Source organism: Podarcis melisellensis, assembly GCF_964234715.1.
Source record: "Podarcis melisellensis genome assembly, chromosome: 9".
Taxonomy (NCBI): Eukaryota; Metazoa; Chordata; class Lepidosauria; order Squamata; family Lacertidae; genus Podarcis; species Podarcis melisellensis.
In genome coordinates, this window is record NC_138541.1 from 442824 (window position 1) to 503771 (window position 60948).

The window sequence follows — 60948 nt, forward strand, 5'->3', positions numbered from 1 at the left end:
ACAACTACCTGACATTTAGAAGACATCTGAAGGCAGCCCTGTTCAGGGAAGTTTTTAATGTGTGACATTTTAATGTATTTTTCATCTTTGTTGGAAGCCGCACAGAGCGGCTGGGGAAACCCAGCCAGATAGGCGGGGTTGAAATAATAAATTATTATTATTATTATTATTATTATTATTATTATTATTATTATTATTATTACAAAACATAGAGCATGCAGGATCAGGCATCTTCTCCATCATCATCATTATTATGGCTGAAGGGTTTCTTGTGGGACACCAACAAGCAGGACCCAAGCACAAGAGCATTTCTCCCCTCCTGTGGTTTCTGGCAGCCAGGATTCAGAAGTCTTCCTGCCTCCCACCATGGAAGTAGAGCATCGCCGTTGTGAGAACAGGATGCTGGACTAGACGGGCTCTGGCCTGACCCTGCAGGCTTTTCTTAGGTGCTTATAGGACTGCCTCTGCCGTTCTGCCTCACGGAGGACCTTAAGGTCCATAAATAGCAACACCCTAGAGGTCCCGGGCCCTAAGGGGGTCAGATTAGCCTCAACCAGAGCCAGGGCCTTTTCAGTGGTGGAACACTCTGCCTCATGAGACCAGGGCCCTGCAGGATCTGATTTCTTTCCGCAGGGCCTGTAAGACAGAGTTGTTCCGCCTGGCCTTTGGCTTGGAATCAACTTGATCCCCTTCCCCTCTTTCCTTTTTCCTTTCTCCTTCTGTGACGGATCTCCTATTTTGGGACTTCCCTGGTTTTTTTCTGGCCCATGTAGGACCAGTCTGGATAGTTGTCCTTGGTGAAGACTTGACGTTTTCATCCCCAAAAAGTTTTTGATTTTAGTTTCTACTGAAATGAGGCTGCATTTTAATGTTGTACTTAATCTTGTTTTTAAGTGGCATTTTAATCAATTGTTTTTACCTGGTGTTATCTGCCCTGAGCCCGGTCTTGGCTGGGGAGGGCGGGGTATAAATAAAATTTATTTTTTTATTATTATTAGACACTAGTGCTGGGATGGGGCTGCCTGTAAGGAGGGAGAGCAAGAACAAATTCCTGCTCCCACCCCAAGCAGAAGCATCAGTCCCTGACAGACTGAAATTAGAAGCCGCATCTCCTAGGCAGGCAGGGAGCCACAGTGGAAGCAAACCTGATTTGGAGGCTGAACACTCTCACTCCTAAAGGAAATACCGTAAGAACTCTCACATTCAAGACAGATCAAGGTTATGGATACTGCTATTTGATCTGGCCCCGTTTTCCTTCTGGATCAAGTATTCCACCAGTTTAAGCTGCCCCAGAGTCCTTCGGGGCCTCCCAGGCACCACGTAGCACATTCACTCTGGGAACAGAGCACCAAAGGCTTCCTTCGCTTCCCCAACGCGGAGCCCCGTCCGTGCTCCCCAGCGAGGGCTGCCGTAACAGCTTCCTCCTCCTTACCTGCCGGGCTGTGAGCAGGGATTCGTCCACCTCCTTCTTGAGCTCCCCGTTGTCATCCAGCTCCCCGCGCTCCAGGGCATCCAGCCAGCGCTGCTCCTCAGTATCGAGTTCCGGCAGGGGAGACGGCTCCAGATTACTGTCCTCATCTGCGTTTGTGCGCAAGAAAAGGTTGCCTTAACTTTGAGTTGCAACATTGGAGAACTGGGGGGGGGGGGGAGGCATCTTATATCACTGCTCCACCTGCACCTCCCGTATCTACCGCCAGGGATGGAAGGGACAGCAGTAGCAGCCTGGCCTTTGTGGGACTGACAGCCAGCTGCTTCAACAGCCAGGGGATTCAGCTGCAGAATGGCATTTGCTGCAACACCAGAGAACGTTGAGAGGGGGGATTTTTATGCACCTTTGCCCCGTTTTAGTGACTATTGTATCACTGCCTGTTTTCTTTTGTTATAAAAGTTTAAGTCACCCTGGGAAATTTGGTTGGTAAGCAGGGTATAAATACTCCTAAAGAATGAAGCTACTGTTAATGAGAGTAGAACACTTTCTGCAGTCTTATAGGCCATCACAAGATGATGTTTCAGTTCATTTTGGAAGCAAGTGACAAACACACTGGGGCCATAAAGCAACAGAAGGAAACTTGGGAGCCACCCAGAGTGGCTGGGGAAACTCAGCCAGATGGGCGGGGTATAAATAATAATAATAATAATAATAATAATAATAATAATAATAATAATAATATATTATTATTATTATTATTATTATTATTATTATTATTATTATTATTATTATTATTATTATTTTACTATGGGTGAGTGGACAATTGCCTTGCTGTTTTGCAAATTTAAAGTGGTTTCATACTCTAACTGTGTTTATGGCCGTGACCAATCCGTCGTGATCAGGCAGCTAATCTTCCTGTCCTCTTTTGGGGACCATATTGCAGCACAGCCTTGTCACCTTGCTAAGTGAGTGGCCCTACAGCTGAACTAGCTAATGTAGAGAAAGAAACCACACTGCTATACACCAGCAAATCTAGAAGAACTCCAGGAGCTCCCTCCAGCTGTGGCCTCTGGGTTTCCACCAGAAAAGCATCACTCACTTACCCAGCCATGCGCGATATTGTTCAATGGGCACCCCTTCCATCGGCTCATCCTCATCATCCACAACCATCAGTGGGGAGGGAGAGCGCGGCCTCTCGGGAATGACGGTGAAGGTTGGCACACTGGGAAGACAAAGAGGAAGCCAGTGAATTCATCCCTGTAAACTGGGGGGTCCAGAGATTAGCCAAACCCAGCTCTGATGGGTGAATGGGCGGTAGGGAGGGGGTCTCCAAGCAAAGCAGTTACGGATCAGAAAAACCTGGAGGGCACAACTGAGCTAAGTCCCTCCTCCCTCTGAGAGGTTTGAGCATTTTCTAGAAACAGGGCAAAATTCTCTCTTCTAGGCTGTGTGGCAAAGGTGGTTTCAACATTGCTTGGAGTTATACGTCTTATCCGAATGTTAGATATGACATGCACCATATGCCAGTGGTTTGCCTACAACTCCAAGAAATAAATCCAAAGGTTTCAGCGGAAATTAGAATTGAGAAGGGAACCAGGCAAGGGTGCCCACTTTCCCCTCTGCTATTTATTTCAGTCCTGGAGGTCTTGCTAAGTATGATTAGAAAGGGTGAACAAGTCAAAGGTATTACAGTAGGTTCGAAACAATATAAATTAAAAGCCTTTGCTGATGATCTAGTTCAGACATTACAAGATCCAGACTCCAGTGCAGTCAAAGCACTGGAGCTGATACAAGAGTTTGGTCAGGTAAAAAGGTAAAGGGAGCCCTGACCATTAGGTCCAGTCGTGGCCGGCTCTGGGGTTGCGGCACTCCTCTCGCTTTATTGGCCGAGGGAGCCGGCGTACAGCTTCTGGGTCATGTGGCCAGTCATGTGGTCATGTGGCCACGCGAACCAGAGCAGCGCACGGAAACGCCGTTTACCTTCCTGTCGGAGCGGTACCTATTTATCTACTTGCACTCTGACATGCTTTCCAACTGCTAGGTTGGCAGGAGCAGGGACTGAGCAGCGGGAGTTCACCCCGTCGTGGGGATTCGAACCGCCGACCTTCTGATCAGCAAGTCCTAGGCTCTGTGGTTTAACCCACAGCGCCACCCGCGCTGGTCAGGTAGCAGGATTCAAATTAAACAAGAGCAAAACCAAAGTAATTGAGAAAAATCTGGATAATGAAGAAAGAAAACTATTACAAGAAAAAACAGGCCTAGATTTTGTGAAAAAAGTTAAATTCTGGAGATCCTGCTACATGCCTCTTGGTGCCCAGGATCTGTCCTCCAAGCTTGATCTTGAGCTTCAGCTGAGGCTTCGGCAGGGCGGCCAGAGGCTCCACTGGCGGCATCCCCGCCTCCTCCTCCTCCTGGCGGTGATGCCTCTTCTTGTGCTTCTTCTTGTGCTTCTTGTGCTTCTTCTTGTGGGATCCGTGGTTGCTGGACTCATCCTCATCTCCTGCGAGAAAGCAAGCAGAACACCATAGCAGTCAGCCCAGCAGCTTCACGGTGCAACAACCTCCCTGTTTAACCAAGCCTTTGGCTTTTAATTCTCCACAGCCTTTCAGAGCGGGTGGGCTGTTGAAATGTGTTCCCCGCTCTTTCTTGGTTTTTATGCCTGCATGGATTATGATTTATGTGGAAACTGTTTTCCATTTGGCTGTGTAGTTTTTGATGTCTTTTATTTATTGTTTATGATTTTTGTTACGTTTGTTACGTTGGTAATTATTTAAATCTTGTCATGTTGTAAGCTGCCTCGAGCACTGTTTTAACTATGGAAAGGCTGCATACAAATAAAATGATGATGACGACAGGGGAAAGAACGGCTTCTATCCGGGGCTGTGAGGCTGCTGAATGAAAAGATAACAACAGGGCAACTGACTTTCGGGTTTGGTGGGTGTGCGTCAGTAAACAAGGGGAATTAAGACTAAGAGAACTGAGTGGGGGGTGCTGTGTAATCTCACTGTACAGTGGTACCTCGGGTTAAGTACTTAATTCGTTAACCACTTTAGCTAATGGGGCCTCCTGCGGCCGCCGGGAACCCAATTTCTGTTCTCATCCTGAAGCCAAGTTCTTAACCTGAAGCACTATTTCTGGGTTAGCGGAGTCTGTAACCTGAAGCGTCTGTAACCCGAGGTACCACTGTATACAAGTTGTGCAAGTGACAATAAAGTATTTCAATTCGATTCATGACGACGATGCACTCTTGTTTGTTTGTCAAATCATTTTGCAAGTTGCTTTGAGTTCCCGTCGCGAAAAAGTGACTTATAAATTTAATAAAGGGCAACAACGGCCTAGAACAGGCAGAGGCAAACTCCGGCCCTCCAAATGTTCGGGACTACAAATCCCATCATCCCTGACCACTGGTCCTGTGAGCTAGGGATGATGGGAACTGTAGTCCCGACATCTGGAGGGCCGGAGTTTGCCTCGGCCTGGCCTAGGAGCTGGGAGAGGCCGGGGTTCAAGTGTCGCGGGCCCGCCCTACCTCGCCGGGCTGCTGTGAGGACGGAGCCAGGCCCGCCGCTCGGGTCTCCCGGGAGGAAAGGGGACCAGGCCCAGGCCGACCCGGAGGCCTCGGGGAGAAGCGCCTCCCGCCCCGGCCTCGCTCGGCTACTCACCCCGCGCGGCGCCTTCCATCCGGGCTCCGGCCTCCGCCCTCCGCCACGACTGGCTCATCGAGCCGGCCCGCCAAAGACGCGGCGGCTTCCCGAGGGGACGCAATAGCAGCGGACAAGGCCCCGCGCGCGCAGCTGACGCACTTCCGCCCCGCAGCTGGCGCGGCCGGAATGACGTCACACCATAGACAGACTGTCACAGACTTAGTAATATAGACTCGCGCAGGATCGCTAGCTTCCGGGTTCGTTTGATGCTTAAAATCATGTAGACTCAAAACAAGCAGAGTGGGAAAGGGACCCAAGGGTCATCTAGTCCAACCCCGTGCCATTATTAATTTGCTATTAATTTATTAAATTTATATACCGCACACCCTATGCCATTTTAAAAGATGGCTCTTTTTTCATTAGCGGGACTGAAATAAATCCTGTAACAATATTTTTTTAAAACAAATTCTGGACCAAAGAGGCAGAATAGACTGGAAGGACATAAAAGTCAGAAGTTGAAGATTTAAAGTGCAATATAAAGACTTGAAAACAAAAAACTTGTTGCAGGGATGGAGGGAAGTCACAAGTTCGGCAGAGCAAAGAGTATATTTGTTTGTTATTGTACTTATGGAAATACTGTCTTATAAAAAAGAAATTAATAAAAATTATTTTAAAAAATAAAATATGGCTCTTTTGGGGGGGTGTTATTGGGTTGTTGTTTTTATTTTGATGATATAGTGGTTTTTATGTTGGTCTATAAATTCAATAAATAGTAATAATAATGAATCAAAGATCTCAGAGGGGTTCACAGAATAAAATACAAGATACAAGCCCAAGTAAATAATTCAGACAAAACAGCAAAACCATCTCATCCTCACTGGAATGCGTTCGTTACTTTCGACACAGCTGCTTCTTCCTCCTTCTTTCCGCCCTTCTAAACCGGCCTGCTTCCATGCAAGGGGGCAGCGCCCCAGAAGCTCCAGCCGGCAGCCAAGCAAGTCCCTGGCGCAGGATCTGCACTCAGCGCCTTGCCAGCTGACCATCACCAGGCGCCACCCCCAGAGCTGAGGTGGCGGCGGCCGCGTTGCTCTGCTCCCCTGCCAGATGCCTCCATCTCCTCCCTTCAGCTGGTCTCTCCAGCCCCAACTGGCAGCAGCCACGGGGGAGAAGTGTATGGGATCCCCAGAGGCCATTTAGTCCAATGCAGGAAGCGCAACTGAAGAAGCCCTGACAGGCGGCCCAGAAACCTCTGCTGAAAAAACCCCAATGAATGGGAGAGTTGGAAGGGATCCCCAGGATCATCTAGTCTGACCCCCTGCAATGCAGGAATCTCGGCTAGATCATACATGGCAGGCGGCCATCCAGCCTGTGCTGAGAAACCGCCAAGGAAGGAGAGCCTCCCATCTCCTGAGAAGTTCTGGTTTTTATTTCTATATTGATTTTCTATAGTGCCCTTCGTGCAAGAATTACAGGGCAGTTTACAGTAGAAAAACATAGACAGATACAAAATAAACTGTAATAAACAAAATCTGTCCTCATTCCCTTATGGGGGATGCAAGAGCCCTTAGAGAGTCCCTTGTGGGTTCTCCATCGGTCGAAGAAAAGAACAGAAGCCAAGCATAGAATATTGAGAAGCAAAGCAGCTAGTAAGCCTGATCTTTATTGATCTGTTGCAACAGGGTGCCCCCTTCACACAGGAAAGGAGGAGGACCCAGAACAAAGGTGTGCCTGCCCTTATATAGACATTTAAATTCCCTGCCCTGGAGCTCAAGACAACCCCTCCATACATCATACCTACATCACAGAAAAGGTGGTCTACAACAGAAATGTGAATGTTGATGTTTTTCCTGTCTACCAAGTTATCTGATGATGCCTTATCTGATGGCCTTTCCTGGTAGTCTGGCCATTCCTTTGAGATGGTGATTTCCCAATTCCTGAAATAATGGGAAGGTTCCCTCACCCCCTCCCTCCTTGCAGAGAAAACATTTGGTCAGTTGGGGAGTCAAAATGGTTTCAGGACAATCTTCCTGTGCTGCTCCAGACATGTGGTCCACATATCTATGTATGTGCTTGGTTAGTACATTTATGAACATTTATTATATTGTTGTTGTTTTGTCATTTAGTCGTGTCCGACTCTTCGTGACCCCATGGACCAGAGAACGCCAGGCACCTCTGTCCTCTACTGCCTCCCGCAGTTTGGACAAACTCATGCTGGTAACCTCGAAAACACTATCCAACCATCTCGTCCTCTTTCTTCCCCTTCTCCTTGCGCCCTCCATCTTTCCCAGCATCAGAGTCTTTTCCAGGGAGTCTTCTCTTCTCATGAGGTGGCCAAAGTACTGGAGCCTCAGCTTCAGGATCTGTCCTTCCAGTGAGCACTCAGGGCTGATTTCCTTCTGAATGGAGAGGTTTGATCTTCTTGCAGTCCATGGGACTCTCAAGAGTCTCCTCCAGCACCATAATTCAAAAGCATAATTCATAATTCATAATTCAAAAGCAATTCAAAATATATTATATATATATATATATATATATATATATATATATATATATATATATGCAGGTTTTGGTGTCCTCGGGTGTCTTCCCGTGTAAAAGTTGGGGTGTCTAGGCGACGTTTCGACGAGGTCTCACTCGTCATCTTCAGGCTGGTGCTTTCGGCTTCTTGTTACTGGAACAGAGCAGGATCTCAGTGTTTGAGTTCCTATAAATACTGTTGAGGGGGTGTGGTGTATAGCCTCCAATGTTCTGGGCAGAGAGGAAGTTCCCAGGCTAGTGTGCCGCTTGCCAGACATCTGGAAATTAGCCCTCCCCACAAAAACTGACACCAGATCCAGAGGCACACAGAACGCCATCACCAATCAACCACACCAGACCCAAACCCAGACCCTCTCCACAGATAAATTACAGACACCATCCAGTAGCCAAACCATGGTGGCACCTCCGGATGCTGCACCCCCCTGCAATCCCTACACAGATCTGGCTGACACAGGCCACAAAACCACAGCTCGCCCCTATACACGAAGCCAAGCCAGAGCACAACTAAGTGCAGTACAGCCATCTTCTCAGAAAAACTCTTCACAAAGTTCAAGAGGTCAAGACACAAAGACTTTAGCAACTAATCCACACCTAATGACCCACCTAAGTGGTACTCAGGATATCACTCAAGAAATCACTCAAGATATCCCTCAAGTAATTAAGGAACAAAAGAAGAAAAGGCACACTAGCCTGGGAACTTCCTCTCTGCCCAGAACATTGGAGGCTATACACCACACCCCCTCAACAGTATTTATAGGAACTCAAACACTGAGATCCTGCTCTGTTCCAGTAACAAGAAGCCGAAAGCACCAGCCTGAAGATGACGAGTGAGACCTCGTCGAAACGTCGCCTAGACACCCCAACTTTTACACGGGAAGACACCCGAGGACACCAAAACCTGCATTCCTGTACCCGTGAAAATCTACGAAAGCAAATATATATATATATATATATATGCAGGTTTTGGTGTCCTCGGGTGTCTTCCCGTGTAAAAGTTGGGGTGTCTATGCGACGTTTCGACGAGGTCTCACTCGTCATCTTCAGGCTGGTGCTTTCGGCTTCTTGTTACTGGAACAGAGCAGGATCTCAGTGTTTTAGTTCCTATAAATACTGTTGAGGGGGTGTGGTGTATAGCCTCCAATGTTCTGGGCAGAGAGGAAGTTCCCAGGCTAGTGTGCCTTTTCTTCTTTTGTTCCTTAATTACTTGAGGGATATCTTGAGTGATTTCTTGAGTGATATCCTGAGTACCACTTAGGTGGGTCATTAGGTGTGGATTAGTTGCTAAAGTCTTTGTGTCTTGACCTCTTGAACTTTGTGAAGAGTTTTTCTGAGAAGATGGCTGTACTGCACTTAGTTGTGCTCTGGCTTGGCTTCGTGTATAGGGGCGAGCTGTGGTTTTGTGGCCTGTGTCAGCCAGATCTGTGTAGGGATTGCAGGGGGGTGCAGCATCCGGAGGTGCCACCATGGTTTGGCTACTGGATGGTGTCTGTAATTTATCTGTGGAGAGGGTCTGGGTTTGGGTCTGGTGTGGTTGATTGGTGATGGCGTTCTGTGTGCCTCTGGATCTGGTGTCAGTTTTTGTGGGGAGGGCTAATTTCCAGATGTCTGGCAAGCGGGATGTGTCGTCACGCTTGTTCATGTGAACAAGAACACGCTTGTCCAGTAACAAGAAGCCGAAAGCACCAGCCTGAAGATGACGAGTGAGACCTCGTCGAAACGTCGCATAGACACCCCAACTTTTACACGGGAAGACACCCGAGGACACCAAAACCTGCATTCCTGTACCCGTGAAAATCTACGAAAGCAAATATATATATATATATATATATACCTTACATTTTTTATTTCAAGGGAAAGTGGCCTTCAGGCGGACAGAGGTTTCCCACTCCTGCTTTCAGGGGGCGATGCAAGGAAAAGGCAGACTGGCCGCTGCTTCAGAAGATCCTGTTAGCAATCAGAAACACCAGCACAGACTCTTTTCCGTTGCTGCTTTGCCATCGCCCACCTGCCTGAGACTCAGGGAGGGCTTGGTCCCTTCTTCACAGCATCCTTGAGGGGTGTGGCGTCTGACGGAGTTTCATCAAAGCAAACCTAAACCATTCCCTGTCCCCCATGAGGCAGGGAGTCCCACAGGCAGAAGATCCCCCTGTGCAGGCATCAGCTTCAAAAGAGGACAAATTCATGGAGGGCTGTCAGTGGCTCCTCGCCAGGACGCCTCGGCCTCCGCAGTCAGAATCTGACATGTTCCTGAATCCCAGTGGCTGGAAAAGTCGGGGGGACGCTCTTGAGCTCCAATCCTGCTCTGGGGCTTCCCTCTGGCCCCTGGGGGAACAGGAGTCTGGCCTGATCCAGCCCAGGGGCTCTTCTGCTGGGCCCAGGCAGGAAGTCCCACTTCTCTGCCAAAGGAATATTCTGCTGCACCAAACCGGATGAGCAAATGGAGACAAACCCCAAAGGCCACCAGACCCCCCCAAAAAAACCCCGCCTGTGGAGCGAGGCTGGACTCTGGCACAAGCCCAACAACATCCTGGCCAGGTGGACTCCCAGCAGAAGCCCCGAAAAGAGAGGTGAACGGAAACCCCACAATGCACACCTGTCTCCCAGGACGTTTCCGAGCACATTTCAAAGTGTTGGTGCTGACCATGAAAGCCCTAAACGGCCTCAGTCCTGTATATTAGAAGGAGTGTCTCCACCCCCATCGTTCTGCCCGGACACTGAGGTCCAGCGCCGAGGGTCTTCTGGCGGTTCCCTCCCTGCAAGAAGTGAGGTTACAAGGAACCAGGCAGAGGGCCTTTTTGGTAGTGGCGCTCGCCCTGTGGAATGCCCTCCCACCAGGTGTCAAAGAGAAAAACAACTACCAGACGTTTAGAAGACATCTGAAGGCAGCCCTGTTTAGGGAAGGTTTTAATGACTGATGTTTTAATGTATTTTTAATCTTTTGTTGGAAGCTTCCCAGGGTGGTTGGGGAAACCCAGCCAGATGGGCGGGGTAGAAATAATAAATTACTGCTACTACTACTACTACTGTCTGGAAGCCAAGCAGAGGGAGACTGGGTGCCCCCCCACAGGTGCTGGGAGGCTCCTGCCCCCCAGGACTGACGCAACCACACAGGAAAGGGGCCCAGGAATCAGCAGGTGGTCTCAGAGCGGCAACCTCAAAACTTGGCAGCGTCTCAGTCTTGCCACCCAAATGCGACACGGCAACCATCAGAATGTTCCCAGGATCCCTTCCAATGATGCAAGAGGATGCTGTGGATGCTCCCCGCTCAGACCACCCACGTCTTGGTCTGATCCTGCATCCTCTACAAAGAAGGAAACATCCCTGGGGCTCCTTTCTCACCTTCGTGGTGGAGCTGCTTGTGGAACGGGAAAATGTTTCAGACTGGCTCTGAAACTGCAGATGTTGCTTTGCAGATGTTGTCCCCGAGGGACAGGCGTTCTTCCAGAATCTGCTTCTTGTGATCCAGAGCCCCTGGAAGGAACCCAAAGGGCAACAAAGGCCACCCCACACGAGCCCCCCTCTGCCCCAGAACATAAGAATCACAGAATTGTATTGTTTTCATATTTATTTATTTCCCACCTTTCCCTCAGTCTGGGACGCAAGCCAGCTTACACAGATAAAATAAAACAAGCCAAAAATATTTAAGATATAATCATTAACGTGTGAAGAAAGACTAATAGAATTAAAACAATATAATAAGATTCATTTAAAACACAGGCAGGAATGATAAAAACATCACAGCACCAGCCCTTTTCTCAAAAAGAGTTGGAAAGGAAAGGTCTTAACCAGCCGGCAGAAGGAGGGAGCCAATCTAACATCTCCCGGCAGGGAGTTCCAAAGTTGCCTGTGAGAAGCCACCACCAAGAAGGCCCTGAGGCTGAGCAGGTTCCTATAAGGACAGGTGGTCTTTCAGATAGCCTGGACCTCAGCTTAAGGATTGTCGATTTGGGTGGGACCTAAAGGTTCATCTAGTCCAGCCTCCTAGAGCTCTTCTGTGGAATTGAGCGCTAGACCAGAAAGAAGGCTGATCACCGAAGAATGGATGCTTTTGAATTCTGGTGCTGGAGGAGACTCTTGAAAGTCCCATGGACTGCAAGAAGATCCAACCTCTCCATTCTGAAGGAAATCAGCCCTGAGTGCTCACTGGAAGGACATATCCTGAAGCTGAGGCTCCAAGACTTTGGCCACCTCATGAGAAGAGAAGACTCCCTGGAGAAGACCCTGATGCTGGGAAAGATGGAGGGCACAAGGAGAAGGGACGACAGAAGACAAGATGGTGGGACAGTGTTCTCAAAGCTACCAGCATGAGTTTGACCAAACTGCGGGAGGCAGTGGAAGACAGGAATGCCTGGCGTGTTCTGGTCCAGGGGGTCATGAGGAGGCGGACACCACTAAACGACTCAACAACAACAACAAGAGCTCTTTTGTGCTGGATACATCTGATGCCTGGCTCAATGATTCCAGCATGTTTTCTACCTGGAAGCACAGCTCTGGGAATTCCCATCCCAGGTCTATTTCCTCTGCATTTGGAGAACGCATTCAGCCGACAGCCCCCTCTGACTCTTCCAGGAAGGGATCGCTTTCATCCCTTCTGGGCCATCCTGAGAACCTTCCTCTCTCAATCTGCCTGCCTCATAGGCTGGTCTGATGCCAAGTTCGGCACACCTTCTTAACCCTTTCATTTAAATGGGCTCAGGTGCGGCAGACGAGGGTTTGGCTGGTGAGGAGGCAAAGAGGTGCCTCTAGAAGAATGAGACATTTACAAGACTCAGGTAGGTAACCATGCTGGTCTGACGTAGTCAAAATATATTTTAAAAATTTTAAACAATTGTCCAGTCCCTTCCAAGTCCCTTAAAAGGTTGCTCCTTGCATGGTTACAAAAATGACTGGAAAATATTTGACCGTAAAGTACTGTAGAGTTCTTTTCGCAAGAGATATTCAAACCCCAGCTCTGATCCCTGCCTGGTGGCGCAGTGGACTACATAACCTGTAAGATTCCCTTCCAACTCTTAACATGTTATGATTTTATAAGGTTGAGGCGACCTCTGCTTCAGAGTATCAGACGAAGTGTGTATTATACACAAAAGCTCATACCTTGAAAGCTTATATTTAGTTGATCTCAAAGGTGCCACTGAAATAATTAAAAAAGATTTTTCATCTTTCATCTTGTTATTTGTTATTTGGTGATTCTGTGACTGGAGGGAGAGGAAAGAAGACTTTGGCCCATTTTTGGTAGGACTGAGAAGCAGAGATATAAATGCCTCAGCCAGTTCACTGGCTGGACACCAGACAGACAGACAGTCAGTCAGTCAGTCAGAAGCAGACCCAGTGTCTCCAAAGCAACCAGACAGTTGACACCAGGTGACTAAGCCCAGCCACACTGCAAAGGGAGGTCAGTGCCTCCATCAGCTAATCTGATTTCGAAGGGGAAATTCTCTCAAAGGTCAGCTAAATGCTGATGCAAAGCCCATCCCTCAAACCTCCACAAAATTAATCTTCATGGGACCTTCATGCCAGTCATTTCGGATCACGACTAAGAGACAAAGAGCTTTCATTTCTGAGGGGAAATTCTGGATCGTAATGTTAACCCACAAAGAAGGTTTGCATCACCCAGGGAGTGGTGAGACTGGGTTGTCACTTGGTTCAGAAATCAAAACCCAGAGCGGAGAGATGCAGTCCAGGGGCCCCTTTTTCTTTCTGTCATCACAGCTAATTTAAAGCCGTAGTAAGACCAGTAAGGGACGCGGGTGGCGCTGTGATCTAAACCACAGAGCCTAGGACTTGCCGATCAGAAGGTCGGCGGTTCGAATCCCCACGACGGGGTGAGCTACCCTTGGTCAGTCCCTGCTCCTGCTAACCTAGCAGTTCAAAAGCACGTCAAAGTGCAAGTAGATAAATAGGTACCACTCTGACGGGAAGGTAACGGTGTTTCCATGCGCTGCTCTGGTTTCGCCAGAAGCGGCTTAGTCATGCCGGCCACATGACCCAGAAAAACTGTCTGCGGACAAACGCCAGCTCCCTCGGCCAGTGAAGTGAGATGAGCGCCACAACCCCAGAGTGGTCCATGATTGGACCTAACGGTCAGGAGTCCCTTTACCTTTAAGACCAGTAAAAAAGGGACATGTATTCTAAACATTGTAGGCATTTGATTCTCCATGGTGTTACCAAGTTTACCTCTGAAAGCAGCCCCGGTGTTGAAAACCACTTCCCAGAGATTGGGAATCTTGTGGAGAAGGGAGACACAGAGTTCCTTTTGCTTTATCTTTATTAAGATCAAAAGGAGAACAGCAGGTTTTTCTGCCATCAGTTACACTTCATGCACCTTCACACAAGCATGCAGCCGGGGGTGGGGCGGGGTGGCAACCAGGGTTCAGAGATCTGGAGCAAAATTCTGCTACCTGGAAAAAGCAGGCCCATTTCTCTCTGTCCTGAAAGCAGGAACTCGATCAGTTTGACTCCACAATCATCCCCACTGAGGTGTAGACATGCCATCAGGGCCAGGCATCCTTCTAAACTGCACCGGGCATGCAGGTTTCACGATAAATTTCAGAATTAACTAGTTTGGTGTGGCAAAGGGCTGTGAAAGGGAGGGCCAGTTTTGCAATCCGCTCTTATTCCCCCCAGATTTGTTTATTTGCAACACAGTCATGACGGAAAAGGGAAAAGCTCCGGCAGGAATTTCAGGGCTCAAGAGCACGCAAGCGGGAAAACATGCTCAGACACGACGCTGGTAGGTTGAACGTTAACTCACGCCAAGAGCTCCCGAGGCACTTTGGAAAAGTTCCCATTTCCCAGGTGGGCAAAGCTGCAGGAGAGGCCAGCAGAGGAGCTCAGCCGGGAGCTGGTTCTCAGCACTGTGGGAAACATGAAGCACTAAGGCGCTGGTGAATAAAAAGGCGTGGAAATAAAAGATGGAGCCTGCAGGCCTGGAACTGAAAGGAAGCTGAGCTGGCTGGGTTCCTGGGTTCTTTCCTTCCTTCCTTCCTCCCTTCCTTCCTTCTTTCTTTCTTTCTTTCCTTCCTTTTTTGTTTTAAATATTTTTTATTGAATGATTTTATGTTACAAAAAAAAATTTAACCATACCACCACAAAATATAATTGAAAAATAAAAATTACATACATCAATATTTAGTTTATTTGTTATTTGCCATCTTATTTCCTCCCAAACATTTCATACAAAACACACACAAAAAGAAAAAAAAATGATAATGAAAGTAAATATTTTTCCCTCTATCTTACAAAATCTTTTCTTCAACTTTGACTTCCTGTCAAGTCCCTTCGCATACATTTTATCTTACAACTGAATGTACACAAAACAATAGTTTTCTTCATAAATTTTCCAATACATTCAGAAAACAGAATACCGGCAGATCCTTAATTGTTGTCCACCTCCTTTTAGTTCCTTTGTCACTCGAATGCTAGCACGGAATCAAAACTATTCTTGTATTTTTGAACATAGCTTCTATAACCATCCCATTTTTCCGCAAATTTTTGCTTGGAGATTCCTCTGAGTTTGCTAGACAATTGAGCCATCTCCACCAATTCCTGTAATTTGATCGGCTGGGTTTTTTCTTATAAGAGAAGCAGGGGAGGCAACTGGCATAATCTGGAGGCTTTCCCCTCTGTTGGCACCTCTCTTGACACAAGGATCTGGGTGTCTTAGTGGACCACAAGCTGAACACGAGCCCCCAGTGTGATGCAGCAGCAAAAATAGCAAATGCAACTCTAGGCTGCACCAAGCAAAGTCTAGTGTTCAGATCAAGGGAACTCAGAGTCCCTCTCTCTTCTGCCTTGGTCAGGCCTCGCCTGGAATCCTGTGTCCGGTTCTGGGCACCACAATTTAAGAAGGACGTTGACAAGCTGAGACGTGTCCAGAGGAGGGAGACCAAGATGATCAAAGGTCTGGAAAACAAGCCTTAGGATGAAGGGGTGAAGAAACTGGGTGTGTTTGGCCTAGAGAGAAGGAGACTGAGAAGAGGAGATATATCTGGAGGGCAGTCTAGTGGAAGAGGAAACAAGCTGGTTTTCTCCTGCTCCAGGGCGCAGGATCCGAACCAATGGCTTCAAGTTACAAGAAAGGAGATTCAGACAGCAGGAAGAGCTTTCTGACACTAAGAGCTGAATGGTTTCCCTCCGGAGGTTGTGGCCTCTCCTTCCCCGGAGGATTTTAAGCAGCGCATGGAAGGCCATCTGTCAGGGATGCTTGAGCTGAGATTCCTGCATTGCAGGGGCTTGGATCAGTTTCCCAAGCCTGGGTCTCCAGCTGTTTTTCGACTACAACTCCCATCACCCCTAGCTAGCAGGACCAGTGGTCAGGGATGATGGGCACTGTAGTCCAAAAACAGCTGGAGACCCAAGTTTGGGAAACACTGGACTAGATGATCCTTGGAGTCACATCCGACTCTACAATTTTGACCCTTTGTTGTTGCATGTCATGAGTCTATCTCATATATTTGTTGTTGTTGTTTAGTCGCTTAGTGGTGTCCGCCTCTTCGTGACCCCTGGACCAGAGCACGCCAGGCCCTCCTGTCTTCCACTGCCTCCCGCAGTTTGGTCAAACTCATGCTGGTAGATTTGAGAACACTGTCCCACCATCTCGTCCTCTGTCGTCCCCTTCTCCTTGTGCCCTCCATCTTTCCCAACATCAGGGTCTTTTCCAGGGAGTCTTCTCTTCTCATGAGGTGGCCAAAGTATTGGAGCCTCAGCTTCAGGATCTGTCCTTCCAGTGAGCACTCAGGGCTGATTTCCTTCAGAATGGAGAGGTTGGATCTTCTTGCAGTCCGTGGGACTCTCCAGAGTCTCCTCCAGCACCAGAATTCAAAAGCATCAATTCTTCGGTGATCAGCCTTCTTGATGGTCCAGCTCTCACTTCCATACATCCAGCGGGGCTTACTCGTGAGTAAGTGGCCGTGCTGAGGCTAGTGTAGCTGCGCGTCTCCTTCCACCCGGCGGGGCGGAGGACGAGGCTCGCTCCTTCGGATCCGGGCCCGACGGCTTTCTCTACAGCAGCAGCCTCCGACGGGGCGCCCGCGAGCGGAGAGCGGCGCAAGGTTGCGCAAGCCGCGGGAGCTCTTGCGCAGCCTGGGAGCGGCTGGGTCCTCATCCCTGCCGCCCCGACGGGGTTTTCCCGGCCCGCCTTCGGCGTGTCTGGCTTTTCTGGGCGGGCCGGACGGGAGGGGCTCCCCGTGGGCTCAGGAGGGAGGGCCGCGCAGGCGGAGGCGCGCAAGGCTCCCTGCTGGAACTCGGCCTTAAGGCGTTACGGATTTATCTTCGCCAGCCGGGTGTACATGACATCCCGATAAATAAGGGTGCCCCGGAGCATAAGCAGAGTGCATTGCAGCGGGTTGGTCTAGATGACCCTCGGGATCCCTTCCAATGCTACGGTACAATCCCCGATGAAGCCTATGTGGCTGGACTGTGGCACTTTGGGGCTGGCTAAGATGGAGCAAAAATAAGATTTTAGATGCAGAGATACCAAAGGAGCAGAAAAGGCTATTCATGTATGCAATGACAGCAGCGAGGATACTACTGGCCCAGAGATGGAAAAAAGATGAAGTCCCGAACAGAGACGAATGGTTGATAAAGATGATGGACTACGCCGAAATGGCGGAAATGACTGGGAAAATCAGAAACCAGGACTATAGAAACTTTAATAAGGAATGGGGAAATGTATAAGTTACTTAAGAGAACACTGTAAACAACTAAAAACTTTGGCAGGATTATAACAACACTTGTAACAAAAACCAAGATAAAAATGGATTTTTAAAGAAAGGTGGAGAAACTATATGACGGAGTAGAAGAAGGCTGACAATGAAACCCATGGAAGGGGGGAGGGGAGTCTGAAGTTTCAGGGAATCCTATATGATTATTGATTGAATTCAAATGTATATTGTAAAATTGAAAATGAATTTAAAAAAGGATGGAACAAGAAGTCTTGCCATTTGTGGACCCCCCCTCCTCTCAGGCCCAAGAAAGCCGTCAGCCCCCCTAGGGCTCCCCCTAAGAAGCCAAGATGAGGAAGGGCAAGAAGGCAGGTGGTCCCCATCCGCACTCCAAACTGATCTGGAAGGAACAGACTGTGTGCGCGCTCTCTCTCTTTATTTCATTAAAATTATACAATGATGATGATGATTATTTTTAAAAAACCACAACCGTCAAAGTGGTCTACGAAAAGATCAAACAATCAATAAAATATTACAACAGTTTAAAGCAGGCATAGGCAACTTTCAGCCCTCCAGATGTTTTGGACTACAATTCCCATCATCCTTGACAACTGGTGCTGTTAGCTAGGGATCATGGGAGTTGTAGGCCAAAACATCTGGAGGGCCGAAGGTTGCCTATGCCTGCTTTAAAGCATACAAAAAGTTAAAATACTAAAACAGGCTAAAATTTGCACCAACCTTCTAAATGTCTTAGTAGGCTTGTCTAAACAAGAAATGTATTTAGCAGGTGCCCAAAAGAATACAGCGAAGGCGCTTGCTGGATATCAAGAGGCAGGGAGTTCCAGAGGGTAGGTGATGCCGCACTAAATGATCTGCCTTCCATCACCTTCAGCCCTTATCCGGACAGGGACGGCCGAACTACTGTTGTCTATGCTCTGGTAACCTCAGGGTCAGATTACTGCAGGGGTCAGAAAACTTTTTCAGCAGGGGGCCGGTCCACTGTCCCTCAGACCTTGTGGGGACCGGACTCTATTTTGAAGGGAAAAAATGAACGAATTCCTATGCCCCACAAATAACCCAGAGATGCATTTTAAATAAAAGGACACATTCTACTCATGTGAAAACACGCTGATTCCCAGACCGTCTGTGGGCCGGACTGAGAAGGCGATTGGGCCGGATCCGGCCCCTGGCCTTAGTTTGCCTACCTGTGGATTACTGCCTCTGAAGATGGTTTGGAAACTTCAGCTGGTGCAGAATTCAGCGGCCAGGTTTGACCATCTTACACCGATCCTGATCCAACTGCACTGGCCACCAATTAGTTTCCAGGCCCAATTGAAAGTGCTGGTTTTGATCTCCAAAGCCTTAAACGTCTCAGGACTGCAATACGTCAAGGGCCGTCTCTCTCCATATGAACCTACCCAGACCCTGAGATCATCTTCTGAGGCCCTTCTTCATGTGCCTCCTTATCGAGAGGCCCGGAGGGTGGCAACATGAGAACGGGGCCTTTTCTGCAGTGGCTCCCCGTCTATGGAATTCTCCCCCCAGGGACATTTGGCAAACTTTGGCTGGTGCCTTCCTTATATGTCTTTAAGAGCCAGACAAAAATGTTCATCTTCTCCCAGCCTTTTGCTAATTAAATTAACTTTAATTTAATTTAAATAAGGCGAATCAAACGATCTGTGCCCTTTTAGACTGTGTGTGTGTGTGCCTGTGTGTCGTGGGTTCTTGTTTTCGTTTGCTGTTATGTTATGTGTTTTTGTGTTTCTATCTTGTGATTCTTGAATGAAATCTAATAAATAAATATCTGGTTTTGGGAAGCGATTCCCAATGGTTATGCAGTCCAAACCCCCCCCCACTGTACTGAGATGTCCTGCATGTCGGGGGGGGGGGTGGACTAGATGAGCTGCAGGGTCCCTTCCAATTCAACTCTTCTATGATTCTGCTAAAGCATCCCTGACAGACGGCCACCCAACCTCCACGGGAGGCGAGTTGAAGGACCCCCACCTTTCTACAACCCTCACCCCAAGTCCAAAGGAAGAGGCCCAAACCATGCCTTGTCTTGCTTTTGGCCCTGATCCCAAAGACAGAAGCTCTGGCACATGCCTGAAGGCCACCCCCCCATGTGCGTTGCCTCGGTGCCAGTTTCTGCTCAGAGGCTCCTGGCATCTGTCTGCCCCCCCTTCCCGCCAGCTGCAGCCTTGAGCCACAGAGACTCCTCCTCAGCCCTTTTGGCAGGCAGCCCTGGCAGGACCTCCACCCCACAGCTTCCAAGGACCTTGAATGCTTCTGTGTAAGTAAGGCACTGGAGACCCCCAGCATCCTGCCTCCCTGGGGAGGAATTAAAGGAAACTGGCCCCCTAAAAATAAAGGGGGAGCAGGAACCCCGAGGGAATCTCAGGCACACTAGGCTTTGCATGAATGTGGCCCCTCAGATGCTTTGATCTGCAGAACCGGCCCTGTGACTGGGGCCACACAATATCCTTTTCCGTGTTTGTAAGAAATATTTTCATTTATTACAACACTTTGGAACTCCCTGCCTGTTGACATCAGGCAAGAGCCTGCACTGCACTCTTTTCGATGCCTGCTTAAGATGTCTCTAGTTTCAGGTAGACCGTGTTGGTCTGCCACAGTCGAAACAAAATAAAAATATTCCTTCCAGTAGCACCTTAGAGACCAACTAAGTTTGTTATTGGTATGAGCTTTCGTGTGCATGCACACTTCTTCAGATACACTTTGCATGCACACGAAAGCTCATACCAATTACTTAAAAGGGACCACTGACCATTAGGTCCAGTCGCGGATGACTCTGGGGTTGTGGCACTCATCTCGCTTTACTGGCCGAGGGAGCCGGCGTCCAGCTTCCGGGTCATGTGGCCAGCATGACTAAGCCGCTTCTGGCGAACCAGAGCAGCGCACGTAAACGCCGTTTACCTTCCCGCCAGAGTGGTACCTATTTATCTACTTGCACTTTGACGTGCTATGAACTGCTAGGTTGGCAGGAGCAGGGACCGAGCAACGGGAGCTCACTCTGTCGCGGGGATTCAAACCGCCAACCTTCTGAAGTGTGCATGCACACAAAGCTCATACCAAGAACAAACTTAGGTGGTCTCTACGGTGCTACTGGAAGGAATTTTTATTATTATTTTAAATGTCTCTGTTTGGGCAAGCCTATCCAGGCACACAATTGCTGGGCTCCATAGACCTGAAGAGTTGGAAGGGACTCTGTGGGGTCATCTAGCCCAACCCCCTGAGTTCAGGAACTGCGGCTAAAGAATTCCTGGCGGGCGGCCCCCAACTTCTGCTGAAACACCTCCACCTTCCGAGGGAGACGGCTGCCCTGTCGAACAACTCCGAAGAGCTCATTTTCCTCTCAACTTTAATTATTGCTAATTTTTTGATGGATAAGTTCAGCATTTCTTGAGAGCCACGCTTGGGCCGGGGGCGCCGAGGAGGGTCGGGCGGAAGGTGCCGTCGAGGGTCGCGCGTCCCGGCCGGAGCTGCAGGACCCCCGCGCCCTCCTCGCCCCGTCCCGCCCCTGCGCCTCCTCTCCGCGCCCAGCCGCCGCATCTCTGCGCCCGCCGGGCGGCCTTCGCCTCCCACGACGGGGCGGGGCGAGGCGGAAGCAGCTGCGGCGCCGCCCCCGCCGCTAAAGGCCGCCCAGGTGGGACTCGCGCCCGGGGCCGCCCGCCGTCGGAGCCGAAGTCCCTTTCGCGGCGCTTGCGGAGGCTGCGCACCCGACTTGCCCCGACGGTGCCCGGTGCGCTGCCCAGACCAGACCAGGCACGAATCCCCCCCGCTCCGTCTCCACCATGTTCCAGCGCCACCACCGCAGCAGAGTGACGGTGGCGCGGGGCTCAGCCCTGGAGATGGAGATCCGACGGGGCCGGTTCCGCCTTAGCCTCGTCGGGGACACGGACCAGGTAGGCGCGGGGGGGCGGGGAGCGGACGGCCACGCGGGTGGCGTGGGAAAGTCCCGGGCGGAGGCGAGGCTGCGCGTGGCCGTGGCTGGTGGGCGGGGGCGAGGTTTGCGGGACGCGCTCCCGTCGAGGCTCTCCGGGCTGGGTTCCTCGAGCACCTGGCGCGGAAGGGGCGCCACGCCGGATCAGCTGAGAAATGGATTCGTATCCAGACTGGGGAGGGAAACCGCCTTCCTGCATCGCAGGGGGCTGGACTAAATGGCCCTGGGGGTCCCTTTTCGACGGGGAGGGGCAGGAGGCGAGAGTGGGACCACCGTGGGAGATTTTTCCCCACACTGCGTTTATCTCCCCCTTTTTTTCCTCCAAGGAGCGCAAAGTGACTCACATGGTTCGCCCCCCCCACCTGCCCTCGATTAATTCTGACTCCAACCCGTCGAGGGAGGCTCTAGGCTGGGCTGAGAGGGGCTGGCCCCCCAGGGCATTCGTGAGCTTCGTGGCTGAGCGGACGGATTTGAAACCTGGTCTCCCAGTCCCTAGTCGCCATTTTAAATAAATCAATACATTGATTAGTCACATGTAATAACAATAATAATAATTAATAAATAATTTTATTTATACCCCAGCCAAGACCGGGCTCAGGGCGGCTAACACCAAATATTTAAAAAATTGATTGAAATACAACTTAGAAAACTTAGAAAACAAGATTGAAATACAACATTAAAATGCAACCTCATTTCAGTGGAAACTGAACAGTAATAAGTGTAATTTAAGATTCAGTAAACACCAACAATATCATCTAGTCTGTCATGTGTTGGAAAGCCACCCTGTGATCTTCAAATGAAGGGCGGAATGCAAGTATTAATATTAATAATAATGGTGTAACAGCAGCTTTAAAGTTAGTACCACTGCTGAGAACCAGTTTATAAAGCGGATTCAAATCCACTAGTGGTCTCCAGGCGCCTGGTCCTCATTTAATGCCCACAGGGACCCTGTGAGGCCAAGAGGCAGCGTCTGGCACAAGGTCACCCAGGGAGTTTCATGGCGGAGTTGGGGGTAGGATTTGAACCCGGGTCTCTCAGGTCCTTGTCCAACACTCTAACCCCTAGGCCACACTGGCTTTCTTGGTGATGGTGGAGGATGGTTATGATGGGGGGGGGGGTCCAGGGGGAGGGCTGAATCTGAAGTGGGGGAGAGATTTGCTCATGTTCAGAAGGTGGCAGGGATTTGGGGAACATTTTGGGCGAGAGCCAGTGGGTAGCTGGGAGGAACGGGTACAAAATAAAGCTATACTTATTTGCACAGCGGTTTGTATGGCCGAGTGAGCTGCACTTTTAAGCAAAGCCAAGTTCCTCCTTTCAATGGTTCTGTGAGGCCGCGTCTTCCCATTTTGCAGAGAGGGCAACTGAGGTCTGAGGTGCCAGAAGCCCTTGCCCCACAGAGCCTCAGGCTGGGCAGGAAAGGTCGCCTCGCTTGCCATATTCCTCGTCTCCCATACTAGGGACACCCCACTTGCAATTCTCACAGCAAGGGGCCTCCCTCAACTCCAGCCCCTCCTGGGATGGGAGCAACCAGAGCACCCCCCCTCCAATTTATTTTCACAATAATTCCTTTTTGGTACAGTTGCTTTTTTTAGAGATCTTCTCAGGAGGTACCCGTATAAATATAGGTATTATTATTATTATCTTTATTATTTTGTGCCCCCTTGGCTCCACACCCTGTGCAAGGAACCCCCACCCCGCCCTAAATCTGGGACTGAACCAGAGTTTTCAGTCCAAGGCCTTGGAGTCCCTGAAGGCTTGAGGACCTCAGGGTGGCCCAGGGCCTCTTTCCCCACAGACCAGGCCCTGTGGCTCCGCGGCAGCAACGAGACTGGGGACAGGGAGTGACCACCAAGTGGAACCTCGGGTTGCGAACGTGATCTGTGCGGGAGGCACATTCACAGCCCGCAGTGTTCGCAACCCACAGCGCCACGTCTGCGCACACTTGGGTTGTGATTCGGCGCTTCTGCGCATGGGCAAGCGCCAAAACCCAAAAGTAACCCGTTCTGGTACTTCTGGATTCAGCGCGGTGCGCAACCTGAAATCGTGTAACCCGAAGTGCCTGTAACCCGAGGTGGCACTGTAACACTGTTCCTGAGAGACCTGCGTTGGCTCCCAGTATGTTTCCGGGCACAAATCAAAGTGTTGGTGCTGAACTTTAAAGCCCTAAATGGTCTCAGTCCAGTAGACCTGAAGGAGCATCTCCACCCCCATCGTTCAGCCCAGACACTGAGGTCCAGCGCCGAGGGCCTTCTGGCGGTTCCCTCACTGCGAGAAGCAAAGCTACAGGGAACCAGGCAGAGGGCCTTTTCGGTAGTGGTGCCCGCCCTGTGGAACACCCTCCCAGGAAATACTGTAAACAACTATCTGATTTTGAGAAGACATCTGAAGGCAGCTCTATTTAGGGAAGCTTTTAATGTTTGATGTTTTATTCTGTTTTCAATCTGTTGGGAGCCGCTCAGAGTGGCTGGGGAGGCCTCGACCAGATGGGCAGGGTATTATTATAGAACAATAATAATATTTATTATTATTTATTATTAACAACTTCTGGAGGATTTTTGTCCCTCCCTGGACCACCAAAGACCCTCCCCAGCCAAGCCTGACCCAGACGACTGGGTTACTTTTGGGGTCTCCAGGACCCACTGTTGCCCGCCTGCCCTGCCTTGCCCAGGGTGTCAGGTGTGGGGAAGTGCCCCCTGCCACTCACAGGGACTAGAAACTTGTCCCTTGAGAGCATTTGGCCGAGGGGGCTGCCCCCTCCTCCAGCCCCTCCGCTGCCTGCTTCTGTGGGGGTGTGGCAAGTGTGGGGCTGGGGTTTGGGGCCTGCCCTGTGGCCGGGGAAAGGGTTACGGCCAGCTTCTCCACCCCCCAGCGAAGGGGAACAAAGGCTCTATTATCTCCCCTGCCAGGGACTTCCCTCTGCGCCTGAGGAAAGAGATTCCGCAGCACCTGCCCTCCTCTCCCCAGGACCAGACTTCCTGGATCTGAGCCCAGCCTTGCCCCACATGGGACTCCCCGCCCAGGTCCTGACCTATGGATCTGGGGCTGTCTGTGGTGGCCACCGACCCCCGCTGGCGGCTGCCCTCCTTTCTTCTGCCAGGGCTTACTACAGAATTGTGGAGTAGGAGAAGGGACCCCAACGGTCATCTATCCCAACCCCGTGCAACGCAGGAACCCGCCTCCGTCTGAGACCCCAAAGAGCCACTGCCAGTCCGTGCCCGCAGTACAGAGCTGGGTGGGCTTATTATGACTCTGTACAATAAGGTGCAAAGTTAAACTACGGAACTCCCTCCCACTTGTGTTTGGATACTGCTTGCGGGTTTCCCTTTGGGGAACTTGGTTGCCATAGGTGCCAACTCTAGGGGGCTCTGGGTGCCAGGGCACCCACCATTTTTTTGCGATGGGTGCTCAGCACCCACACTGCAGCCCTCTGACACAACTTTCAGTTTTGACTTGCGTCAGAGCCCCGACTTGACCTCCCTGGCGACGTTTGAGGCCGCACCAGGCCTCCCAACATGACTTCTGGCCTAAACTGGGAGTTGCGACGGGGACTTGGACCTTGTGAGGCCTTGGAAGGGCAGCTGCGCCGCAGCTGACATAATGTGACATTGCGCCGTCATGTTACGTTGCCAGCGCCATTGGGCACCCATAACCTGGTGCCCAAGTCAGTGCCCCTGCTGGTTGGTCACTGAGAGCAGGTGGCTGAATTAGATGGGCTCCCTTTGGCCGGATCCAGCAGCCTCTCCTTATGTTCTTAAGATGCTTCCCAGGCCCAGCCCCCCCCCCCCCAGGGCCTTTGGGTGCCAATGCTTTTATTTTTAAAAAAATTAAATTAATTTTCCAGAACATTTTTTGAACAAACAAACAAACATAAATCTCAACCGTATTTAAACCAAACTTAATAACATTGTTAAGTGACTTCCCCGTATCCCCCTGGTTGAATTTCATTGTATATCATTGTAACGGTTTTCCAAAACCAATATTCTTATAAAATTAACTTCATCAGTTAACATCTTTCTTTCTTTCCAATTCAGCATTAAACATATCAATTCATCACATTACATATTTAAATCCTAAGCCTATCTGGTATTTGCAAGCTTTTCAAATTAATTTAACTTAACATATTTAACTAAGTAGTCTTTAAATTTCCGCCATTCCTCCTGATACTCCTCCTCCTTCTGGTCGCGGACTCTTCCAGTCAGGTCGGCTAGCTCCGGAAAATCCATCATCTTCATCTGCCATTCTTCCACTGCTGGAACTTCATGTGATTTCCAATTCTTAGCTAACAAAATTCTCGCTGCAGTTGTGGCATACAAAAACAATTTGACATTTTTCCTGGGGCAATTCCAAACCTGTTATTCCAAGAAGAAAGGCCTCTGGTTTCTTAATAAATGTATATTTCAACATTTTTTTCAATTCATTATAAATCTTCTCCCAGAAGTCTTTCACCTTGGGGCAGGTCCACCACCTTTGGGTTCTAGTGCTTGGTGGGGTGGAAGCCTGGACTTTGCATCCTCTGTTTTCCGTCGCAATTATTTTTTGCACGCAGCTGCCGGGCAGCGTTTTCAGTCCCGTCCAAAATCAACGCCGACAATGTTTGGGCAACACGATGCCCATATACTTACGTAATAGACAATCCTTATAGAATTCTTTCAAACAATAACAAGTTCAAAATGAAATCTCAGACTCAAAGTCTCTGAAAGTCTTTAAATGAAGCGAGGTGCCAAACTTTGTACAATGAAAGATAAGCTTTGGAGCTTTGTGTATTCAGCAAATATAATGGCCAACCCTGAACAGAGATTCCGGATATTGACAACTGATTTGTAGAATTCTTTGTCAGCGTGGTGGGAGAATATGGAATTGTTTCATAAACTCATCTTATTTTACATGAATATATGTGAATGAAAATGTCAAATGCTGCAGTCAATGTCCAGAATCTTTCAGAGACTTTGAGTCCAAGATTTCATTTTGAACTTGTTATTGTTTGAAGGAATTCTGTAAAGATTGTCTATTACGTAGGTATATGGGCATCGTGTTGCCCAAACATTGTGGACGTTAATTCTGGACAGAACTGAAAACACTGATGTTCTCTTTTGCAACACAGGGGTTTCTTTGGATACTCATTGTTGTACCGTGGTACCTCGGGTTAAGTACTTAATTTGTTCCGGAGGTCCGTTCTTAACCTGAAACTGTTCTTAACCTGAAGCACCACTTTAGCTAATGGGGCCTCCTGCTGTCGCTGTGCCGCCAGAGCACGATTTCTGTTCTCATCCTGAAGCAAAGTTCTTCACCTGAAGCACTATTTCTGGGTCAGCAGAGTCTGTAACATGTACCGTCCAGAATTAAGGCGCGCTGCGTTCAGACATGGTCCTTCCTTTTATTTTTAACCCGCCTGAAATAACCGTTCCTTCTATTTCCAGTTCCCAGCCTGTGTGTGTTGTTGTTTGTGCAGCCAAAAGAGGGTCACATACTGTGCGCCAAAGGGCAGGAGAGGTGTCGGCAGGCTGGATGGGGCCCTGCCACTTTGGGGAAGTGGCGGAAATCTGAGGGGAGAAGCTCACAGGCCCTGTTTGGGGTGGAGTAGCACTTGACGCTGCAACATTTTGTTGCAGCTCTCACTGATCCTTTCTGCTCAGACACTGCAGGTGTTCTGGGAAGTCCCCACACAAGTCCTGAGGGAGCATTTGCATTTAGCCTGGAACAAGGAACCTGGCTGTGCTCCTCTTTCCAGCAAGTGGAATGCTTTCCTCCAGGTGATTAGCCATTTCCTCGGTAGATTATGCCCGGTTCAGCTAACAACTCCCTGGGATGACAGCACTGCAGGGCTGGCGTTTCCCCGCAGGTCTGTTTAAGACTTACTTATTTAATTTTTGCACTCTTTAAAACCAAACAAACCTCAAAGTGGTTTACAAAAAGGTAAAACAATATCAACAAAATTTGAATTACAGGGATAATTCAAAACATACAAACTTAAAATGTTTTCAAACAAGTTAAAACTTGTGTCAAGTTTCTCAGCATCTGCAGAGGCTTGTCTAAAAAGGGATGTTTTTAGCAGGTGCAAAAAAGAATGTAGTGAAGGCGCCTGCTGGGTATCAATTGGCAGGGAGTTCCAAAGGGTAGGCACTGCCACCTTAAATGGTCGAGTCCTTACAGATACCCAGTTGGGTGTATTATGTGGCACCTGTCCCTGGGCCAATCAAAGTGGCTGAGTGGGCACCTTGGAGTCAGGCGCTCTTGCAGGTCGACTCATGGTAACTCCTCGACTCATGGTAACTCCTCGAACTCGGGACCGGTAGCAAATTGTCAATTGTCCGTGCTGACAAGGCCTCGCTCCCGTCAGCAATTGTGTGCCAGCGTTCTGTCTTGTGTCGTTGTTCCCTTGAGAGCTGCGACCGGCTTGGCGAACTCTGGAGGCTGGCAGCCAGGAATATGCCAGGCCCTTCTCGTCATTGATTTACGAGGCCTTGGCTTCACCTGAAGCCACACAGGGCAGACAAAAGGAAATCCGCCGCGCAGCTCACCTTAATTCCCTCTATTTCTGACGTTCAGGAGCGAGTGGCGATGCTTCTGCAGCCAAAGGGCACCGTTGCCACCCACGCACAAGAGGGAAGTATTAGCAGGCTTGGCAGAGCCCCAAAGTTGGCAGACGGGCAAAGAATCTGGGGGGGGGGAGCACCTCAGGGCGCTGGGGGTCCGAAGGCAGCACAAGAGCCCTGCTGGGAAACAGAAAGCGACTGTGCTGCATCTTGTGAAGGCGGATGCTGCCACCCTCCTGGTGGGGGGGGGGTGAGTGCCCATAGTAGGGCAGCTGCCTTGGTGCCCATAGAAATGCTCTTCCTCTTAGTCTTAGTCACAGAGCGCAGCCTCAGGTTGCACTCTGCCCATGCCCAGAGGCTCTGTGCGCTCTCTTACTTGAAAGGTTCCAGGGCTGCCTCTTGGTGGTGCTGCAGGGTGGGGGCAGCAGGCAGGACTCCTGGGTTCTGCCCAGCTCTCTTTGATTGGCAGATACTCTGGGGGTGGGAAGGAAGGTGCCCTCTGTGCTTTCTAATACAAGGCCCTCGCAGGCAGACACATTGGAGCAATTGGCATCGTCCGGTATCGTTTTTCAGGAGCCTGGGCATGTTCTAGGTAGTTGCACCCTGAAGCAGCGCCACGCGGGGCCTTTTTTGCATTGGCCCCGGCAGAATGAGGCAGCAGGAGAGCGGACTGTACCATTTCGGGCTGCAGGGGAGGAAGTCCCATTTTAAACACTCCCCAGTTTGAAAGCAAAACAAGCACAACTCTTTCAAGCTATGACCTCGCGACCAAAAGCAAACCTTGCGCCTCGGGGTGAATGGTTCAACTTTGGCTTGTCCCCTCTTGTGCCTCACCTTCTCATAGAATTGAACATCCAGTCCCACCCCCTCCAGTGCTTGAATTCCAAGGGGCCACCCAACCTCTCCTTCAAAACCTCCAGTGAAGGAAAATCCACCCACCTTCTGTGCTGGCCCCGGGGGGGACCCAAGAAACAGTCCAGGTCCAGTCCAGAACCCAAAGGTTCTGCTGGGAGCCAGTCCCAGTCCAACGGGGCCACGGCCGGACACCAGGCAGGAAACCAGGCAAGGACAGGCACAGGATCTGGCATAAAGCAATGTTGCTCCCGCAACCTGGGTCGGGGTCCGACAGCCTTTTATCTCTGACGGTGGTAGCGGCCGGTCCTGATCCCCCGGCGACTCACCTCCCTGTCTCGCCCAAAGGCAAGCACTCCTCCTGCGAGTACTCAGCTCTCTCCTTCTCTCAGACCTCAGTCTCTGCAGCTCAGGAGACGTCGGTGGGTTACTAGACCCAGAGGCCGCCTCAGCCTCCCCTGACCCAACCGGTAGTGGAGCAGCTGTAAGTGATGGCCCAGCTGGAGGCAACGAGGTCATCCCCGCATCTGGAGCCAGGGCAGGCTCAGGCCCCTGACTCGGCCCAGCTGGTGTTTGCTGCAGGGGGACCTGTGCAGACTGGGGCTCTTCAGGATCAGGCCCCAGACTTGGTTCAGATGATGCCTGAGGCAAAGGATCCGGTGCAGACTGAGACTCCTCCGGTTCCGAGTTCAAGTCCCAGGCCATCACATCTTCCAAGGGAATCCGTTCCTCTGCCAAACAGCTCTTACCCCAAGGAAATTCTTCCTGATGTTGAGTTGGAATCCACTGGGTCCTGCACTCTGGAGAAGCACCAGAAAGCAAGCTTGCTCCAGCTTCCCTTTGGCGCCATTTAGATATTTCAGACTCGTAGAATTGCAGGGGTGGACTAGATGCCTCCTGGGGTCCCTAACTCTCCACTTCTGGGATTCTGTGAGTTGCCCCTCTTGGCATTGCTGGGCTTCCGAGTTGGAGAGAGGGGCCAAGGCAGGTGTGAGACCCCCTCTCCTTTTTACACCGTGCCCCCGAGTTCTGGGCCAACAGAGAGGTGGAGCTGCATCGGCCAGGTGGCAGGCTTGGCTGTGCCATGGGGATGCCCAGATGGCTCAGTTGGTCGAGTGTGAGACTCCGGATGTCAGGGATGTGGGTTCAAGCCCCACATTGGGCAAAAGGTTCCTGCATGGCAGGGGGTTGGACTGGATGACCCTCAGGTGTCCCTTCCAGCTCTGACCCCTGGAAGCTTCCCAAAATAGGCGGGCAACCCTGGTGCTGTGTGCGTAACCGGTTGGCACGAGAGCCCTGGAGACTTTGGAGAGAGTGGGCATTCTCCTGCTTGGCACCAAGCAGACCCCGCAGTCTCTGAGCCCATCCTGCGAGGAGGAGACTTTGCTGTGGCATTTTGCTTGGGGCGGGGGCATCTGTGCCACTCTTGGACTGCTGTGGTCGAGGGTCCAGGCCGAGCGGCCTCTAGAGCACTTTCTGGGCTGGCTGGCGAGGCTGGCTGCGATGCCTGCCTTGGTGCCAAGCTTCTCCGGGTGTGTCTGGCTGGGCATGTGGCCCTGGGCTGCCTGGAGCGCAGGGGACGCTGGCCAGCTCCCTGCCACGTGGGCGCAGGAGTGTGCCTGTCTTTTGTGTGAGTTTGAAATGTGCTGGCCCCGCTTTCCCCTGAGTGAGGGGCTGGCAGCCGGGCTCCCTCCCTCTCCGCCGCTCTCGGGTGGCCGGTGGGAGGGCCGGGGCCTGGAAGAGGCGGCCCCTGGCGCAAGGGAGCAGGCGGAGGAGCTTGCAGGGGCGGCTCTTGTAAGAGGAGCCCAACCAGGAATGCTGGGCTGGAGGGGCGGGCGTGGGGCCAGGCGGTTTCCTGTCTATGGGGGGAAGAGGCTTGCAGCTGGAGCAAAGGGCTCCCTGAGGCGCATGGGGGGCCTGAGAGGGAGAAGGAGCCCCGCGGAGGGGCAGGAGGTGAGAGCGGGGCCCAGGGGCAGCAGAGGGGCAACGTGGGCACGCTCCCGAGGCTTGGGAAAGAAGGCGGGCAGCAGGGGGCAGCAGCAGGCAGGCCAGGGCACGGGTGGCACCCAGGGTGACACCCAGGCAGGTGGTGCTGCTGCTGCTGCAGAGATGGGGCACAGGACCCCCAAGGCCAAGGGGCTCCTTGCCTGCAGGCTCGCCTCCTTGTGGGGGTGCCAGCTGGCTGGCTGGCAGGCTCCCCTCCTTTGTGAAACGGGGGGCACAGCCAGCGCTGTTGCCCTTTCAGGCACAGAGGCTGCTTGTTCTGCGGGTGGGAGTCTGGAGCCGCCAGCCTGGCATGAAAGGACGGCCCTGTTCTCTCCGCAGCTTGGCCGGGGGCGCAGAATCTGCTGACGGAGGCCTGGGCAGCGCCAGCAGCAGCAGCAGCAAGAGGCCAGGAGCTGGGGGCCTCGCTGCCCCACCCCGCCCCACCCCACAGGCAGGCTGGAGACCTCCGCACCAGCTCTCCGGGTGCAGACAGCACAGTGTTTCCTGGCGTCCGAAGCGGCCCCAGCCGTGCCCAGATGGGGGCCCTGTCAGGGGCCCCTGGCCCTGCCGCCCTGGGGCAGTAGGGGTGCCCCCAGACTTCCCGCACCCCACAGAGGAGGCGTCGGTGGGGGAGAGGCTGCTGTGCCAAGATGCAGGACAAACTCCGCATCCTGGAGGACCTCAACATGCTCTACATCCGACAGATTGCCCTCAGCCTGGAGGTAAGGGGGCAGCTGGGCAGGACCTTGCGACCCGACGGGGAGGGGCTTTGCTCAGGGCGGGGGGCTCCTTCTGAAGGGATGTGGGCCGCGTGAATGCGGAGACCTGTGTGAGTCGGGAGTGCAATGTCCTTTTGGTCCCCAAAGGCAGCTGAGAAAAGATATCCTCAGAGTGCAAAGTTTGGAGTTTCCCTGAACCTGCGTTGCACATTTAGCAATGCCCAGTGAGGAGTGCTGTGGACCTCATAAGCTGGCGCCCGCCTTGCTCAGCTGGGTAGAAGCAAACAGATTGTCTTGGGGTCTCCTGGATGTTTGCCTGATGTCCCCTGCAACCCGAATATTGGCCCCCGTCTTCTCTTTGTCTCTGAGCTGAATAGGGAAGGGGGCAGGCAGGGTGGGGGTCGCACGAGGCTGTGCACGACCCGATTCGGAGTGCAGTGGGTGCCCTCGACTCGCTTGCTGTGTGTCTCCAGCTCGATGCAATGACATTACCCTGGCATTGTTCTCCCGATGGTTACAGTGAGTGAGACGCTGCCACGTTTTGAGGTTGCCCCACTGAGACCACCTGCTGCTTCCTGGGCCCCTTTCCTGTGTGGCTGCGTCAGTCTTGGGGGGCAGGAGCTGCCCAGCGCCGGTGGGAGGGGGGCACCCAGTCTCCCTCGGCTTGGCTGCCAGACAGGTGTGCATTGTGTTTCCGTAATTTCTAGGGCTTCTGCTGGGAGTCTGCCTGGCCAGGCTGGCGTTGGACTTGTGCCAGAGTCCGGCCTCACCCCACAAGCGGGGGTGTTTTTTTGGGGGGGTCTGGTGGCCTTTGGGGTTTGTCTCCATTTGCTCATCCGGTTTGGTACAGCAGAAAGTTCCTTTGGCAGACAAGTGGGACTTCCTGCCTGGGCCCAGCAGAAGAGCCCCTGGGCTGGATCAGACTCCTGTTCTCCCAGGGGCCAGAGGGAAGCCCTAAAGCAGGATTGGAGCTCAAGGACACCCCCCCCCCCGTTGTTTCCAGCCGCTGGGATTGAGGAACATTGCAGATTCTGACTGCGGAGGCCAAGCCGTCCTGGCGAGGAGCCACTGACAGCCCTCCTGAATTTGTCCTCTTTTGAAGCTATGCTCCCTGTGGCGGGGAGTTCCACAGTCTAACTCTGCGCTGCATGAAGAAGGACTGTCTTTTATTTGTCCTGGATCTTTTGTCAGCTTCATGGATTGCCCACGAATTCCAGAGTTCTATGAGAGAGAGAGAGAGAGAGAGAGAGAGGCCTCTCTCCCCCACTTTTCCCAGGCAAGGCATAATTTTATAATATAATAATAATTTATTATGTATACCCCTCCCATCTGGCTGAGTTTCCCCAGCCGCTCTGGGTGGCTTCCAACCAAATATTAAAAACAATGCAGCATCAAACATTAAAAGCTTCCCTAAAGAGGGCTCCCTTCAGATGTCTTCTGAATGTCAGGTAGTTGTTTATCTCCTTGACATCTGATGTTGGGCACCACCACCGAGAAGGCCCTCTGCCTGGTTCCCTGTAACTTTGCTTCTCGCAAAGAGGGAACCGCCAGAAGACCCTCTGAGCTGGACCTCAGTGTCTGGGCTGGATGATTAGGGTGGAGACGCTCCTTCAGGGCTACTGGACCGAGGCCGTTTAGGGCTTGAAAGGTCAGCACCCACACTTTGAATTGTGCTCGGAAACATACTGGGAGCCAATGTAGGTCTTTCAAGTCTGGTATTATGTGGTCTCGGCAGCCGCTCCCAGTCCCCAGTCTAGCTGCCGCATTCTGGATTAGTTGCAGTTTCCGGGTGACCTTCAAAGGTAGCCCCACATAGAGCGCATTGCAGTAGTCCAAGCGGGAGATAACCAGAGCATGCACCACTCTGGCGAGACAGTCTGTGGGCAGGTAAGGTCTCATCCTGCGTACCAGATGGAGCTGGGAGACAGCTGCCCTGGACACAGAACTGACCTGCGCCTCCATGGACAGCTGGGAGTCCAAAATGACGTGTCACCTTTTCCTTGCCTTCTCTCCAAGTCCCACGGCTGCAGCTGTTCCTCATAGGGCAGTCGATCCTGGATCCCTCGGATCCTTTGGGGTTCCCTTTCCCGAGTCATTTTCCAACTGGGCCCTCTCCTTTGGGAGGTGAGGGCAGGCAAGCTCTGCTTCTTTGCCCAACGGAGGGCAGAGAGAAGGAAGGAAGCCCTTCTTTGTGTTAACCTGTGGAACTCCCCGCTGCAGGAGACCAGTGGCTGAAATCCCCAGGAGGGGAGAGGGGTCCTGTGTTCGAATTCTGATTGCAGGTTTCCCATTGGGGCATCTGTGAGGTTACAGGGAACCAGGCAGAGGGCCTTCTGGGTAGTGGCACCTGCCCTGTGGAACGCCCTCCCGTCAGATGTCAAGGAAATAAACAACTATCTGACTTTTAGAAGACATCTGAAGGCAGCCCTATTTAGAGAAGTTTTTAATGTTTGATGTTTTATTGTCTTTTTAATATTCTGTTGGAAGCTGCCCAGAGTGGCTGGGAAAATTCAGCCAGATGGGCAGGGTATAAATAAATATTATTATTATTATTATTATTATTATTATTATTATTATTATTATGATGTTTGGCCACCCTGAGCTGCGTGGGTCCCATTGGCCTGAAACAACAGGCTCTTCTTCTGATGTCTTACTTAACGAACAACTTGATAGGCAGGATCCGTCCCCCTGGCTTGGCTCATTCTGGGCATCCCTGGCCTGCCAAAAGCCCTTGACCCAGACGGATCCCCCACCCCGCTGTTGCTCTCCCCCCCCGAACAAGCCGGGTAGCCCAGAGTCGCAGACCTTTGAGGAGGAAGGACGGCTGGTCTTGTCCCTGGCTGGGCCAAGGTGAGGCAACATGGCGTAGTGGTTAGAGCACAGGACTACTGGGCTAGGATGGGGGAGAGGCCAGGGTTCGAATCCCCGTGCAGCCATGTCACCGCATCTCAGCCTCCCCTCCCTCGCAGGGTTGTTGGGGGGGGTGTCAAAGGAGGAGTTGGAGAACTCTGTACGCGAAAAAGGTGGGATAGATATTGTTATGTTCTGAGTTGAATAGGATCCGAAATGCAGCAGTCTGATTGGTCCTAGAACAATATGCTCATAAATAGCAATAAATAATAATTGTCATAGCTTTGGCCAAGGTGCTTCGTGTGACTCCAACGAAAGGGGGGGTGTGAGGCCGCGGGGAGCCCCTTCTCTCCACCCCTCGGAGTGGGTCGGTCTGGACTGGTTTCGGTTGTTGAGCGCTGAAGCAGCCGCACTCTGCTCATGCTCAGAGGGATCAGCTGTGATTCCTGCATTGCAGTGGGGGGATTGGTCTAGATGAGTCGTGGGACCCCTTCCCACTCTGATTTTGTGTTCGGCACCAAAATGAGGTTGTGCAGAGAATCCCGGCTGGCCAGACTCCACTGCCGGGGGGGGGGCACATTGGCCAGACACCCCCCCACTCCAGATTTTCCTCCCAGCCTTCTAAATCCTCACATCTCTGCCATAATCTGCCGCAAGCTGATTAGCCCAGGCTGGAGGTCCGTGGAGGGGGGGAGAGAGTTTTGAGCCTCATGCCAGCCCCACCCTTTGCCCCCCACCCTTTGCCCACCTCCCAAAACCTGCCCCCCATCCTCGCCCCCCCTTGCTCCATCCCTGAGTTCTGGGGTGCCTCCAGCCCCACAAAGGATGAAGAGCAAATGGCCCCCCCAATCTGCCGCCCCAAATGCAACCCCTCTAACGGGACCCCTTCCCTTTTCTCAGCTGCCCCATAGAGGGGAAGGGGCTCCCAAACACTGTAGGTTTTTTGGGGGGGCCTGAGAAGCATCTCCCCACCCTCCCCTTCCCCACCAGACCCCTGCTTTCCCCCTCCCCATTTTCTTGAGGGGGGGCAGAGGAGGCCGCGGTCTCCCCAGCCCAGCTGTCCCCCCCAACCCGGCTATAAATAGGCAGCTGGTGATGTCAGAGTTTCCTCAGCTGCTGCGCCGACTCTGCCCCCCCCGTCCCTCCCCCTCCAGCTGTCACCCGCCCCACTGCCTGGACCGCCTTTGCCGCATGGGGGGCCGGCGGCTAAGTTAGGGGGTGCCGGCATGGAGAGCGGCAGGCTGGCCAAGGTGAGTGCCTGGGGGGGACTTTGGGGGGGTGAGGAGGGGAGCCCCCCAGGAAGAGGCTGGGGTTTCCCCTTTGAGAGGCCTGGAGGAGGCAGGACCCCCCTGCCCATCTCTGCGGCTGGCATGATGAAGGGCATTTCTCACCCCCCCCCCAGAAGCAGCTGGCTCTTTTTGCTGCTTCACGGCCCTTCAGGCTGGGGGAGGGAGGGGGTTGAGGCTGGTTTTTTGGGGGCTCCGTAGCTGTAGAGACAAGAGGGGGTCTCTGCATCCGTCAGGGGCCTTGTGGGGGGGTCAGTTGCGAGAGGACCCCCCACCCATACCCAAAGCCTCCGAGGCAAAAATGGATGCTAATGGGATTTCCTCTGGCCTGGGCAAAAGGCTGCAGGGAACTGGAGAGTTGGAAGGGGGCCCCCAAAGGACATCTGGTCCAGCCCCCCAGAAACACAGGGGAGAAGGAAGGAATTTGCCCCCCCCCCCGATTGTATCCCTCTTTTCAGACCTCTCCTCCCCGTCCGTGGTACATAATGTCCATTGCGCAAGGGGTGGGCGGGGGGCAAGAGCCTCTGCCCCCAGAGCTTTACCTGTTGAACCCCAGTTTTTCAGCAGAGCTTGGAGGGCCACAGGTGCTTTAGTTGGGGTTCCTGACCCTGGGGGTCCCTGGAATTTGATAGGTCTACTTTGAGGGGAGGCACTCTGCACAAGCTCAGGAACTTCTCTCCTTTTACAGAGGTGGGGCTTTGCATGTTCTGAAGCCGAGCTCTTGTCCTGATGTCACTCAAAGATCGGGGGTCTTCCTGGGGTGGCGGGTGGGAGACCGTGGAGCCTGGTATTTTTTTGGGTGGGGGCACCAAACACAGGAAAATGTTTCCTTTTATTGTGATATATTTTAATATACAATAATAATAATATTTTATATATAATAATAATAATAATAATAATAATAATAATAATAATAATATTTAACAGCAGCATGAAGGCGTTTTGGGAATTTGACCGTCAGAAAGGCGGTTGATTCTGAACACCCCCAGGCATTGTTTGGGGTGACGCTTGGAGATGCCTCCCCCCAAAAAATGCTTTGTCTCCCCAAAGGCTGTAGACTGGGGCAAGTCAGCTTTCCCTTGCCCCACGGAAAGGGCCCAATGCTTCGAGCCTGTGAGAGGTGAGGAGCGCTCTGCGCATGCTCAGAGTACTCTGCCCACTGAGAACAGGTCTGCTTCTCTCCTCTCACCCCCCCCCCAAAGACACAGAGCTGTCACGGAAGCTGAGTCCGGGGGGTGTTTCTTTCTCCGTTTATGGGGCACCCTCCCCCCCCCCACTTCCCACTCCTGTCCCAAGCCATTTGGTGTCCTTTCCCAGAAGGTCTTTCTGCCCCCCCTTTTGCCCTGAGCCCCCCAACATTGGCATTGCCCCACCAGGCACCATAACTGGAGGGGGGGATCAGGCAGCTTTGAGCTCCTGCGATAATACATTTTCTGGCGCACGTAGGACCAGTCTGGAGAGAGTTCGCCTTGACATTTTCATCCCCCCAAAAGTTTTTGATTTGAGTTTCCGCTGACATGTGGCTGCATTTTAATGTTTTTATGTTGTATTTTGATCTTGTTTTTTAAGCTGTATTTCAATCAATTGTTTTATATTTGGTGTCAGCCGCCCTGAGCCCAGTCTTGGCTGGGGAGGGCAGGGTATAAATAAAAATTATTATTATTATTATTAATAAATGATGGACTGGGGTTCTTGGACTGCCCCCCCAGCTTCATTCACATGCTCCCTCCCTTTCATCTCTCTCCCCCCCTCGCAGGGCACCGACATCCAGAAGAAGATCGACCATGAGATCCGCATGCGCGAAGGCGCCTGCAAGCTCCTGGCGGCTTGCACCCAGCGCCAGCAGGCCCTGGAGGTCACCAAGAGCCTGCTGGTCTGCAACAGCCGCATCCTGGCCTACATGGCGGAGCTTCAGCGCATGAAGGAGGCGCAAGTCATGCAGCGGATGGCCAGGCGGTGAGTGAGGCGGCAGGTGCGCGGCGCATGTCTGCAGGAGGGCCAGTGCGGCCCTGGGCCAAGAGGAGGAAGAGCCTCAGGGCTGGGCCAGCGCTCTGCACATGCTCAGGAACGCTCTGGGGCTGAGGTCTGGCTCTGGAGGGTGTTAGCGGTGAAATCTGAGGGCTCCCTTGGACAAAAAACAAGGACCCCAGCCAGGAAGACCAGAGCAAAACAGCAGCCAGGAGGCTTGGTCTTGATGGAAGACTGTCGCGACAAGACTCCCACCTGCCACCAGGTGGAACAAGATGGCAGCCCCAGACAAAAGAAGACCCCAACTTTTATTAGCTGCTAATCCCCATGTTAGGGACAAGGGTGGTGCTGTGGGTTAAAGCACAGAGCCTAGGACTTGCTGATCAGAAGGTCGGCGGTTCGAATCCCCACGACGGGGTGAGCTCCTGTTGCTCGGTCCCTGCTCCTGCCAAGCTAGCAGTTTGAAAGCACATCAAAGTGCAAGTAGATAAATAGGTACTGCTCTGGCGGGAAGGTAAACGGCGTTTCCCTGTGCTGCTCTGGTTCGCCAGAAACGGCTTAGTCCTGCTGGCCACATGACCCGGAAGCTGTATGCTGGCTCCCTCGGCCAGTAAAGCGAGATGAGCGCTGCAACCCCAGAGTCGGCCATGACTGGACCTAATGCTCAGGGGTCCCTTTACCTTTAATCCCTATGCTACACACCCCAAACTACATCACTAATACATCATGGTTACATCATGAAAGGGGAGATCTGTGGCAGGAATCTGAGCATCCTGGACCCTGCCCCATGGCTCCCCTTGCCCTCCAACAAACACCCACCAAGTGGAACAAAAGAGATATTTATATTTCCCTGTTTCCCAGCCAAGTTAATCCCACCCTTTTGTCTTCATCTGGGTTTGGTATTTCTGGCATGGCTACCTGTCTGGCACTCAGGTATCAGGATGCCAGGAATTATCCCGCAGGCAGAGGGGCTGCTGAGGAGCTGAGCTCATGTGTCTGTAGGAATTTCTGAAGTTTCCCCAGTGAGCCAATGCATTGATCAGTGAATTCTTACATTTGGTATCGTGCAGCAAAGGCCCTTTGAATAGATAGGCAGAAACTGTGATGAAGCATTTTGTGGGGACAAATCACGAAAGTCACAAAAGCGATGGTGCTGGTTTTGGTAGTGGGCTGCATGTGCATAATATCTGCTGGAGGGACAACCCCCCCAACCTATACATAAATTCCTGCAACAATGGAGAGCTGGGGGGGCCAGCATAGAGAGGAGCCCTGCGCCTACAGAAGTGCCCCAGGAGCTTTGGGTGGGACTGGGAAGGGGGCTGCCTTTGACGCCTCCTGGGTTGTCCAAAGGGGCCGGATTCGAGGTTAGGCTGGCCTCTTCAGGGGGGGGGTCCTGCGGCAGAAGAGCCTGTGGGGGAATCTCTTTTGGCGAGGGAAGTTTGCTCAGCCTCCTCTTGGGAGCAGCTGAGTTGGCCTTTCCCAGGAGGCCTCTGGTGCGATTCCTGCCTTGCAGCGGGTTGAGCTAGATGACCCTTGGGTTCCCCTCCAGCCCTACACTGCTGACTATCCATTCCTGCTGCTACCACCGACTTCTGCCTCTTTTCTGAATGAGGCACTGCTGCTCTCTTAATCTACCCCTTGGGCTATTCAATCTGTTTTAATGGTGTGGGTATGATTCACGGATGGAGTATATTATTATTATTATTATTATTATTATTATTATTATTATTATTATTATTATTATTACAGTACTGGACTAAAAGACCACAAGGTGATACGCAAACTGAAAGACAGTATTGAAGTAAAAGCAATTGACAATATCAAGCATATTCAAAAATGATTTATTGTATTTTTAATATTTTGTTTGGAGCTGCCCAGAGGGGCTGGGGAAACCCAGCCAGATGGGCGGTGTATAAATAAATTATTATTATTATTACTACTATTATTATTATTATTATTTAATTAAAATCTGCATGCTGCCATGAAACTTAAAAAAAAAAATAGTAGCATATGAATCTTCTAAAATAATTTTTTTAATGACGAATGCCACTGATGGAGTCGTTCTGCTTCCCCACATCCTTGGGGCTGTCAATCCAGAATGTAGCCTGAACTCTCCTGTGATGCTGGAGTGGGGTTTTGGGGGGCAGGCGGTGTGTGGGGGTCCTCCCTTTGTCTCTGACAGCCCTTTCTCACCCCCTCAGCCCCTCAGACGCTGGTCCCGTGGACGACCGCCTGCCCTGCCGAGGCAGAGTCTGCATCTCAGGTAAGGATGCTGTGACCCACCTGGCCGCAGGTGCAGCCCAGCCGGACCCCTTCCAGGCCCAGAGCCCAGTGGGAGAGGCAGGCAATGCAGCCCGGTCCCAAAGGAGAGCTGTTTTGGGGTGCAAAAATGGCTTTCCTTCTGCCCAAATTCCCACATTGCTGGGGGTTGGACTAGATGACCTGGGGACCCCTTCTGTGATTCTATATTGCCCCTATAATTGGCTTTCAAGAATTGTTCCTGATTTGTAAAGAATGCTTGAGGCATGTTCTGGATGAGACCAAAGGCAAATCCATGCTTTAGATCAACTCCCAGACATTTTGTTCCCAGTGAAATAAGAACATTATTCAGAATACAGCAGCTTGCACGACCCGCGAAGGGTGGCGATCAGGCAACAAAATTCAAAACGGTGACAATTAATTGCACATGCCTACAAAATCCAATTTCAGTTGTTGAATTTAATTAATTCCACAAAATGGAAGCGCTTGATTCCCTCAGACCACTTTTCCTTTTCTAAAAAATTGCTTTATTAGTTTAAAAAAAGAAAAAACTGTCAACAAACGAAAAACCAAAGGATAATACAAATTGCAAAAAGTAAATAGATTTCTTACCACGCTTCTTCCATTATGACTTCCAGTCACATCATCAAGGGTTCCAAGTTTCTATTATGTAGCACACTTTTCGTTATCTTATCCCATATCCTTATTTTTATAAGATTTTCTTTGTTTCTACCGGGGTCCTGCTAAGCCTGCCAGAGAATTCACATTTTTACAATGTTCTTTCAGATATTTTCTGTAAATATCCCACTTCCTAATAAACATTTGGTCTATATTATTTCTAATTCTTCTCGTCATCTTTGCTGATTCTGTAAATTCTAATACTGTAATTTTGTCTGCCAATCCATTTTGGTCGGGATAGAGTCTCCTTTCTAATTTTTGGCTACTAAGATTCTTGCTGCCATATTCTTCATATTTTGGGGAATATCCATACCTGTTTTACCCAGTAGAAAGGCTCCGGGTTCACCCCGCCCAAAAAATAGATTTTAAACATCTTTTTGAGCTCATTATATATCTTGAGTCCCAAAATTCCTTTATTTTCCTACAATTCCACCACTTGTGTATCATCGCTGGACCAGTTTTCCAAATCATTTGTGCCTGCAGGGCCCCCTGCCACCTCCCTGCCCCTTCGTGGCCCCCACTTGGGGACTCCCTGGCTTAGATGTCTGGGCCCCCACTATGTTACCTGCAGGCCTCTTCCTGCCTGGACGCATTTGGGGATACAAACAAACCCTCTTTATCTCTTCCTCTTTCCTTTTTAATTTTTTTTATAATTACATCTTTATTGGTTTAAAATACAATCTTACAATAAAGGTAAGTACGACAAAGTTAAGCACAGAAAAGGAAAAAAAGAAAAAAGGGGGGGAGAATTCTCCACATCAAAAAGTACAAAAAGTTTAACTATTTAGTTAAATATGTTAAATTAATTGGAAAAGCTTGCAAATACCAGACAGGCTTATGACTTAAATATGTAATGTGATGAATTAGTATGTTTAATGCTGAACTGGAAAGAAAGAAAGATGTTAAGTGATTAATTTTATCAGAATATTGGACCTGAAAAATCGTTTAAATGATATACACTGAAATTCAACCAGGGGGATACGAGGAAGTCACTTAACAATGTTACTAAGTTTGGTTTAAATACGGTTGAGAATTATGTTTGTATGTTTTTTGGGAAAATCAATTAAAAAATTTTGGGGGGAAAGTACAAAAAGTTTAAAAGTAACAAGAAAAGAAAAAGAAAATAACAATTAAAAGTACCAGATATTTAGACAACATCATTGGAAGCTTTTCACAAAAGACATTATTGGATAAGACATGATGTTGTATCTCCTCCACTTTCCAGACCTCCGGATCCCACTGATGTGGAAGGACACGGAATATTTCAAGAACAAGGGCGGTGAGTCCTTCTTGGTGGTGGCCCCTTCGACGGCGCATGCCTTTGCTTCCTGCGCATGGCGCCTCTGGCCCCACGATCTGAGCCGGGCACCGGCTGGGCGCCTCTTCTCCAAGCCAACTCTTCTTCTCCCCCCTCTCCCTCCCTGGGCCTTGGGGGGCTGGCTGGGGCTTGGGGGGTCCGAGAGGCACGGGCGCCACCTAAATGCCCCTCGTTCCTTGGCAGAGCTGCATCGCTGCGCCGTCTTCTGCCTGCTTCAGATCGGTCCGGAAATCTACGACACGGAGATGGTGCTGGTGGATCGGACCCTGACCGACATCTGCTTTGAGAGCACCATCCTCTTGTGAGTCCCTGCCCCACTGCCTGCCCCCTTGGGGCAGAAACCTGGGGGTCCCCATGGCCGTGCGGGAGGCAGCAAGTCTTGGAAAAGGATCCGTGCGGAGAAAGCGGGGTTTCTCCTTTCCCCCGGAATCTTTCAACGTTACAAGAGTTGGCTTTTTAAAAGTGGATTTTGGGGGCTCTGGGTTCTTTGGCATTTGGGGGGGAGAGAGGGGTTTTTTTGTCCTTTGGGGGTCTGGAGATCTGCGGGGGGGGGTGTCCCTGGGGGGCAGAAAGGGTTGGCTGGCTCAAACAGGTACTTAAGTGATGCATAGAATGATTTTTCAATTTCGTTGTTCTGTATGGGACAATGACAATAAAGATTATTGTATCGGAAGGGACCCCCCAGGGGCCATCTAGACCAGGGGTCAGCAAACTTTTTCAGCCATGGGCCGGTCCACTGTCCTGCAGACCTTGTGGGGAGCAGGACTATATTTTGGAAAAAAATATGAATGAATTCCTATGCCTCACAAATAACCCAGAGATGCATTTTTAATAAAAGGACACATTCTACTCATGTAAAAACACGCTGATCCCTGCACTGTCCGCAGGCCAGATTGAGAAGGCGATTGGGCCGGATCTGGCCCCCGGGCCTTAAGTTGCCTACCCATGATCTATCCCAGGGATATCCAACAGGTTGATCGCGATCTACTGGTAGATCCCCGTGAGATTTTAGTAGATTGCGGTCAATCTCTGGCTCAACAACATTGAGCTGAACTCCTTAAAAATGGGGCTTTTCTTCCCAAAAAATCTGAACCCCCCAAAACCAGGAGTAGATCATTGCCAGTTTTCAATTCTGAAAGTAGATTGCAGTCCCAACCACGGCTGAAGAATCCCTGGTCGGCCGAGAAGTTGTCATATAATTTTCTTTCCAAATGTACAGGTGAAACTCGGAAAATTACGTAGAATATTGTGGAAGAGTTCATTTATTTCAGACTCATCACATGCAAAGCGAGATATGTCAAGGCTTTCTTTGTTATAATTGTGATGATTATGGCGTACAGCTGATGAAAACCCCAAATTAACAATCTCAGATAATTAGAACATTAAATGAAATCGGCAAAACAAGGACTGCAAATAGAGCAATATTGGACCTCTGAGAAGTAGAAGCATGCATATATACTCAGCACTTGGTTTGGGCCCCTTTTGCATCAATTACTGCCTCTATGCGGCGTGACATGGATGCTTTCAGCCTGTGGCCCTGCTGAGGTGTTATGGAAGACCAGGAAGCTTCAATAGCAGCCTTCAGCTCTTCTGCATTGCTCGGTCTCATGTCTCATCTTTCTCTTGGCAATGCCCCATAGACTCTCTACGGCTTGACATATCTCGCTTTGCATGTCATGAGTCTATCTCATATATTTGTTGCTGCTGTCGTTTAGTCGTTTAGTCGTGTCCGCCTCTTCATGACCCCCTGAACCAGAGCACGCCAGGCCCTCCTGTCTTCCACTGCCTCCCGCAGTTTGGACAAACTCATGCTGGTAGCTTTGAGAACACTGTCCCACCATCTTGTCCTCTGTCGTCCCCTTCTCCTTGTGCCCTCCATCTTTCCCAACATCAGGGTCTTTTCCAGGGAGTCTTCTCTTCTCATGAGGTGGCCAAAGTCTTGGAGCCTCAGCTTCAGGATCTGTCCTTCCAGTGAGCACTCAGGGCTGATTTCCTGAAGAATGGATACATGTGATCTTCTTGCAGTCCATGGGACTCTCAAGAATCTCCTCCAGCACCAGAATTCAAAAGCATCCATTCTTCGGCGATCAGCCTTCTTGATGGTCCAGCTCTCGCTTCCATACATCACTACTGGGAAAACCAGAGCTTTTACTATACGGACCTTTGTTGGCAAGGTGATATCTCTGTTTTTTAAGATGCTGTCTAGGTTTGTCGTTGCTTTCCTCCCAAGGAGCAGGCGTCTTTTAATTTTGTGACTGCTGTCACCATCTACAGTGATCATGGAGCCCAAGAAAGTAAAATCTCTCACTGCCTCCATTTCTTCCCCTTCTATTTGCCAGGAGGTGATGGGACCTGTGGCCATGATCTTCGTTTTTTTGATGTTGAGCTTCAGACCATATTTTGCGCTCTCCTCTTTCACCCTCATTAAAAGGTTCTTTAATTCCTCCTCACTTTCTGCCATCAAGGTTGTGTCATCTGCATATCTGAGGTTGTTGATATTTCTTCCAGCAATCTTTATTCCGGCGAGGGATTCATCCAGCCCAGCCTTTCACATGATGAATTAGTTTCATATATTAGTTTCACCTTTTAAGTTAATTACTGAAATAAATGAACTTTCCCACGATATTCTAATTTTCCGAGTTTCACCTGTAACATGCTGTCACCTTCCAGTTCCATGTCCTCTCCCGTGCTGTAAATTGTATTTTATATTCCAAGTCCCTCCTCAGGTGACCTTCTGGGCTGCCTGGGAGCGCCCCCCTTTCACGCCTGTGCCCCCCGCTTTGTCTCCCCCCAGCACGGAGGCCGGTCCGGACTTTGAGCTGAAGGTGGAGCTGTACAGCGCCGGCCTGGAGGAAGACTCTGTCCTGGGCAGCACCCCCAAGAAGCTGGCCAGCCGCCTGAGCAGCTCCCTGGGGCGCTCATCCGGCAAGAGGGTCCGTGCCGCCCTGGACGGGGTGCCCGGGAGCCCCGTCAGCAACGGGGGAAGCAGCCCCCTCCAGCTGCCCGCCCCCAGCGTGGCGTGAGTATCGTGGGCCCAACGCCCAACCGTCTTCCTCAGAATTCGCACTCGCTGCCCGCCCCCTCCGGGCTCACCCGCCTCTGCTTCCTTCCAGGGGCCCCAAGTACCAGCTGCTGGCCTGCACCACCCTGCGCCTGGCCCACGTCCAGGACGCCTTTCGCACCCACGACCTCGCCGTCACCGGGAACGGTACTTGGAGCAGGGGGTGGGGGGGGTTGTTGGGTTTGGGTTTGAGGGAACAGGAACGTTCCGAAGTCCAGTTTGGCTCCGTGGGTTTTGTGCAGACACGGAAAGAGATCCAAATTGCGGGAGTCAGCTAGTGGATGGGCGGGGGGGGCAGAGGGTCCCCCATGTGGGCAAGGCAGGGAGAGCTCAGAAGCTCTTTGCTCCGCTGCGGGACTCCCTGCCTATTTTTGGCTCCTGCTAAAAACATACCTGATTAGAGAAAAATCTGTCCAGATGTTTGGAAAGTTGATGCGGGTTTTAATCTGTTTTAGTGTTTCATCTTTTTGTATGTTTTAAAACTGGTGGTTTAATGATGATGATGATGATGATGATGATGATGATGATAATAATGATAATAAATAGTAGTAGTAGTAGTAATACAGTGGTATCTTGTTTTGAGTCTGGGATCTGTTCCGGAGCCCCGGAAGCTCGACGAAAGCGATGCTCAACAAAGCGCCGCTCTGTACCCGCGTGGAGTGGTTTGTGCTTCTGCGCCTGCGCTTCTGCGCAATTAGCACTTATGCGCAGGCGCGAGTGGCAAACCCAGAAGTAACCCATTCTGCTCCTCCGGGCTTGGCACAGACGTTCGCCGAAATGGACAGTCGACGGGGTGGATGTTCATGCGATATTACTGTAATACTAAACACCTGACAGAGTGTTTGTTGTGGGGGAGGAAGGGAAAGGAGATTGTTAGCCGCTTTGAGACTCCTTAAGGGGAGTGAAAGTCCAACCTCTAATAATAATAATAATAATAATAATAATAATTTTATTTATACCCCACCCATCTGGCTGGGTTTCTGGAGTGTTAAAACTCATAACCCACCCAGGGGGTCTGTGGGCACCATTCACATAGCAAAAACTACCATAGAGATACCAACATTTCAAAAGTAGGGGGTCCATGGCTTGACTTTTGAAAAACAAGTGTTCCCCAGTACTTAGTTAATTGGGAACCACTATTTTAAAGTATTGTGCTTTCCTGGATTTTTCTGTTTTAGCTTTTTCTAAACCTCTTTGAGGTTTCTTTGTTTGTTTTTAAGCAGTGTATGAATTTTATGTGCTAAGTAAATAATAAATTTCTGCCCCAGCTCTCCGCCAGGACGGCCTTCTGAGCGCATGGGCTCTGGGAGGCCAGGGAGGCCCTTGTGAGATTTTGTGGGGACTCGGATTTCGCACACGCATCCCAGAACCCGCGCACTGAGCCGGCCTTGCCCAGAAAGCAAGGCAGAAAGCTTAAAAGGTCACCCCAAGCATTGAATCTCTTTCCGCCTTCCTTGCATTGAACTCGCAGTTTCAAGCATTCCTCCTTCAACTGCGTCTGGTTGGAATTGCGCAAGTGAGATGCACATGAAATGCCATCATGGCGCACCTCAAAGGCCCCGGGGGAATGGTCTCTTTGGAGAAGAGTTGCCTTTGGGTGCTTTGGCTCTGGGTGGGCATTGTGTGAGCTCCTGCAATAATAATAATAATAATAATAATAATAATAATAATAATAATAATAATAATAATAATATTACCCCACCCATCTGGCTTGGTTTCCCCAGCCACTCTGAGCAGCTCCCGACAGAAAATTAACAATACAATAAAACATTAAAAACTTCCCTAAACAGGGCTGCCTTCAGATGCCTTCTAAAACTCAGATAGTTGTTTATTTCCTTGACATCTGGTGGAAGGGCGTTCCACAGGGCGGGTGCCACCACTGAGAAGGCCCTTAGGTGGGCACCGTAGCCTCTCGGAGACTTTATTTATTCCTTGCCTGAGATTTATGCACCGTTTTTTATGTAAAACAAACATAAGAGCTGTTTATAAAACATAAAATTAGCAATGACAAAAACGAGCAACAATCATCATCATCGCTTTTAATTTGTGTACCGTCTTTCTATCTTACAATACTCAAGGCGGTTTACAAGCTGAAGAAACAAGGAATGTACATCTTATAACAAATCAATGCAGTACAAAAATGTGATAATAAAACATAACTTTAAAATAAGCAACGTACATCAAAAAAGTAACATTCAACAATCGTTAGAATAGTATAGAATAATAATAATATTAGCATATGAAAATTAAACAGAAATGCACTCTTAACAATTACAATAAATAATTTCTAAACTACAATCAATAAAACAATGGCAAGCCACAGAATAAAACACAAATTGAGAAGCAGAGGCCGGAGGGTGGAGCAAGGCAGGTGGAAAAAGGCCTTGCCTGGGGAAGTCTCTCCCCCTTCCTTCGAAAAAGAGTTGAAAGTTAAAAATGACAATAGGCTAAAAATGGACTGAAACGTCTTTCTAATGTCTGGAAAGGCTTCTCTCACCAAGACTGTTTTCAGGAGGCCCCCAAAAGAGTCCAGAGTCAAGTGGCGGGGAGTTCCGACGTCTCTTGACATTTTGCGGAGCTGCTGCCGCTGAGCCAGTTCTGCCAATGTAGGTGGGCAAGTGGCCTCTCTTTTCCAGGAGGGACGAAGCCCCCTGCCCCCTCGCCCCTCTTTTGGGGCTCAGACCTGCCTCCCCCTGACCCCCTCCTCTTCTTCTCTCCCCCCCCCACCTAGAGGAGAGCTCCTTCTGGCTCCCCCTGTATGGCAGCGTCTGCTGTCGCCTGGCAGCCCAGCCCAACTGCATGCTCCACCAGGTCATGTGCGGCTTCCTGAAGGTGCAGGTAAGTGCTGGGGGGGGCGCTGCAGGTAGGGAAGGGGCTGAGAAGACAGGGGGCCCCTTTTTAGCACTCACACGCCCGGGCAGAGGCGCATCGAGAGCCATGCGCTCAGGAGACGGGCTGATCCTCTCCACCCCTTTACTCTCTCGCTCCGTCTCTCTACTCAGCTACATTAGGAAAGATGCAGCGATTTGGATGCGCTGTAAACATGCCACACCAGGTGGCGCAAGAGAGCAGAGAATTTTAAAACACAGTTTTCTGTATAGATTTATTTCTTTCGTTATAACAATCTAATTCAGGGGTTGGCAAACTACGGTCCGGGGGCTGGATGTGGCCCACCAGGGCTGTAAATCCAGCCTACGGACCCTGCCGCCCACTCAGTCGGTCCCTGCGCTGAGCTAAACTGGTGCACTGTGGCATTTCCTTGAAAAGGAGGGTGTGCCACAAGGAGGGTGCCACCACCAAGAAGGCCCTCTGTCTGGTTCCCTGTAACTTGGCTTCTTGCAGGGAGGGAACAGCCAGAAGGCCCTCAGCGCTGGATCTCAGTGTTAGGGCAAAACAATGGGGGTGGAGATGCTCCTTCAGATATACTGGACCGAGGCCGTTTAAGGCTTTCAAGGTCAGCACCAACACTTTGAATTGTGCTCGGAAACATACTGGGAGCCAGTGTAGATCTTTCAGGACCAATGTTATGTGGTCTCGGCGGCCGCCCCCAGTCACCAGTCTAGCTGCCGCATTCTGGATTAATTGTAGTTTCCAGGTCACCTTCAAAGGTAGCCCCACGTAGAGCGCATTGCAGTAGTCCAAGCGGGAGATAACCAGAGCGTGCACCACTCTGGCCAGACAGTCTGCAGGCAGGTAGGGTCTCAGCCTGCGTACCAGATGGAGCTGGTAGACAGCTGCCCTGGACACAGAATTGAACTGTACCTCCATGGACAGCTGTGAGTCCAGAATGACTCCCAGGCTGCGCACCTGGTCCTTCAAGGGCACAGTTACCCCATTCAGGACCAGGGAATCCTCCACACCTGCCCACCTCCTGTTCCCCCAAAACAGTACTTCTGTCTTGTCAGGATTCAGCCTCAATCTGTTGGCCGCCATCCATCCTCCAACTGCCTTCAGACACTCACGTAGGACCTTCACCTCCTTCACTGGTTCTGATTTGAAAGAGAGATGGAGCTAGTTCACAGCAACTTCTTCCAGGACACAGAGAGGGGAGAGGACTGCTCTCGCACTCGGGTCCGGCTTGCTGGTTTCCCCTTGGGGCATCTCGTTGGCTGGATGACTCGATGGGCCCCTCTGGCCTCATCCTGCAGTCTCATCTTCGGTCCTTCACTGTAGTGTGGCAAGGCAAGGGTGTGGCAGGCAGATGCAAGGAAACATTTGAGCATTTCAGGGCGGCATAGTATAGTGTATATTTATTTGCCGAATATGGGTAGAAAGGCTTCTTTGTGTCGATGGGGAGATGAGATCTTGCTTGTCTCAAATTAGACCGAATATAAATGAGATTACCCAGCAAAAGGAAGCTCATGTCTCTCACTGAGATCATATAGATACTTATTGGACATATGGAAGAGGCTTGTTTGTAATTATATTTGGGGAATGACTCATATCCTTGTTTTACTCTTTCTGGATTCCCAGGATCATATGGCTCCCCTTTTAAGCTGCAAAGGGATGTGAACTCACAAACCTGAGGAAGGAATAATAAATAGTGTATTTTTCACTCCATAAGACACACTTTTTTCTTCCCGAAAAGTAAGGGGAAATGTCTGTGTGTCTTATGGAGTGAATGCGTGGTCCCTGGAGCCGAATTGCCCAGGGGAGAAAAGCAGATCGTGCTTCTTTTTTTAGAAAGAGGGAAGGGGGTGTTGAATCAAAGCCGCTGATGGGCAAGCGATCGGGAGGGAGATAAGGGACGCTAGCAATAAAGGAGGCTGCCTGGGAGGGGGGAGGTAAAAGCCCATGGATCCTGTTCGACAGTGGAATTTGCTGCCAAGGAGTGTGGTGGAGTCTCCTTCTTTGGAGGTCTTTAAGCAGAGGCTTGACAACCATATGTCAGGAGTGCTCTGATGGTGTTTCCTGCTTGGCAGGGGGTTGGACTCGATGGCCCTTGGGGTCTCTTCCAACTCTAGGATTCTATGATTCCTCAGGATTTTTGCAGTGGGTCACCCCAAATTCACCATCAGATCACGTAACATGTCTATGGCTACAGCCTGCACCAAAAAAATTACGCACCCACTGTTTTGTGGGGCCGCAGTGGTGCAAAAACGTGTTTACAAAGCACGGATCCACATGGATCCTCAGGATGTTTGCATCAGATCGTCCCAAACTCACCATCAAATCACATGTCTGTGGCCACAGCATGAACCACAAAAATCATACACCCACTGTTTGCTTCTCAATATTTTTTTTGTTTTCCTCCTCTAAAAACTAGGTGCGTCTTATGGGGCGAAAAATATGGCAGTTGTGCTCTATGTTATAAATCAGACACTGCTAGCAGTTCTTTCTTTCTGTTTTCCAATGTATTTCTTATCAGTAAAGAATTTGGTGTGGCACAAGCAATTTTTTTTACCTGTGTGTTTATACGGTGGTATACAATTTTATTTTATTTTGTTTTTTATTTTATTTTATTTTATACAAAAAATATTCTGAAGTGGGAGGCAGGGAGCGTTTCTGCTATGGGGCTGTGCCCCCCCCCACCCAGAAGGGGTTTCTGAGCATGGGTGAAAGGGATTTGGGAGGCAGGCAGAGAAGAATGACAGCACCCGTCCTGGGGGGGGGGGGAGATGAATGTGGGAAGATGGCGTGTGGGTCTCCCTCCTGCTAAACACAACCCCCCCTCTCCCCCCCGTTTTGCAGCAGGGGGAACAGCAGGGCTGGCTGCGGCTCTTCTGCCTCCTGCGGGGCTCCAACCTCCTCTGCTACCGGCACCCCAAAGACGTCGAGACGCAGGAGGAACCGGCCTTCACCATTGCTATCAACAAGGTAGGGGGCTGATTTCTCAGACCAGGTTGGGGGGCAGAACATTGGGGGTCCCCAGTGATGGAGGAAACCGTGCAGGCACCCAGAGCGGTAAACATGGATTGGAAGAAGTTCAAGGAATATTTGAAAAAATATGTTAATATTTAAATCTTAGACTAGCTTTGGCAGCGGATATAGGCTGCAGGCAGGGTTAGAAGTTGAAGATAGGGTATTTTAAAATAATATTATTTCTAACTGATAAAATGTGAAGTTTTTTATGTGATTAAAAAAAAGATGGTTAGAAATTGTGATATATGTAAATTGCTAAGGATGGAGTAAAATGAAAATCAGATAGGTGGGACTTGGGGAAGCCCACATAACAATGTTTAGGAAAATAAGGATAAGACAAGAATCTGTTTGTATGGTTTGTTTTTCTGTTTGTGTTCTTTATTTGTGTTATAAAATGAATACAAAAAATTGGGGAAAACCATGATGTGCACCCGGGGGCGGGGCCATCCTCCCTGGGGTGCCAGCACCGTCCGCTGATCGCGCAAATAGGCCTGGCTGCTGGGGAGCTCCGCACGCCGGGGGGCGGGGATGCAAACAGCGCCCACCGGGGGGGGCATCCCTGGCGACCAGCACTGCACACCGTATTTGCAGATTTTCTCGACAGCGATTGTGCCAATCGCAGAAATCTGTCCGCCGGGGGTGCCAGCGCCGCCATGCCAATCTGCCCAGGGGGGATTTTGTCAACCCCCCCAGGCATGACACCCAGGGCAGACCGCACCCCCCAGACCCCCCTTGTGATGCCCCTGCTTGTCCCCCCCTCAGCCTTCGCTCCATCCTTCTCATCCACACTTGCCAACTGAGCATGTTTTCAATGCAACAGCTGCCTCCGCCTTCGGCCGCGATTCCTGCCTTGCGGGGGGTTGGGCTGGATGACCGCTGGAGGTCCCAACGCTACCAGTCTATGACTCTCAATTGGCAGCCCAGCCAGGCCAGGGTCTGTCCATCCACGTTGTGTGTCAGGGGTGTCAGTCTCAAAATGGAGACCTTGCCATTTTTGAAACTCACGCTTTGCGGCTGATGGTGGCTCTTCCCTGCCCAGCTCATGGCACCCCATGCCCATGCCTGGGTCTAAAGGTCAAGGGACCCCTGACCAGTAGGTCCAGTCGTGGCAGACTCTGGGGTTGCGGCGCTCATCTCACTTTATTGGCCAAGGGAGCCGGTGTACAGCTTCCGGGTCATGTGGCCAGCATGACTTCTGGCAAAACCAGAGCAGCGCATGGAAACACCAATACCTTCCCGTCGGAGTGGTACCTATTTATCTACTTGCACTTTGAGGTGCTTTCGAACTGCGAGGTTGGCAGGAGCAGGGACCAAGGAACGGGAGCTCACCCCATCATTGTGGGGATTCGAACCACCGACCTTCTGATCGGCAAGCCCTAGGCTCTGTGGTTTAACCCACAGCGCCACCCGCGTCCCTATGCCTGGTCTAGTCCTCTATAAATGCCATCTAGTTTGGTGCCCCCCCCCCGTTTCCTGTGGGAGGGAGTTCCACCGTTTAACGCGCTGTGTGTAGAAGCACTTTCTTTTCTTTGTCCTGAATCTTCCACCCTTCCGCTTCCTTGGGGGTTCCCTGGGCATCTCTGGGTATTTCTGCGCATGCGCACATTTCTGCACCTGAGGCCCCTTTGCCCCCCCCTCCAGGAGACGCGCATCCGAGCCACAGAGAAGGACCCCAAGAACCAACTGCACACCATGTCCGTGACGAACCGCTATGGGGGGGAGGAGGTGACCCACACGCTGCTGGCCGAATCCCGCTCCGAGACGCAGCGCTGGATGGAAGCCTTCTGGCAGCACTTTTATGACATGAGTGAGTGGGGGAGGAGAGACGGGGGGTGCAAACACGGGGGGGGGGATGATCAGGGGCAACAGTGCCTTCTCTTGCTCTGCCCTCCCGCTGCATCCTTGTCCTGCCTCGCAAGGGGGTCGTGGCAGGACAAGGGAGGCGAGGGAGAAGCTGAGCTGGACCATAGAGGCCCCAATCCAGCCACACACTCCCCCACCCCCCCCGTGCTAGGGAGGTTTGCTCCTGGAGGAGGCTCTTGAGAAGCCCCTGCCCTTCCCAGGAGATGGGGGGGCTAAAGAAGGACAGCTGCAACCCCTAATCCAGCGGTTCTCTACCTGTGGGTCCCCAGATGTTGTTGGACTACAACTCCCATCATCCCTGAGCTCTGGCCTTGCTAGCCGGGGGTGATGGGAGTTGTAGTTCAACAACACAGGTTGAGAAAGGCTGCCATGGGTAGGCAAACCAAGGCCTGGGGGCTGAATCCGGCCCAATCGCCTTCTAAATCCGGTCCACGGACAGTCCGGGAATCAGCGTGTTTTTACATGAGTAGAATGTGTCGTCTTATTTAAAATGCATCTCTGGGTTATTTGTGGGGCATAGGAATTCGTTCATTTCCCTCCCCAAATATAGTCCAGCCCCCCACAAGGTCTGAGGGACAGTGGACCGGCCCCCTGCTGAAAAAGTTTGCTGACCCATGCCTAAAACCTGGGTCGGCCAGAGGGGATCCTGTCCTCTGGTGCACGTGGGGAGACCACTAGGGGGCAGCACAGCGCCCCCTGCCTGCCCCACAGATGGCCAGCAAAGTGGGAGGGGTCCCTGGCATGTGAGCCAACTCATTGGGGCTGAGGCTCCTTCAGCCCCCCCCTTAAAGTATTTGAGCAGCAGCCCCCCAAAGTTGATGGTGATAGTGAACGGGCGCCGTGTCTTATGTGGGGTGGGGCTTAACTATTTCATTGAAGTCACCGCCCCCCCCCGACAATCTTCTCCCTGCCCCCCAGGCCAGTGGAAGCACTGCTGCGATGAGCTCATGAAGGTGGAGGTCCCCTCCCCACGGCGTCCCATGGCCCTCCTACAGAAGCAAGGCTCCCTCTACCACGAGATGGGTGAGTCTCCAGAGAAGGGGGTCCGCAGAAGCGGGGAGGGTTGGGGGGCTGACGGGAACAGAGGGGGCGCTCGGGGTGGGCTGGTGGCTTAGGGCCCCCCTGAACTCACGGTGGGGAGGCGAGAGGGTCTCACCTCCTTCTGCCCTTTTCTTCCTGCCTGTCTCTGGGGCTCTGCCTTGCCCCCCGGTTTCTGTGGGGCCTGCCCCACACCTTGCTTGCACCCAGATGTATCCGTGTCTGTAACTCTCTGCTCTCCTCTGGCTCTCTCTTTGCATGTCTCCCCTTCTCTTCCTCTTCTTCTCTGTCCTGTCCCCGACCCCTTACCCCCCACCCCCAGCTCTCCCTGGCCCAGGGGGGCCGCCCCCCAACTGCGAGGGGCTGCTGTTGCAGGACAACGCTGTCTCTGCCGAGATTCGAGCTCTCCTCTCCTCGTATTACAGCGACAGGTGACGTAACCCCCACCCAAAGCTGGACAGGGGGGAGGGGTCCTCTGGGTTCCCAAAATGGGGGGGGGGGCTGGCTGGCAGGGAGGTAGGTAGAGGGTGAAGGAGGCAGGAGTACCCTTTGTGTAGAGAGGGTGGGCAGCGGAGGCACCGGCAGAGCCCCTGGGATCTCCCACTGACAGGGAAGGGGGCTGGCGGGGGCTGGGGGCAGTTGGACCCAGTGGGCGCCTCCATTTATGTGTATGTTGTAAACCAAAATTGTCCTTTTCCCTTATGGGGTACCCAAGAGCCCATATAGAGTCCTTAAGTGGGTTTCCTATTGGTAGGAGAAAAGAACAGAGGCCAAGCAGAGAATATTGAGAAGCAAAGCAGCTAGTAAGCCTGATCTTTATTGATCTGTCCTCACTCCCCACACGCAGGAAAGGAGGAGGACCCAGAACAAAGGTGTGCCCACCCTTATATAGACATTTTAAATTCCCTCCCTGGAGTCCAAGACCACCCCTCCATACATACATCACAGAAGGGGTGTAACCTAAGACCACCCCCAGATACATCATACCTACATCACAGAAAAGGTGGTCTACAGCAGAAATCTGAGTGCCTTGTTTATCTCCTGTTTGGCAGGTTACCTGTTTAATGGTCCCTTGACTGGATTGCCTGGGGAGCCTGGCCAGTCTTTTGTAATGATAAATACTTAGTTCCTGAGTCAGGTCACAGGCTCACCCTATTCAAACACAGGATTTGTGAAGAAAAAGACAATGGGGAGGCCTTTTCATTTTTCTTTGACCTTGCAGAGAAAACATTTGGTCAGTTTGGGAATCAAAATGGTTTCAGGTCTTCCTGTGCTGATCTATGTATGTGCTTGGTTGGTACACTTATGAACATTTAACATACCGTATTTTTCGCTCCATAGGGCGCATCGGACCATAGGGCACACCTAGTTTTTAGGGGGGGAAATGAAGGGGGGAAATTTTATTCCCCCCCCCCAGCTCCAAAGAGCAAAGAAGCCAAGACAGCTAGCGGGATCCATCCCGCTGGCTGTCTTGGCTTCCTCTTTAGCCGCGCGCAACCTCTCCAGCCTGAGGAGGGAGGGCGGGATGGCAGAAGTCAGGACAGCACGTGTATATTTTGGAGTTGCTCAGTTATGCAGAGAGGGTGCCAGAGAGTCGAAAGGGGAAGGTGGAAAATAGTCACGCCCTGGGCAAACCTTCCTTATTGTGGCCAAGTTTTTCCGACGCTCGAGATCATTTAGGCGCTGACAAATTGGATTGTTGGCTTTACTAAAACGCAAAGTGAGTAGCTGTTGTGGGGATAAACCACAAGAGTGAAGGTTTTGATAGACAGTTTTAATCCAGGCACTCCTGTGACAATTTTGCACCACCAGGGATATTAAACCAGGGGTGATCTGAGTGAGGTGAAGCCAATACAGTTGATGCCTCATAAAGGACTGCTGGACTCTGCTGCCCGGGAGGACTCTCCTGTATGTGAGTGTCTGAGGGCCCTGCTCCTTCCTGCCACTCACCATCTGGCCTGGGGCAGGGCCTGACGGGCCTCACTAGAACAGTTGCTGTCACTGCTGGAGGGCTGCAGAGTGCTTTTAAAATGTTTTAAAATTTTTATTTTGAATTTTTTGTATGTGGGGGGGCGGTGGATGTTTATTGGGCCTGGGAATTTGTTTGATTTTATGTTTTTGTAATTTTTGTAATTTTTATTGTTTTTTGTTTGTATTGTTGTATTTGTGTGGTTTTTTTGTTTTGTTTCTAAAGGGGTTATTTTGCTCTTAAGGGGAGGGGTCAGGGCTGCCGGGGAATGGGCCCCAGCCCACAAAATGGCTGGGATATGTTTCACAGGGGGGAATGCACTGGGACAACCGATCTCAGTGATCACGGGTAGGAGGAGGAGTTACGCTAAGACCAGACCATGTCATTACAGAGGAGGCAGGTTTAGTCGTTGTCTGAGGACTATCCCTGCCTCTGGGTCTGGTCCTGACCGGATGAATACTAGAATCAGCAAGGGATACCCACATGACCTGAAAGTGTTGCTGTGCAATGCCAGGTCAATGATTCATAAGACCACTGCCATCCATGACTTGATCATGGATGGAGGACTTGACCTGGCATGTGTAACAGAGACTTGGTTGGATGAAGCAGATGGGCCTGTCCTTGCCGCTGCTTGTCCACCAGGTTTCTCTTACGCACAGCAACCCAGGTCATGTGGGCGGGGAGGGGGGGTTGCAGTGATTTTTAGGAAGTCATTAGTTTGCACCAGGCGTCCTATTGGGAAGACCCAGTTTTCTGAGTGCATGTTCTGGAAGTTGGGCAATAGGGGCAGTACAGGATTCCTTTTGGTGTACCGACCTCCCCGCTGCACCAAGGATTCCCTGCCTGAGCTGCTTCAGGTCGTGGCGGATGTTCTCCTGGAGACACCTAGCTTGGTCGTCCTAGGGGATTTTAACATCCATGCCGACACGACCTTACAAGGGGCCGCTCGGGACTTCGTGGAAAGCATGGCCTCCATGGGGCTGTCCCTGAATAAGTCTGGCCCAACCCATAGCCGCGGACATGCCTTGGACCTGGTGTTTACCTCTACGGATGTTGGTGATCTGACACTAAGTAAAAGTGAAACGAAAGAAGTGCCATGGTCAGACCACTTCCTGGTGCAACTAGACTTCTCTGCGACCCATCCCCTCTGCAGGGAGGTGGGACCGATTCGGATGGTCCGCCCCCGCCACTTAATGGATCCAAATGGTTTCCAGAGAGTGGTAGGGGATGCTTTATCCCATGTTGATGGCCTTTCAGCCGATTCCCTGTTGGCCCGCTGGAATGTGGAGTTAACCAGGGCTATTGACTGTTTGGCTCCGAAGCGCCCTCTCCGATTGCATGAAGCCCGGAGAGCCCCGTGGTTTTCCACAGATCTGAGGGCAATGAAACAATCGTTGAGACGGCTAGAGCGCCGGTGGCGGATAACTCATTCTGAATCTGACCGGACACGGGTTAGAGCTCAACGTCGAGCCTACCAAGTGGCGATAGCGACGGCGAAGAAGACTTTCTTCACCGCCTCTATTGCATCTGCAGAAAACAGCAGCAGGAGACTCTTTCAGGTGGTTCACAATCTAGCGGAACCACCTGTAACATCGGGGCCCAGTACGGGCCACATGTTCTCCTGCAATGATTTTGCAAATTTTTTTGCAGATAAAATCGCTCAGATTCGGGAAGAAGTAGACTCCACCGTGGGAGCAGGGCCGGGGCGGGAGAGTGCTAGAGTCCTGTCTGGTCAAGTTGTGTGGGATCAATTTCAATCTGTTACCTCCGAGGATGTGGACAGGCTGCTTGGACGAGTGAAACCAACCACCTGTCTCCTGGATCCTTGCCCATCCTGGCTTATAAAAGCTAGCCGGGAAGGACTGGGCGATGGGCTTCGTGGGGTGGTGAATGCTTCCCTCCGTGAGGGAGCCTTCCCAGACCCGCTGAAAGAGGCGGTTATCAAACCGCTTCTTAAAAAACCATCTTTAGATGCGGCCACGATGGCCAATTATCACCCAGTCTCAAACCTTCCATTCTTGGGCAAGGTGATTGAGCGCGTGGTTGCTGAACAACTCCAGGCACGCCTGGAAGAAGCGGACCATTTGGATCCCTTCCAGTCGGGATTCAGGCCTCATCATGGGACTGAAACTGCCTTGGTCGCACTGGTTGATGATCTCCGGCGGGCTAGGGACAAAGGTGAGAGCTGTTTCCTAGTTCTGCTGGATCTCTCAGCGGCGTTTGATACCATCGACCATGACATCCTTCTGGACCGTCTAGAGGGGCTGGGAGCTGGGGGCACTGTCATACAGTGGTTCCGCTCCTTCCTCCTGGGCCGTGTTCAGAAAGTGGTGGTGGGGGATGAGTGTTCAGACCCCTGGCCGCTCACTTGTGGGGTGCCTCAGGGTTCTGTCCTCTCCCCCATGCTTTTCAACATCTACATGCAGCCGCTGGGAGGGATCATCAGGAGGTTTGGGCTGGGTGTTCATCAGTATGCAGATGATACCCAGCTCTACCTCTCTTTTAAATCAGAACCAGTGAAGGCGGTAAAGGTCCTGTGTGAGTGTCTGGAAGCGGTTGGAGGATGGATGGCGGCTAACAGATTGAGGTTGAATCCTGACAAGACAGAAGTACTGTTTTTGGGGGACAGGAGGCGGGCAGGTGTGGAGGATTCCCTGGTCCTGAATGGGGTAACTGTGCCCCTGAAGGACCAGGTGCGCAGCCTGGGAGTCATTTTGGACTCACAGCTGTCCATGGAGGCACAGGTCAAATCTGTATCCAGGGCAGCTGTTTACCAGCTCCATCTGGTACGTAGGCTGAGACCCTATCTGCCTGCGGACTGTCTTGCCAGAGTGGTACATGCTCTGGTTATCTCCCGCTTGGACTACTGCAATGCGCTCTACGTGGGGCTACCTTTGAAGGTGACCCGGAAACTACAACTAATCCAGAATGCGGCAGCTAGACTGGTGACTGGGAGTGGCCGCCGAGACCATATAACACCGGTCTTGAAAGACCTACATTGGCTCCCAGTACGTTTCCGAGCACAATTCAAAGTGTTGGTGCTGACCTTTAAAGCCCTAAACGGCCTCGGTCCAGTATATCTGAAGGAGTGTCTCCTCCCCCATCGTTCTGCCCGGACACTGAGGTCCAGCTCCGAGGGCCTTCTGGCGGTTCCCTCCCTGCGAGAGGCCAAGTTGCAGGGAACCAGGCAGAGGGCCTTCTCGGTGGTGGCACCCGCCCTGTGGAATGCCCTCCCACCGGATGTCAAGGCGATGGACAACTACCTGACATTCAGAAGACATCTGAAGGCAGCCCTGTTCAGGGAAGTTTTTAATATGTGACATTTTAGTGTATTTTTCATTTCTGCTGGAAGCCGCCCAGAGTGGCTGGGGAAACCCAGCCAGATGGGCGGGGTACAAATAATAAATTATTATTATTATTATTATTATTATTATTATTATTATTATTATTATTATATTATGCTCAGGTTGCGAACGTGATCCTTGCAGGAGGCGCATATGCAACAGCTGAAACCTGGAAGTAACCCGTTCCTGTACTTCTGGGTTTTGGCGGTCCGTGGCGCTGTGGGTTAAACCACTGAGCCTAGGGCTTGCTGATCAGAAGGTCGGCGGTTCGAATCATTGCAATGGGGTGAGCTCCCGTTGCTCAGTCCCAGCTCCTGCCAACCTAGCAGTTCGAAAGCACGTCAAAGTGCAAGTAGATAAATAGGTACCGCTCCGGCGGGAAGGTAAACGGCTTTTCCGTGCGCTGCTCTGGTTTGCCAGAAGTGGCTTAGTCCTGCTGGCCACATGACCCAGAAGCTGTACGCCGGCTCTCTTGGCCAGTAAAGCGAGATGAGCGCTGCAACCCCAGAGTCGGCCACGACTGGACCGAATGGTCAGGGGTCCCTTTACCTTTACTAACCTGAAAAAACACAACCTGAAGCATCTGTAACGGGAGGTGTGACTGCAGCTAAACTCCTGCCAGATTCCACCTGGTCCCAGCAGCCCCCGCAGGCTCCAGATGTTCCTTGCTTTGGGGCGCGGCTTCCCTTGGAGATCCTCATGGGAGGCGCATGGAAAGGGACTCTGGGGGTCTGCCACTCTGGGGGTCCTTTGCCACGGCCCCTCCGCTAATCTCCCCCCGCCCTATTTTTCTCCCCAGCTATTGAGCCGGCGGACGACATTGAGGCCGTGACGGAGATCCTGGCCCGGCGCTTTTCTGGCCTGGGCCCCCCGCCCTGGCTGTCCCTCCTGGAAGGGTCGTCGTGCAGCGCGGCGTCCGACAGCGACAGCGTCTCCAGCGCCAGCCCGTGCCCCCCGCCGCGCCCCCCCTGGGGCCGGCCCCGCACCCTCTCCCTGGACGCCAAGCTCAGCACCCTGAAAGGACGCTCGGGGCGCCCGCCGGGGCCGCCTCCGCCCCCCAGGGCCAGGGGCCCCTCCGGCTCCAGCTCCTCCAGCAGCAGCAGCGGCAGCCCCACTCCAGAGCCCGAGCGCCCCCCTCGGCCCCACACCCGGCCCCGGTTTGACCCCCGCTTGTGGCTGCAGTCCCAGGTCTGAGGAGGGAGGGCGCTGGGGCCTCCAGAGGTCCACTAGACTGGAAGCAGGGGACTGCAGGAGGACGGAGCAGAGGGCCTGATGTGGGGCCAGCACCCCACACGCTCCAGTCCCCCTCCCCGCCATCCTCTATCAAGCCATCAGGGCCCTCTCCTCACTTCTGGACCAGCTGCCCCCCACTTGGGGGGCACAGCCTGTAGGGAGCGCTCTTATGCCCCAATTCCTAATGAGGGGGCTGGCTGTGTAACCGTCCTGACCCACAAGTCTCCTCTTCAGCAGGGGAGAAAAAGCACCTTTTTCCTTTGAGAAACTGGAACAATTTGGGGTGGGGAAATAAACGTAAAAGCAGGGGGGGGGGGTCCGGTGGGCATCTCCCCTGCCAGAAGCAGGAGCTCATTCGTATTGGTTCTTTTGTGCAAGCCGCCCCCCAATTTCACCACCCCAGCAGTGGCCCCAAAGATCAACCCCCTTCTACATTGCCCTCCGACAGCCCCCCATTTTTCTAACGCTCCCCCTGAGTTTCAGGGATATGTGCCAATTCAGGAGGGGAGGGGCAGTGCTTGCTGCCAAGTAGGCAGGCGTGACCCCCCCTCCGCATCTGTGGGGCGGGGGGCAAACCTGCCTCTTCCTTTAATATGCATTAAAATGTATTTAACGATTCTTTTGTCAATGCGAGAGGTGGGGTCTGGACTGTGTGTGTATGGCTGTGTATATATATTGGAGGGGGGGCTTCAAAAGAGGCTGGATGGCTTTGGTGTCCCCCAAAATTATCCATCTTCATCCTGCTTCCTTCCAATGCTGAGGCCTTGGTAGACTTCATATCCCTGCAAAAATTGGTGTGAGGATGATGGGTAGAGCTGTTTGACATTTCCCCCTCCCTCAAATAAACATAAGTATTTTCTTGGGGGTTTTCTCAGGGGAGCTTTCTGGGGGTCCCCCAAAT

General features: G+C 51.5%; 2 protein-coding genes across 6 annotated transcripts in view; one reads left to right on the top strand and one right to left on the bottom strand.

Moving 5' to 3' along the window:
* INO80B (INO80 complex subunit B) overlaps positions 1 to 5214 on the bottom strand; it is a 7084-nt gene extending 1870 nt beyond the window's left edge. Inside the window, exons 1-4 of the mRNA XM_081925525.1 lie at positions 5089 to 5214; positions 3734 to 3929; positions 2533 to 2651; positions 1433 to 1578 (exon numbers count right to left, since the gene is read on the bottom strand). Of these exons, the coding sequence (XP_081781651.1) occupies positions 1433 to 1578; positions 2533 to 2651; positions 3734 to 3929; positions 5089 to 5146 (519 nt within the window). The 5' untranslated portion in view covers positions 5147 to 5214. The remainder of the gene's footprint in view (positions 1 to 1432; positions 1579 to 2532; positions 2652 to 3733; positions 3930 to 5088) is intronic.
* A 15720-nt stretch (positions 5215 to 20934) lies between these two features.
* RTKN (rhotekin) lies at positions 20935 to 60663 on the top strand (the record flags this gene model as incomplete). 5 transcript variants are annotated; one of them, XM_081925035.1, is made up of 13 exons in its annotated part: positions 20937 to 21190; positions 37211 to 37410; positions 39624 to 39685; positions 41585 to 41638; positions 41861 to 41978; positions 44472 to 44696; positions 44791 to 44885; positions 47470 to 47576; positions 50430 to 50555; positions 52242 to 52407; positions 53382 to 53486; positions 53824 to 53932; positions 59614 to 59753. In XM_081925035.1, the coding sequence occupies exons 1-13, from the start codon at positions 21080 to 21082 to the stop codon at positions 59618 to 59620; spliced, it is 1485 nt and encodes a 494-aa protein (XP_081781161.1). In that variant the 5' UTR covers positions 20937 to 21079. The 5 variants fall into 5 exon arrangements, with proteins under 5 accessions (XP_081781158.1, XP_081781162.1, XP_081781161.1 ...); XM_081925033.1 differs by lacking the exons at positions 20937 to 21190; positions 53824 to 53932 and adding exons at positions 30398 to 30566; positions 30939 to 31321 and having other exon boundaries at positions 59614 to 60663; XM_081925032.1 differs by lacking the exon at positions 53824 to 53932 and having other exon boundaries at positions 20935 to 21190; positions 59614 to 60663.
* Between the last annotated feature and the right edge of the window lie 285 nt (positions 60664 to 60948).